Below are 72,089 nucleotides of genomic sequence, written 5' to 3' on the forward strand. Positions count from 1 at the left end.
TACCTGTTTGGCAGGACATTTGAGCTGGAGACAGATCACAAATGCCTAATGTCCCTTTTGGCCGACAACAAGGCCATAAATGCGAATGTGTTGGCCCGCATACAGAGGTGGGCACTTACGTTAGCCGCCTATGTATATACAATTCAGCACAGACCGGGCACTGAAAACTGCGCCGATGCACTCAGCAGGCTCCCACTAGCCACCACCGAGGGGACAACTGAGCATCATGCTGAGATGGTCATGGCTATTGAAGCTTTCGAAAGCGAAGGTTCACCTGTGACAGCCCGTCAGATTAAAGTCTGGACAAATAAAGACCCCCTACTGTCTTTAGTTAAGAAATGTGTCGTGAATGGGGACTGGGCAGCCACGTACAGGGCATGCCCTGAGGAATTTAAACCGTTTCATCGGCACAAGGATGAACTCTCGATTCAGGCCGATTGCCGACTATGGGAAAAGCGAGCAGTCATGTCCCAGAGGGGCAGAGAGGTGTTTATCAGTGAACTTCACAATGCGCATCCGGGCACTGTCATGATGAAGGCAATTGCCAGGTCACACATTTGGTGGACAGGGATTGATGCAGACCTGGAACTTTGTGTTCGCAGGTGCAACACGTGTGCTCAGCTGGTCAACGCACCCAGGGAAGCCGCCATTAGCCCCTGGTCCTGGCCCACCAAGCCATGGTCACGCATCCATGTGAACTACGCAGGTCCTTTCATGGGAAAACATTTTTTGAATGTAGTAGACGCCAACTCTAAATGGATTGATTGTGCCATTTTAAATTCAAGCACATCCTCTGCAACGGTAGAAAGTATACGGGCAATGTTCGCTGCCCATGATGTACCGGATGTCTTGGTAAGCTACAATGGCCCGTGCTTCACAAGCACTGAATTCCAGGACTTCATGGCAGGCAATGGAATCAACCATGTCAGAATGGCACCGTTCAAGCCGGCCTCAAATGGCCAGGCGGAACGAGCAGTGCAGATAATCAAATAGGGGATGCTCAGAATCCAAGGGGGTTCCAAACAAAGCCGCTTATCACGCCTCCTGTAGGCCAATAGATCCCGGCCACACTCACTCACAGGGGTTCCACCCGCAGAGCTACTAATGAAAAGGAAGCTCAAAACCCGGTTATCCCTTATACAACCTACTATGAAAGAAATTGTTGAGAGCAGGCGTCAGTCACAATGTGACTACCATGACAGGAATGCGAGGGCGCCATGTATTGATGTCAATACACTGTTTTTTTCCTTAATTACGCTGCAGGGCCCAAATGGCTTGCAGGCACTGTGATTGCCAAAGAGGGGAATTGGGGTTTTGGTAGTTAACTTACCAATGGACAAATCTGCCGTAAACTAGTGGATCAAACTAAAAGGAGGATCAGCAACCGCATAGAAGAAGCAGAGGAAGAACACGACGTAGAGTTTACTCCACCACAGGTGACCAAACATCGGAACCAAGTGGAGGAGAGCCCAGTCACTGTGGGCAGTCTGGACAGGCCTGAGGCATCGCAAACAGCAGACACTTAGGCCAGCGCCCAACAACCGGAACCCCAACTCAGGCGCTCTACAAGGGAGTGTAAACCACCAGAGAGACTTAACCTGTGATCTCAATAAGACTTTGGGGGGAGGGGATGTCATGTATTCAACTATCATTGTCACCTGTGTATAAGCTGACCGAAGTTGTACACCTTGAGAACATTGACCACAATGGGGTGAACTTGTGGGAGACACTCCTAACCTTGACTTTCAAGTATAAAAGGAGGAGCTCCACCCACCTTCATCACTTGAGGTATTGGTGAAAAAGGTAACTGGTCACAGAGTGACCTTCTCTCAAGTATGGGCCTCGTGTGCATTTATACAGTATCATAAGGACATATCAGATTTGGTGTCACAATGTAACTGGTCCCTGGATTTGGTGTCACTATGTAAGGGAAGCCTGGATTTGTTGTCAACAGCACCTGTGGACAACCCCGCAGACCAGCAACGCATTCAGCACAGAATGATCCCACTAAAATCTATTCCCAATTAACACTACCCATATTAATTCACCAGAAACAGCCCCGTGCCTGCAAAGAACTGCAGCCTCGCATTTAGCTTCGGTGGAATACACAATACCAAACATTTTAATGAAAAAGGAAACCCATCATAGTTCAAGAAAGGCGATTATTGGGCAGTAAATACCCCTCACTCATACAACTCATTCACCTCTACTCTCCAACTCCCCCTCGCCAACTACTCTTTCGCCCCTACTCTCCAAACCCCTCACCCAACTCCTCTATCACCACATTTCTTTCAAACCCTCACCCCAACTCCTCTTTCACCCCGACAATTTCATTTTCAACATCACTTACACAAGTCATCCACACTGGAGGTAAATCTAGGAGCTTCTGTGTGATGGTGAGGTGATCACTGGACAATAAAGTGCAGAGTCTGATGGGTGCTGCTCATTACCCTCGGTGAGATTTAATCCCCTTACCATTGAATACTGCACACAGATGGTCACCTCGGTAACGGAATGGTCATTGTGACATCACTTTCTAAACAAGGGCACACAGGACAATGGGTCATCAATAAATGGTAAAGGGATTAAACACTCTGCAATTACATTGTAAATAATAGGAAATAAATGCTGAAAAATAACTGGCGAAGATAATAGCTTATCTCTGTGAAATTCACGAGCTAACAATAAGAATGATGTGTTTAGTTTACACACACACACACTTCGACACATATATATAGCAAAGACTTTGTGTGCACACTTTTCAGTTGTTGTACTTAAGCTGATGCAATATGTTTTATTAGGTCTTGCTGTGTCAGGATATAAAGATACCGCACGATATTGCTCCTCCCGCTGCCTGGAGGAATGGAGCAGATATTTAAAGGGACAGGGACTCCCTTTTCTCTGCCTAGTTATACTTAAAAGAACAGTCCAGTTTATCTCGGAGTGTCGGAGGACTTCACAAGCCGAGCTCCCATGAACAGTCGCTCCCTTCTGTACTGTGCAGTGATTGTAAAGCTGTTTATTTTCAGTGACTTGAGCCTTTCTATAATGCCTCAATTGTTTTTGATGATCCATTTGAATTGCTTTTATAACTTGAAAGGATTTAAGAATTGTGCATTGTGACGAAGGATTTGTTTAAAGGTGGATTTAAATTTGTTTGAAAAAATTCTTTCTAACTCTCCCCCAACCCCACAAATTTTAGAACACTCTGCAATACTGACTGGGAAGGTCCCAAGTTCGGTCCTTGATCTGGGCTATTAGTTGTTCTCAGTCAAGGCAGCAATTCAGGGGTTCTAATTGTCCTCACTATCACTGGTCTAAATATAAGTAAAAATTATCCAGTGCCCTTGCTCTTGATACCGATCCAGTGACATCAACTGGGAAGTGTGTGGATGTCACTTGAGGGCAGGATTGAACTCGGCTCTGATGCCTATCACAGTGGAAATTTATATCTTGTTCTTAAAGTAACAACTTTTGTAACCTCCATTTGCAGGGTATTAGAAGGGGAGGATCTGCAGCTTGGAAACTCAAATCAATCATCACGTCAGTATTTGAGGGAATCATCAGTTTCATCAGGATCACCTTATCATCAGTCTTTGGAAAAACACCAATCACAGCGAGGAGAAACAGAACAGATGTTCTGTGTGTGGATGCACCTTCAACCAGTCGTCTAGCCTGTGAGAATCGTGTGCCCAGCTGACTCAACACTGTAAATGTGGGGACAGTGGGAATGGATGCAGAAGTGCGTCAGGTGAAAACACATCAGGGAGAGGCCGTTTACCAGCTGAGTGTGGAAAGAGATGCAGTCGCTTATCTCAACACCTGCTGTAGGCACATGCTAAGTCCTGTCACTGAAAGTGATTAACAGACTGGATTTTGTGTTCAGTGATCTCGGACGTGTTCGCTATCCCTAACCTGGACACCAAGGCAAAGAGTGGCATTCTGGAAGGTGTGGGGAACTGGAACTTGTCTCTGAGAGTAATCAAAGTCTTGAGAACGGAAACAATCGAGAGTTAGAAAGGAGAAAAGGCCCCAAATGGAGCAGTCGGAAACAGGACATCAATAGTCGCCTCTTATCATAGAGATATCAAATATTGACACATTCTGTAATTTGAAATATCCAAATATTAAACTCCAGCCCAGTTTTCAGAATGATTAACATCAGCAGAAACAAATCCCAACTGACATAACGAACACGATTCATTCAGAATGTGATTAACGGCAGTAATAACAGAAGAACCCGACCCCTGCAGTCACTTGAAAACTCGCAATTCAGATAACTGAATGAATCTCTTCCCACACTTCCCCCGTGTGAACTCGCTGGAGTTTCAGCAGATGATGGAGTGAAACCCTACCCACACACGGAGCAGGTGAACGGCCTCTTCCCGGTGTGACTGTGACAATGAATTTCTACATCAGACGGGGAGCTGAATCTCTCCCCACAGTCTCCACATTCCCACGGTTTCTCCATGGTGTGGGTGTCCTTGTGTCTCTCCAGTTTGGACGATCAGTTGAAGATTTGTCCACACACACAACACGTGTAGCTTCTCTCTGCTGTGAATGGTGCAAAGTTCTTTCAGGCTGTGTAACTGGTTGAAGCTCTTTCAAGTGCACTGGAACAATCTCACTCAGATGTTTGTGTGTCGTGATGCTTTCCCAGATGTTTGAAATATTTTCCCACAGAGAGAAGAGACAAACATTCCTGCTTCAACATTCAAAGGCCGAGGATGTTGACCATTTCCACCTTACATGGTTGGGTTCAGACCTGCACCAGCTGTGTGCAAAGTGAGAATAAAATCAATGAGATGCTGATTTTCTCTGCTGGCCACTGGGTCTTTTCTGCAGGCCCAATAGGGTGAGACTGTGTTGCCCGCGAGGGTGAGATTGTGCTGGCCCAACAGTGTGAGCCTGTGCTGGCCCAATATGGTGAGCCTGGGCTGGCCCGATAGTGTGAGACTGTGCTGCCCGATAGGGTTAGTCTGAGCTGGCCCAACAGTGTGAGCATCTGCTGCCCGATAGTGTGAACCTGTGCTGGCCCGATAGGGTGAGACTGTGATGGCCCGACAGGATGAGCCTGTGCTGGTCCAATATTGCGAGACTGTGCTGGCCCGATAGTGTGAGACTGTGCTGGCCCGATAGTGTGAATCTGTGCTGGCCCGATAGGGTGAGACTGTGATGGCCCGATAGGGTGAGACTGTGATGGCCCGACAGGATGAGCCTGTGCTGGCCCGATAGTGTGAGACTGTGCTGGCCCGATAGTGTGAATCTGTGCTGGCCCGATAGTGCGAGCCTGGATTGGCTCGATAGGGTGAGGCCGGGCTAGCCAATAGGTTGAGCCTGTGCTGGCTCAATGGGGTGAGCCTGGGCTTACCCGAGAGGGTGAGGCCGGGTTGCCCCAATAGGGTGTATCAGTTCTGGCCCAATAGGGTGCGATGTCTGCTGTATAGCGTCCACATCTCTGAGCCATACAGAGGGGGTGTATTACACAGCCCTGCAGACCATGTGCTTGCTGAAAGCTTTGAACTTAAATTGCTGGAGAAATACCATCAACGATGTCTTCACAAGATCCTGCAAATCCCCTGGGAGGGCAGATGCACCAACGTTAGCGTCCTTGACCAGGCCAACATCCCCAGTATTGAAGCACTGACCACACTCGACCAGCTCCGCAGGGCGGGCCGCATTGTTCACAAGCCTGACACAAAACTCCCAAAGCAAATACTCCAGTCGGAACTCCGACATGGCATGCGATACTAAAGGTGGGCAGAGGATGCGTTTCAAGGACCCTCAAAGCCTGTCTGATAAAGTGCAACATCCCCACCGGCACCTGGGAGTTCCTGGCCAAAGACCACCCTAAGTGGAGGAAGTGCATCCGGGAGGGCATTGAGCACCTCGAGTCTCATCGCCGAGAGCATACCGAAATCTAGCACAGGCAGTGGAAGGAGCGTGCAGCAAACCAGTCCACACACCCTTTCCTTCAAGCACCGTCCATCTCAACTGGGACAGAGACTGTAATTCCCGTATTGGATTGTGCAGTCACCTGAGAACTCACTTTTAGAGTTGGATCAAGACATCCTCGATTTCGAGCTACTGCCTATGATGATGATCAATAGGGTGAGCTTTGGATGGCCCAAAAGCGTGAGCCTGTGCTGGCCCAATAGGGTGAGCATGGGTTGGCCCAATAGGGTGAGCCAGGGTTGGACCAATAGGATGAGCACAGGCCCAGGGTCACCAGACAACAATCAGACAGCAAGGCTCTCTTTCTGGGGCCATTGACCAGGGCACAAACATGTGATCAATCAAACAGACATACACCCTGAAGCCCCGCCCACACGTTGTCCCTGCACAAAGGACCACACATGCGCCGTGAGGCCCGCCCTGACCAAGATGGCGGCCGCTGAGCCCGCTCACCGCCCGGGAAACAGTTACCACCAAGAAAGTAATCAAGAAAACATCACCGAAGGGCGGCAAGGAGCGCAGAAGGTGGAGGAAGGAGCGTTACTCCATCTACATCTACAAAGTTCACCCCGACACCGGCATCTCCTCCAAGGACATGGACATCATGAACTCGGTTGTGAACGATATTTTGGAGCACAACGCGAGTGAGGCTTCCCGCCTGGCCCATTACAACAAGCGCCGCACCATCAGCTCCCGGGAGATCCAGACCGCCGTGCGCCTGCTGCTGCCCGGGGAGCTGGCCAAGCACGCCGTGTCGGAAGGGACAAAGGTGGTGACCAAGTACACCAGCTCCAAGTAAAACTGCACGCTGTCCTAAGAGATCAAACCCAAACACAACTGCTCTTTTAAGCGCCACCCACAACCTCTCTGGAAGAGCTGCACAAACCCATCTCTCTTTAGACTCAATTTACTCTAATTATTTCCTGAACAAGTGTGTGGGGACCTTTGCAGTTCCAGCTGTAGATTTAGTTTTAATTTCTCAGATAACTGATTTTACTGTCCGGTTCTTCCTTTTCCCGCCTTAAACTACAAACACGGTCCCTGGTCGCCCTTTTCCTTTGCTCTCAGACCCGTTCATTTGCAGCGCCTGACAAAGAATTAGAAACTTGTTTTAGAGTGATACTCAGAGTTTAGCCACCTCGTTCTCTCTCACGCCTTCTTCAATTCAAAAGAACATTCCACTGAGGAGTCAATCAGTTTATTAACCTTCGAGTCCGAATGTAACAACCCAGAATGGGAGTTCTTACAGAGACCAGAACCGGGGCAGTTTGAACACTCTGACCCTCTTCCCTTTTCACAGAAGGATTCCCAGTTCTGGTCTCACTGCTGCCTGTGCAGGGGATCGATCGATAATCTATGAAATCCAACTTTTACAAAGATTGAGTGGATTGTGTCCCGTTACAGAATAAGTGGGGAGTGATTCCCACCCATTACATATAGTTTGAAACTGAACCCAAATTTAATCCTGATTGTAACAGCCTGGAATTTGCAAGTGAAATGTGGATTAAGACAAAGGGAAACAAAAAATATTTGGAAATATGTGGCTAATGGGGAAGTTACTAACATAATCCGCAATTTTAACAATTATTGGCGGGATTTTTGAATTTCTAAATCCTTCGAACACTGACTGTTGAGAACAGTCATTTCCGCCCAGGTTTCTTTGGTGGGCTAAACAGGCTGCGATTGGTCATCGGAAAGGACTAATGAAATTCACGACAGAGTGACCAATCACAAGTTCTCTCCCTGCATTCCTCCAGAAGGTAAAAGGCAGATGTGGGAGGAGTTTCTCATTCTTTCCATGAACGTGTCGATTGTGGAAATGTCCAGAAGATGAAAAACCGGCGGTAAAGCTCGAGCCAAGGCCAAGTCTCGCTCCTCCCGGGCCGGACTGCAGTTCCCTGTGGGCCGTGTTAACAGGCTCCTCTGGAAGGGAAACTACGCTGAGCATGTGGGTGCCGGAACCCCGGTCTACATGGCTGCTGTGCTCGAGTATCTGACCGGCTGAATTCCTGGAGCTGGTCGGCCACGCGGCCCGCGACAACAAGAAGACCCGCACCATCCCCAGACACCTGCAGCTGGCCATCCGCAACGACCAGGAGCTCAACAAGCTGCTGGGAAAGGTGACCATCGCTCAGGGTGGGGTGCTGCCTAATATACAGGCTGTGCTGCTGCCCAAGAAAACCAACAGTGTGTCCAAGAGCAAGTAAAGCGGACAGGATTTAATCTAATAAACCAAAGGCTCTTTTCCGAGCCACCCACAGTATCAATGTAAGGGCAGGTTAATGCTCTATCGATCACAATTGTCCCAGATGTAAATTAGCATTGAATCTCTGCAATTAAGCGGTTAGTTTCCTAATCAGAAATGACCCTCAGACATTGTCGGTTATAATCTTGTCACTGCCGACAGACAGTGCAACAGGTTTGCTGTTATAAAAGCCTGCTGTAATGTACCATAAATCATTTCTGGCCTGCGAGGCGGTAAACTTACCCCGATTGCGATGGCCGGGTAGGTCTGTGACTGAAAAAAGTGAAGTGCATCTTCATAGCTCCACAGGTAGAATTCCTGCTGATGAGGGTAGCAGCAGACGGGATCAGACCTACGGTGTCCAAAACGGAAGCAATCCAGAGAGCACACAGACCCCGTAACACGACGGAGTTGCATTCATTCCTGGGGCTCCTGAATTATTTTGGTCACTTTCTTCCCAAATTGAGCACGCTGTTAGAGCCGCGACATGTGCTCCTGCACAAAGGTGTGAATGGGTCTGGGGCGGACAGCCAGGAAAGGGCTTCTGATTTAACGCAACATTTGTTATGCTCCAACAATATGTTAACGCTATATGACCCATGTAAGAAACATGATTTAACATGTGATGCGTCGTCCTATGGGGTCAGGTGTGTGTTGCAGCATGTGAATGCCAATGGTTAGTTTCACCCGGTAGCTTATGCCTCCAGATGTCTGTCCCAGGCAGAACGGGGCTATGGGATGGTAGAAAAGTAAGCGCTTGCATGGATACTTGCTGTAAAAAAAAAGTGCACCAGTACCTGTTTGGCAGGAAGTGTGAGCTGGAGACAGATCACAAACCCCAACCGTCCCTTTTGGCCGACAACAAGGACATAAATGCAAATGCATTGGCCCCCATACAGACGGGGCACTCACGTTAGCCGCCTATGACTGCACAATTCAGCACAGACCGGGCACTGAAAACTGCACCGATGCACTCAGCAGGCTCCCACTAGCCACCACCGAGCGGCCAACCGAGCATGCAGCTCAGATGGTCATGGCTGTTGATGTTTTCAAAACCGAAGGCTCACCTGTGACAGCCCGTCAGGTCAAAATCTGGACACATAGAGACCCACTACTGCCTTAGTGAAGAAATGTGTCCTAATGGGGACTGGGCAGCCACGTACGGGGCATTCCCTGAGGAATTCAAAACATTTCACAGACGCAAGGAGGAACCCTCGATTCAGGCCGATTGCCTACTATGAGGAAACCGTGTAATCATGCCCCAGATGGGCAGAGAGATGTTCAACAGAGAACTCCACAATGAGCACCCGTGCATTGTCATGATGAAGACAATTGCCAGGTCACACGTTTTTTGGCCCGGGATAGATGCAGACCTGGAATGTTGTGTTCACAGATGCAACACGTGTACCTAGCTGGGCAATGCGCCCAGGGAAGTCCCCCCTTAGGCCCTTGTTCTGGCCCGCCAAACCATGGGCATGTATCCATGTGGACTACGCAGGTCCTTTCATGAGAAAAAATGTTTTTGGTTGCAGTAGAAGCCTACTTCAAATGGATCGATGTGACATTCTCCATTTAAGCACATCCTCCGCCAAGGTAGAAAGTCAACGTGCAATGTTCTCTGCCCATGGTCGACCGGAAGCCTTGGTCAGCGATAATGGCCCGTGCTTTACAAGCATTGAATTCCAGGACTTCATGGCAGGAAATGGTATCAACCATGTCAGAACGGCACCATTCAAGCCGGCCTCAAATGGTCAGGTGGAACGAGCAGTGCAGATAATCAAACAGGGGATGCTCAGAATCCAAGGGGTTCACTACAAAACCGCTTATCATGCCTCCTGTTGTCCAATAGATCCCGACCACACTCGCTCACAGGGGTTCCACCCGCAGAGCTGCCAATGAAAAGGACACTCAAAACCAGGTTATCCATTATACACCCAACCATGAAAGAAATTGTTGAGAGAAGGCGCCAGTCACAACGTGACTACCATGACGGGAATGCGAGGGCGCGATGTATTGATGTCAATGACTCTGTCTTTGTCCTCAACTACACTGCAGGGCTTAAATAACTCACAGGCACTGTGATTGCCAAAGAGGGTAATAGGATTCTGATAGTTAAACTTACCAATGGACAAATCTGCCGCAAACACGTGGATTAAACAAAAAGAGGGTTCAACAACCCCATAGAAGAAGCAGAGGAAGAACACAATATCGAGTTCATTCCTCCACAGGTGACTGAATATCGGAATCAAGCGGAGGAGAGCCCAGTCACTGTGGGCAGTCCGCACAGGCCTGAGGCACCACAAACAGCAGACACTCAGGCCAACGCCCAATAACTGGAGCCCCAACTCAGGCGCTCTGCAATGGAGCGTAAACCACCAGAGAGACTTAACCAATGATCCCAATAAGACTTTGGGAGAGGTGATATCATATATTCAACTGTCATTGTAACCCATGTATAAACTGACCTAAGTTGTACACCGTGAGAACATTGACCATAAGGAGGTGCACTTGTGGGAGACACTCCTAACCTGGACTTTCAGGTATAAAAGGGGAAGCTCCACCCATTATCATCACTTCAGTGCTGGCTAATAAATGTTACTGACCACAGAGTGACCTTCCCTCAAGTATGGGCCTCGTGTGCATTTATACTGTACAGTAAGGACATATTAGACAGAGTGTTCAAACTGCCCCAGTTATAATCGATATAAGAACTCCCTTTCTGGATTGTTAAACTGCGGGGAGTGTCGGGTTAATAAACGGACTGACACAACAGGAATTGAACAATAAATTTGACAAGTACTTGCGGGAGAGAATGTGTGATTGAAATCTGAGTCTCAGCCACTAAACATGCTTTTAATTCGGCAGGCGGTGTAAATGAACAGGTTTGAGAGTGAAGCTGCTTATCTGAGAATTCAAAACTAAATCTACAGCTGGAACTCCAAAGGTTCTCACACAATTGTTCAAGAAATAATTAGTGAGTTAAGTTTAAAGGTTGATGGGTTTGTGCAGCTCGTTCAGAGAGGTTGTGGGTGGCTCTTCAAAGAGCCGTTGTGTTTGGGTTTGTTCTCTTAGGACAGCGTGCAGTTTGACTTGGAGCTGGTGTACTTGGTCACCACCTTTGTCCCTTCCGACACGGCGTGCTTGGCCAGTTCCCCGGGCAGCAGCAGGTGCACGGCGGTCTGGATCTCCTAGGAGCTGATGGTGCGGCGCTTGTTGTAATGGGCCAGGCAGGAAGCCTCACCAGCGATACGCTCCAAAATATCGTTCACAACCGAGTTCATGATGCCCATGGCCTTGGAGGATATGCCAGTGTCGGGGTGAACCTGCTTCATCACTTTGTAGATGTAAATGGGGTAACTCTCGTTCCTCGACTTTCTGCGCTTCTTGCCGCTCTTCGGTGGTGTTTTAGTGACTGTTTTCTTGGTGCCTTTCTTGGCAGTAACTAATAAGAACATAAGAACATAAGAATTAGGAACAAGAGTAGGCCATCTAGCCCCTCGAGCCTGCTCCGCCATTCAACACGATCATGGCTGATCTGGTCTTGGATTCAGCTCCACTTACCCGCCCGCTCCCGGTAACCCTTAATTTCCTTATTGGTTAAAAAGCTATCTATCTGTGACTTGAATACATTCAATCAGCTAGCCGCAACTGCTTCCTTGGGCAGAGAATTACACAGATTCACAACCCTTTGGGAGAAGAAATTCCTTCTCAACTCGATTTTAAATTGGCTCCCCCGTATTTTGAGGCTGTGCCCCCTAGTGCTAGTCTCCCCGACCAGTGGAAACAACCTCTTTGCCTCTATCTTGTCCATTCCTTTCCTTATTTTAAATGTTTCTATAAGATCACCCCTCATCCTTCGAACTCCAACGAGTAAAACTGTTTCCCCAGGTGGTGGGAGCGTGCTCAGCGGCCGCCATATTGGTCAGGGCGGTCTCATGGCGCATGCACGGTCCTTTGTGCAGGGACAAAGGGTGGGCGGGGCTTCAGGATGTATGTCAGTTTGATTGGTCACATGTTTATGTCCAGCTCAGTGGCCCCTGAAAGGGAGCCTTGTTGTTCTGATAGTTGTCTGGTGAACCTGGACCAGCACGCCTCACCCTATTGTGTCAGACCAGCCCAAGCTAACCCTATTGGGCCAGCCCAGGCTCACCCTAATGGGCCAACACAGTCTCATCTCCTTGGGTCAGCCCGGGCTCACACTATTGGGCCAGACCGGGTCCACCCTATTGGGCCAGCACAAAATGCCCAGTGATCAGCAGAGAAAATCAGCAGCTCATTTATTTTATTCTCACTTTGCGTACTTACCCAACCATGTAAACTGGAAATGATAAATACCATCTGCCTTTGAATGTGGAAGGAGAAACATTTTTCAGTTCTGTCTGTGGAAAAATATTTCAAACATCAGTGAGACACACAAAACCTTTCCGCGTGAGAATATTCCAGTGTACTGACTGTGGAAAGAGGTTCAACCAGTTACACAGCCTGAAAAGCATCGCACCATTCACAGCGGGGAGAAACTACATGTGTTCTGTGTGTGGACGAAACTTCAACTGATCGTCCAACCTGGAGAGACACAAGGACACCTGCTCCATGGAGAAATCATGGAAATGTGGAGACTGTAGGGAGGGATTCAGTTTCCCGTCTGATCTAGAAATCCATCATCGCAGCCACACTGGGGAGAGACAATTCACCTGCTCTGTGTATGGCCAGGGTTTCACTCAGTGATCTGATCTGCTGAAACTCCAGCGAGTTCGCACTGGGGAAGTGTGGGAAGGGGTTTACTCAGTCATTTGTATTGCGAGTTCGAAAGTGGCTGCAGGGGTTGGGTTCTACTGTTATTACTGCTGTTAATCACATCCTAACTGAATCGTGTTCATTCTGTCAGTTGGCATTTGTTTCTGCTGATGTTAATCACCCATAAAACTGGGCTGGAGTTTATTTTTTGATAATTCAAATAACACAGTGTGTCGATACTTGATGTCTCCATGATAAGAGGAAACAAATTGATGTCTTGTTATCGACTGCTTCATTTTGCGCCTTTACTCCTTTCTAACTATAGATTGTATCAGTTCTCAGACCTTTGGTTACTCTCAGGACAAGTCCCAGTTCCCCATACCGTCCAGAGTGCATTGATGTCCAGGGTAGGGATAGCTAACACGCCCTGGATCATTAAACACAAAATCCAGTCTGTTAATCTCTTACCGATACTGAAATTTTCGTGTGTCCACAGCATCTCTCTCACCTTCAATGTGTGAATAGAGTATCACACCTGCAAAGCTGGTTTCAATTTAAATTTGAAACCACTCAGGAAATGTATTTTTTTAAATATCTACAATAAACTGAACACATCAACTAATTGGCAAAGGTTTACAGTCAACTAGATGAACAAGTAAAAACATCATGGCCCAATAACATAGCTCTATATTCACAGTAGAAAGTCTGTTATCTAAGTCCTCGAATGTCAGTTGGTGAGATGAGAGACTGAATCTCTTTCCACACTCAGCTGGTAAATGGCCTCTCCCTGATGTGTTTCCACCCGACGCCCATCTGTATCCATTCCCACAGTTCCCACATTTACAGTGTTTAGTCAGCTGGGCACACGAGTCTCAGAGGTTGACGAATGGTTGACGTTCTATCCACACACAGAACATGTGTCCTGTTTCTCACCGCTGTGATTGGTGTTTTTCCAAAGGCTGATGATAAGGTGATCCTGATGAATCTGGTGAATCTCTCAAATCTTGATGTGATGTTTGGTTTGAGTTACCAAGCTGCAGATCCTCCCATTCTAATACCCTGCAAATGTAGGTTACAAAAGTTGTTACTTTAAGTACAGGATATAAATTCAGAATAGACAAATCTAGATTCTATAGGACATTCTGTCGCCTCTGTCCCTCCAAGATGCAAAAGCCTTATTCTAGACAATCTCCCTCCATCCTTACGGTATAAAATCAACTGCGATTTACTTTCTCCAGGAAGTGCTAAATCTGGCTGGGTGCAATTCCACAGAAATTTGTTAAGCTCTGGTGCTTCACCAGCAGTCGACTCAGAGAGTGTCAGCAGGATTTCCACCGTGGTAGGCATCAAAGCCGAATCCAATCCTACCTCCAAATGACATCCACAGACCTCCCAATTGATGTCACTGGATCAGTATCAAGAGTAAGGCTAGTGGCTAATTTTTACTCATACTTAGCCCATTGGTACTGAGGACAATTATAACCCCTGAACTGCTGCCTTGGCTGAGATCAACTAACAGTCCAGACCAAGGACCGAACTTGGGAACTTCCCAGTCAGTATTGCAGATTGTTCTAAAATTTGGGGGGTTGAGGGAGGGTTGGAAAGAATATTTTGAAACACATTTTACTCCACCTTTAAACAAAACCTTCGTCACACTGCAGAATTCTGAAATTTTTCCCAATTAAACAAGCAAGTCAAATGGATTATAAAAACAATGTTCCATTTTAGAAAGGCTCAAGTCACTCGAATAGACAGCTTTACAATGACAGGACAATACAGAAGGGAGCGAATGTTAATCGGAGCTCTGTTCTTGAAGTCCGACAACACTCTGAGATAAACTGGACTGGTCCTTCAAGTATAAATAGGCAGAGAAAAGAGAGTCCCTGTCCCTTTAAATAGTGCCCCATTCCCCCGGGCAGTGGGAGGAGCAACCGCGCGGAACCTCTTGAGATACTGAAACAGCAAATACCGCCGAATGGCTTCCCGCAGGTTCCTAAAGTCCTAAGAAATAAATTGCATCAGGTTAAGTAGAACAACTGAAAAAAATGCACAGAGTCGTTGCTATGTGCGTGTGTGTGTGTGTGTAAACAAAACACATCATTCTTAATCTTTGCGAGAGATAAGCTACTTTCTGCACCAGCTATAATCCAGCATTTTATTTCCTATTATTTACAATGTAATTGCAGATTGTTTAATTCAGTTACCATTTATTGATGACCCATTGTCTTGTGTGCTATTGTTTAGAACGTGATGACAGAATGACCATTCCGTTACCAAGGTGACCGTCGGCCCGCAGTATTCAGTGGGAAGGGGATTAACTCTTTGCTCTGGGATTTGGATGCTGTGGGAACATCGGCGCAAAATCACACGTTTTAACGTGAAATATGTCTGTTTTCTCACATGTGGAGCGGCTGTGAGAAATGGAACTTTGAGCAACAAATGGTGGGGCTCGTCCGCGAACCTCTCACATATCAAATGTGATCATCCTAAAGCAAAAACCATAGCACTTGAGCAACGAGCCGCCGACAGTAAGGAGTGTAGCTCTCAGATTCTGACGGTAGTGAGAAAAAATATTCGGCCCATCGTGTTTGTGCTGTGCCTCAGAGACCTATCTAATTCGTCACCCTCTCCATGGTCCTGCAAATGTTATCCTTTTGACGAATATATTATTAATTTGAGACATGACATGAGCAAAGTACAGCATCCTTGCGAGTAAAAGGGGAATTTGGCGATGAGGTTAAATGTGAATGACATAACGACCAGGAAGGTCAAAGCTGTCAGACAACGACGACGAGAATGGGATTCGAACCCATTGCGCAGAGCCCATTATCAGTCCATCGCCTTCAGCTCTCGGCCACCTGGTCTCTTCTTTAACAGATCGTCAGCGATGCAATCTCCTGCTTTTTGTATGCAAACAAAAAGAACGTGCAAGAAAGTCCACTTCACAGCTTGCTCTGCCCGTGCATGCAGATCGACAATGATGAAAACGTGTCGTGAGAGATTCTTTCAGCAAACAGCCTTCCTTGACTTAAGGTGAGTGACTGGAAGAGACGCAGCAAGCTAAGTTGACCTCAGCCGGATCCAAACCTGCAATCTTCTGATAACCTCGCGTTTATAATCCAAGTCAGATGCCTTATCCATTAGGCCACGCGGCCTCTGCCAATGCCATCCAATGTGCTATTGTGTATATTGGGCGCAGATTCGATGCAACTGCAATATCAAGGACTGGATTGAGGAAAAGATGAGCATATTTCGAGTGAATGAACAGATGCACGGCGATCTGGGTGCGCACCGGCGCAGGCAAACCCAATGTAAATTGGAGCACAGCAGTTTAACAATTCGGTCATTGCAGCTGAAATCATACTCCCTCTAAAACAAGACAGGATGACCCGGGTTTATGAGAAAATCCGTTTCAAAGGGAAAGATTATAGAAACATAGAAACATAGAAAATAGGTGCAGGAGCAGGCCATTCAGCCCTTCTAGCCTGCACCGCCATTCAATGAGTTCATGGCGGAACATGAAACTTCAGTACCCCCTTCCTGCTGTCACGCCATACCCCTTGATCCCCCGAGTGGTAAGGACTTCATCTAACTCCATTTTGAATATATTAAGTGAATTGGCCTCAACTACTTTCTGTGGTAGAGAATTCCACAGGTTCACCATTCTCTGGGTGAAGAAGTTTCTCCTCATCTCGGTCCTAAATAGCTTACCCCTTATCCTTAGACTGTGACCCCTGGTTCTGGACTTCCCCAACATTGGGAACATTCTTCCTGCATCTCACCTGTCTAAACCCGTCAGAATTTTAAACGTTTCTATGAGGTCCCCTCTCATTCTTCTGAACTCCAGTGAATACAAGCCCAGTTGATCCAGTCTTTCTTGATAGGTCAGTCCCGCCATCCCGGAAATCAGTCTGGTGAATCTTTGCTGCACTCCCTCAATAGCAAGAATGTCCTTCCTCAAGTTAGGAGACCAAAACTGTGTACAATACTCCAGGTGTGGCCTCACCAAGGCCCTGTACAACTGTAGCAACACCTCACTGCTCCTGTACACAAATGTCTCGCTATGAAGGCCAACATGCCATTTGCTTTTTTAACCGCCTGCTGTACCTGCATGCCAACCTTCAATGACTGATGGACCATGACACCCAGGTCTCGTTGCACCTTCCCTTTTCCTAATCTGTCACCATTCAGATAATAGTATGTCTCTCTGTTTTTACCACCAAAGTGGATAACCTCACATTTATCCACATGATACTTCATCTGCCATTCATTTGACCACTCACCTAACCTATCCAAGTCACTCTGCAGCCTCATAGCATCCACCTTGCAGCTCACACTGCCACCCAACTTAGTGTCTTCCGCAAATTTGGAGATACTACCTTAATCCCCTCGTCTAAATCATTAATGTACAGTGTAAACAGCTGGGGCCACAGCACAGAACATTGCGGTATCCCACTAGTCACTGCCTGACATTTTGAAAAGTACCCATTTACTCCTACTCTTTGCTTCCTGTCTGACAACCATTTCTCAATCCATGTCAGCACACTACCCCCAATCCCATGTGCTGAACCGGAACTGACAACCAGCCCGTTTAAACAGACACAGAAGATCGGGGACTGCAAGGACATCCCTTTTACCCAGATGCAGAATGACCCTTGACTGACAGCAGTTCTTTTTTAAAAGAATAAAGTGAGATTTCTATCATCCCTGAAGGCAATTGTGTATTCGGCCTCGGGACCACGCGGGGCAGAGACAGTTATGGAAGCCACAGCCAGGAAGGAGGGAGGGACGTAAAACCAGCCCAGACTGAAATATAAATATATTTAACATTTTACGAAAATACATGCATTTAAATTTGTATTCAAAAAATTGAATTTGAGTTGTTTTAAATAAATAAATAATTGATTCATAATCTATATATTTTTTGATTGAAGGAAGGCTGTTTGACGGGAAGAATTTCATTGGAAATGAGGAGTGCAATCAATCAATACCCAAACACATTAAGCCCATTTTGGAAGACAAGCCACGTGCGAAGTTGTGGGCTACAAAGGCGATCTTTTAAAGTCGCGTGTGTCTTTCTGCTGGATCTGACAGCAGCTATTGTGCTGTGAAAGAGGTCAAATGTAATAGAGCCCGGTGCCTGCGGAACAGAAAAAGCATATTTCTTTTGGAAGTTCAAAATTTGGGATTACATATAAATATATTCATATATATACATGTATAAACAAAGTCAATCAGTCAGTCATGTCTTGTCTTGTCTTGGTTTGATTTGATTTGAATTTGAAAATAACGATGGAGGATGGCATCATATCACACAGCCCACACGCAAGCTCTGGCTAAAATCGCTATATTTCTAACTTGTGTATTTTCCCTTCTTTCAGATGTGGAACAGCAAAATCCCACAGCAGATTCTTCTACCGTCAGAGAGTCCACGAAGGAGTGTTCAATCAAATCAATACGTTTTCAAATTGCATGTAATGCATTTTTCTCACATGACAGTAAGATCGCACAGCACGTTTGCACACACTCTGGCTTACACAAACACACAAACAAACTAACATTCCAGCACCCTCCAAAGGCAGTTTTTGAAATTTGAAATTGGAAATCCGGGATAGACAGCACATCCCTTTTAAACAGACACAGAATGATGCGGGTCTGATAGCACACAATTTTAAACAGACAGAGAATGATCTCGGACAGACAGCACATCCCCTTAAAAGGGACACGGAAATAGAATGTATAAAAGCAGATAAATATGTAAAACTCGGCAGGTCGTGCAGATTCTGTGGAGGAAGAAGTCGATTTCACGTTCTGTCGGATGAGTAAAACATGGCGCGGCTCGTCCGGGATTTGGCCCGTGGCCTCTCGTATTTCAAATGTGATCATTCCGAAGGGAGAATCATAACCGTGGACCAACGAGCCGCCGACAGTGAAAAGCGCAGCTCTCAGATTCTGACGGTGGTGAGAAAAGATATTATGGCCCATCGTGCATGTGCTGTCTCTCAGATACCTATCTAATTAGTGCCCCTCGCCATAGTCCTGCAACTGTTCTCCTTTTGACGAATATATTATTAATTTGAGACATGACATGAGGAAAGTACAGCATCCCTTCAAGGAAAAGGGGAATTTGGCGATGAGGTGAAATGTGATTGACAAAACGAGGTCAAAACTGTAAGCCAACGACAACGGGATTCGAACCGATGCGTGCAGAGCACAATGGATCAGCAGTCCATCGCCTTAACCTCTCGGCCATCTCGGCACTGCTTTAATACACCGTCATCCAGTCAATCTCCTGCTTTTTGTATCCAAAGAGAAATAATGTGCAAGAAAGTCCACTTCACAGCTTGCTCTGCCCGTGCATGCAGATCGACAATGATGAAAACTTGCCATGAGATTCTTGAAGCAAACAGCCTTCCTTTGCTGCAGGTGAGTGACTGGAAGAGATGGTTGGTTTCTCAGCAGAATCACAACAAAGAATGTAAAATTTCACTAAAGCATGTTATGTTGACCGCGTCACGATTCGAACTTTCAATCTTCTGATAACTTCGCGGTTATAATTGAAATCAGCCGCCTTATCCATTAGGCCACGCGGTCTCTGCCAACACCATCCATTGTGTTATTGTGCATATTGCCAGCAGATTCGGGGCAACTGCAACATCAAGGACTGGATTTCGGAAAAGATGAGCATATTTCTAGTGAATGAACAGATGCGCGGCGATCTGGGTGCGCGCCGGCGCAGGCAAGCCCAATGTAAATTGAAACACAACAGTTTAACAATTCGGTCATTGCAGCTGAAATCATACTCCTTCTCAAACTATACAGGATGACCCGGGTTTATGAGAAAACCAGTTTCAAAGGAAAGATTATAAACCGGAACTGACAACCAGCCCGTTTAAACAGACACAGAATGATCCGGGGCTGCAAGGACATCCCTTTTACCCAGATGCAGAATGACCCTTGAATGACAGCAGTTCTCTTTTAAAAGAATAAAGTGAGATTTCGAACATCCCTGAAGGCAATTGTGTAGTGGGGCTCAGGACCACGCGGGGCAAAGACTGTTATTGAAGCCACAGGTGATAGACAGGCAGGAAGGAGGGAGGGAGGGACGTAAAACCAGCCCAGTCTGAAATATATAAATATTTAACATTTTAAGAAAATAAATGCATTTAAATTGTATTAAAAAAAATTTAATTTGAGTTGTTTTAATGAAATAAATAACTGATTCATAATCTATGTATTTTTGTATTGAATGTTAGCTGTGTAACTATAAGAATTCCATTGGATATGAGAGGTGCAGTCAATATCTACCCAAACACAGTAACCCCATGGTGGAAGACAAGCCATGAGGGAAGATGTTGGCTACAAGGGCGATCTTTTAAAGTCGAGTGTGTCTTTCCGATGGATCTGACAGCAGCTGCTTGTGCTGTGAAAGAGGTCAAATGTAAGAGAGCCCAGCGCAGGCAGAACAGAAAAAGCATATTTATTTTGGAAGTTAAAAATTTGGGATTATATATAAATATACACATATATATATATATATATACATGTATAAACAAAGTCAGTCAGTCAGTCATGTCTTGTATTGGTTTGATTTGATTTGAATTTGCAAATAAGGATGGAGGATGTCGTCATGTCACACAGCCCACACGCAAGCCCGGCCTAATATCGCTATATTTCTAACTTGTGCATTTTCCCTTCTTTCAGATGTGGAATAGCAAAATCCCACAGCAGATTCTTCTACCGTCAGAGAGTCCACGAAGGAGTGTTCAATCAAATCAGTACTGTTTCAAGTTGCATGTAATGCATTTTTCTCACATGACAGTAAGATCGCACAGCACGTTTGCACACTCTCTAGCTTAGACAATGACACAAACAAACTAAAATTCCTTAACCTCCAAAGGCAGGTTTTGAAATTTGATATTGGAAATGCGGGACAGACAGCACATCCCTTTTAAACATACACAGAATGATGAGGGTCTGATAGCACACCATTTTAAAGAGACAGAGAATGATCTCGGACAGACAGCAAATCCCCTTAAAAGGGACTCGGAAATAGAATGAATAAAAACAGATAAATATGTAAAACTCGGCAGGTCGTGCAGATTTTGTGGAGGAAGAATCCGGTTTCACGTTCTGTCGGATAATCATTCCGATATTTCAGGAAAAAGTTAAAGATTACAGATGTTTTCAACAAAAATAGCGCCTGGAAATAATACGCAGCGAGAAAGGTCAAATGGGAACGTCTGTGATACAGCGGAACGCAGGAGTGATTAAATAATACATGGCACAATGGAGAAAGGCAAAGTGGGTGGTAATCGGGCAATAACGTAACAAAGGATGGTCCAGAGGAGGTGTTCGTGGGAATAGCAGAACCATTATCAGACAATGGGAGCGGTGCTGATAATCCGATACGTTGAACCTAATGTTGAGGCCAGAAGACAAGAACATGCTTACAATATAGGGTGTCACCGCCTTTTAATCAGACCAGGCAGCTTTGCCAGCCCGGATTGATTTCCTGTCCGCTTTGAATTCGGCAGCCTCGGGACGAATTCAAAAGGCCGCTTCTCTCATCTTTTCAGCTCTAGAGAAACAGGACGCACACATGTTCAGGGCAGAGGTGGAGATTGACGCTGAATGTATGCTTATCCCAATTGAGGTGAACTTATGCGTACAGACAGGAAGATATACTGATCAAGTATCGGCCGGAACCAAACAAGGCTTTAGGTTATCCAACGAGTCACAGAGCCGAGTACCTCTGAGATATTTTAACTTTACTCAGTTTGGCGGGTTTCACTTTGCTCTGGGATTTGGATGCTAAGGGAACATCGGCGTAAAATCACACGTTTTAACGTGAAATACATCTGTTTTCTCACATGTCGAGCGGCTGTTAGAACTTTGAGTAAAACATGGCGGGGCTCGTCCCGGATTTGGCCCGTGACCTCTCGCATTTCAAAAGTGATCATTCCGACGGGGAATCGTAATCGTGGACCAACGAGCCGCCGACAGTGAAAAGCGCAGCTCGCAGATTGTGACGGTGGTGAGAAATGATATTATGGCCCATCGTGCATGTGCTGTCTCTCAGATACCTATCTAATTAGTGTCCCTCGCCATTGTACTGCAACTGTTCTCCTTTTGACGAATATATTATTAATTTGAGACATGACATGAGGAAAGTACAGCATCCCTGTAAGTAAAAGGGGAATTTGGCGATGAGGTTAAATGTGAATGTCAAAAAGTGGTTAAGCTGCAAGCCAACGACGACGAGAATGGGATTCAAACCATGCGTGTAGAGCACAATGGATTGCAGTCCATCGCCTTAATCTCTCGGCCACCTCGTCTCTGTTATAAAACATCGTCAGCCATTCAATCTCCTGCTTTTTGTATCCAAACAGAAATATTGTGCAAGAAAGTCCTCTGCACAGCTTGCTCTGCCCGTGCATGCAGATCGACAATGATGAATACTTGCCATGAGATTCTTTAAGCAAACAGCCTTCCTTCACTTCAGGTGAGTGACTGAAAGAGATGGTTGGTTTCTCGGCAGAATCACAACAAAGAATATAAAATTTCACGTAGCGAGCTAAGTTGACCGCGGCAGGACTCGAACCTGTAATCTTCTGATAACTTTGCGGTTGTAATCGAAGTCAGACGCCTTATCCATTAGGCCACGCGGCCGCTGCCAGCACCGTTCATTGTGTTGTTGTGTATATTGCGAGCAAATTCGGGGCAACTGCAACATCAAGGACTGGATTTCGGAAAAGATGAGCATATTACTAGTGAATGAACAGATGCGCGGCGATCTGGGTGCGCGCCGGCGCAGGCAAGCCCAATGTAAATTGAAACACAACAGTTTAACAATTCGGTCATTGCAGCTGAAATCATACTCCTTCTCAAACTATACAGGATGACCCGGGTTTATGAGAAAATCCGTTTTAAAGGAAAAGATTATAAACCGGAACTGACAACCAGCCCATTTAAACAGACACAGAATGATCCGGGATTGCAAGGACATCCCTTTCACCCAGATGCAGAATGACCCTTGACTGACAGCAGTTCCCTTTTAAAAGAATAAAGTGAGATTTCGATCATCCCTGAAGGCAATTGTGCAGTGGGGCTCAGGACCAGGCGGCGCAGAGACTGTTATTGAAGCCACAGGTGATAGACAAGGAGGGAGGGAGGGACGTAAAACCAGCCCAGTCTGAAATATATAAATATTTAACATTTTAAGAAAATAAATGCATTTAAATTGTATTTAAAAAAAATTGAATTTGAGTTGTTTTCATGAAATAAATAATTGATTCATAATCTATGTATTTTTTTATTGAACGAAGGCTGTGTAACTTTAAGAATTCCATTGGGAAATAAGAGGTGCAGTCAATAACTACCCAAACACAGTAAGCCCATGGTGGAAGACAAGCCATGAGGGAAGACGTGGGCTACAAGGGCGATCTTTTAAAATCGAGTGTGTCTTTCGCTGGATCTGACAGCAGCTGCTTGTGCTGTGAAAGAGGTCAAATGTAAGAGAGCGCTGCGCAGGCCGAACAGAAAAAGCATATTTATTTTGGAAGTTAAAAATTTGGGATTATATATAAATATACACATATATATATACATGTATAAATAAAGTCAGTCAGTCAGTCATGTCTTGTATTAGTTTGATTTGATTTGAATTTGCAAATAAGGATGGAGGATGTCGTCATGTCACACAGCCCACACGCAAGCCCTGCCTAAAATCGCTATATTTCTAACTTGTGTAATTTCCCTTCTTTCAGATGTGGAATAGCAAATTCCCACAGCAGATTCTTCTACCGTCAGAGAGTCCACGAAGGAGTGTTCAATCAAATCAGTACGGTTTCAAGTTGCATGTAATGCATTTTTCTCACATGACAGTAAGATCGCACAGCACGTTTGCACACTCTCTAGCTTAGACAATGACACAAACAAACTAAAATTCCTTAACCTCCAAAGGCAGGTTTTGAAATTTGATATTGGAAATGCGGGACAGACAGCACATCCCTTTTAAACATACACAGAATGATGAGGGTCTGATAGCACAACATTTTAAAGAGACAGAGAATGATCTCGGACAGACAGCAAATCCCCTTAAAAGGGACACAGAAATAGAATGAATAAAAACAGATAAATATGTAAAACTCGGCTGGTCGTGCAGATTTTGTGGAGGAAGAATCCGGTTTCACGTTCTGTCGGATAATCATTCCGATATTTCAGGAAAAAGTTAAAGATTACAGATGTTTTCAACAAAAATAGCGTCTGGAAAAAATACGTAGCGAGAAAGGTCAAATGGGAAGTTCTGTGATACAGCGGAACGCAGGAGTGATTAAATAATACATGGCACAACGGAGAAAGGCAAAGTGGGTGGTAATCGGGCAATAACGTAACAAAGGATGGTCCAGAGGAGGTGTTACTGGGAAAAGCAGAACCATTACCAGACAATGGGAGCGGTGCTTATCATCCGATACGTTGAACCGAATGTTGAGGCCAGAAGACGAGAACATGCTTACAATATATGGTGTCACCGCCTTTTAATCAGACCAGGCAGCTTTGCCAGCCCGGATTGATTTCCTGTCCGCTTTGAATTCGGCAGCCAAGGGACGAATTCAAAAGGCAGCATCTCTCAGCTTTTCAGCTCTAGAGAAACAGAACGCACTCATATTCAGGGCAGAGGTGGAGATTGACGCTGAATGTATGCTTATCCCAATTGAGGTGAACTTATGCGTACAGATAGGAAGATATACTGATCAAGTATCGGCCGGAACCAAACAAGGCTTTAGGTTATCGAACGAGTCACAGAGCCGAGTACCTCTGAGATATTTTAACTTTACTCAGTTTGGCGGGTTTCACTTTGCTCTGGGATTTGGATGCTAAGAGAACATCGGCGTAAAATCACACGTTTTAACGTGAAATACATCTGTTTTCTCACATGTCGAGCGGCTGTTAGAAGCGGAACTTTGAGTAAAACATGGCGGGCCTCGTCCGGGATTTGGCCCGTGACCTCTCGCATTTCAAATGTGATCATTCCGAAGGGAGAATCATAACCGTGGACCAACGAGCCGTCGACAGTGAAAAGCGCAGCTCTCAGATTCTGACGGTGGTGCGAAATGATATTATGGCCCATCGTGCAATGTGCTGTCTCTCAGATACCTATCTAATTAGTGCCCCTCGCCATTGTACTGCAACTGTTCTCCTTTTGACGAATATATTATTAATTTGAGACATGACATGAGGAAAGTACAGCATCCCTGTAAGTAAAAGGGGAATTTGGCGATGAGGTGAAATGTGAATGTCTAAAAGTGGTTAAGCTGCAAGCCAACGACGACGAGAATGGGATACGAAGCCATGCGTGCAGCGCACAATGGATTAGCAGTCCATCGCCTTAACCTCTCGGCCACCTCGTCTCTGCTATAAGACATCGTCAGTCATTCAATCTCCTGCTTTTTGTATCCAAACAGAAATAATGTGCAAGAAAGTCCACTTCACAGCTTGCTCTGCCCATGCAAGCAGATCGACAATGATGAAAACTTGCCATGAGATTTTTCAGCAAACAGCCTTCCTTCACTTCAGGTGAATGACTGGAAGAGATGATTGGTTTCTCGGCAGAATCACAACAAAGAATATAAAATTTCACGTAGCGAGCTAAGTTGACCGCGACAGGACTCGAACCTGCAATTTTCTGATAACTTTGCGGTTGTAATCGAAGTCAGACGCCTTATCCATTAGGCCACGCGGCCGCTGCCAGCGCAAATCATTGTGTTGTTATGTATATTGCGAGCAAATTCGGGGCAACTGCAATATCAAGGAGTGGATTTCGGAAAAGATGAGCATATTTCGAGTGAATGAACAGATGCACTGCGATCTGGGTGCGCACAGGCGCAGGCAACCCAAATATAAATTGGACACTATAGTTTAACAATTCGGTCATTGCAGCTGAAATCATACTCCTTCTCAAACAATACAGGATGACCCGGGATTATGAGAAAATCCGTTTTAAAGGGAAAGATTATGAATCGGAACTGACAACCAGCCCATTTGAACAGACACAGAATGATCCGGCTTTGCAAGGACATCCCTTTTACCCGATGCAGAATGACCCTTGACTGACAGCAGTTCCCTTTTAAAAGAATAAAGTGAGATTTCGATCATCCCTGAAGGCAATTGTGCAGTGGGGTCAGGACCACGCGGCGCAGAGACTGTTATTGAAGCCACAGGTGACAGACAAGGAGGGAGGGAGGGACATAAAATCAGCCCAGTCAGAAACACACAAACAAACTAATATTTCTTAAACTCCAAAGGCAGGTTTTGAAATTTGAAATTGGAAATCCGTGACAGACAGCACATCCCTTTTAAACAGACACAGAATGATGAGGGTCTGATAGCACACCATTTTAAAGAGACAGAGAATGATCTCGGACAGACTGCAAATCCCCTTAAAAGTGACACGGAAATTGAATGAATAAAAACAGATAAATATGTAAAACTCGGCTGGTCGTGCAGATTTTGTGGAGGAAGAATCCGGTTTCACGTTCTGTCGGATAATCATTCCGATATTTCATGAAAAAGTTAAAGATTACAGATGTTTTCAACAAAAATAGCGTCTGGAAAAAATACGCAGCGAGAAAGGTCAAATGGGAACTTCTGTGATACAGCGGAACGCAGGAGTGATTAAATAATACATGGCACAATGGAGAAAGACAAAGTGGGTGGTAATCGGGCAATAACGTAACAAAGGATGGTCCAGAGGAGGTGTTACTGGGAAAAGCAGAACCATTACCAGACAATGGGAGCGGTGCTTATCATCCGATACGTTGAACCTAATGTTGAGGCCAGAAGACGAGAACATGCCTACAATATAGGGTATCACCGCCTTTTAATCAGACCAGGCAGCTTTGCCAGCCCGACTTGATTTCCTGTCCGCTTCAATTCGGCAGCCAAGGGACGAATTCAAAAGGCAGCTTCTCTCATCTTTTCAGCTCGAGAGAAACAGGACTAACTCATATTCAGGGCAGAGGTGGAGATTGACGCTGAATGTATGCTTATCCCAATTGAGGTGAACTTATGCGTACAGACAGGAAGATATACTGATCAAGTATCGGCCGGAACCAAACAAGTCTTTAGGTTATCCAACGAGTCACAGAGTCGAGTACCTCTGAGATATTTTAACTTTACTCAGTTTGGCGGGTTTCACTTTGCTCTGGGATTTGGATGCTAAGGGAACATCGGCGTAAAATCACACGTTTTAACGTGAAATACGTCTGTTTTCTCACATGTCGAGCGGATGTTAGAAGCGGAACTTTGAGTAAAACATGGCGGGGCTCGTCCGGGATTTGGCCCGTGACCTCTCGCATTTCAAATGTGATCATTCCGAAGGGAGAAACATAATCGTGGACCAACGAGCCGCCGACAGTGAAAAGCGCAGCTCTCAGATTCTGACGGTGGTGTGAAATGATATTATGGCCCATCGTGCATGTGCTGTCTCTCAGATACCTATCTAATTAGCGCCCCTCGCCATTGTACTGCAACTGCTCTCCTTTTGACGAATATATTATTAATTTGAGACATGACATGAGGAAAGTACAGCATCCCTGCAAGGAAAAGGAGAATTTGGCGATGAGGTGAAATGTGAATGTCAAAAAGTGGTTAAGCTGCAAGCCAACGACGACGAGAATGGGATTCGAACCCATGCGACAGGAGAGCACAATGGATTAGCAGTTCATCGCCTTAACATCTCGGCCACCTCGTCCCTGCTATAAAACATCGTCAGCCATTCAATCTCCTGCTTATTGTATCCAAACAGAAATAATGTGCAAGAAAGTCCACTTCACAGCTTGCTCTGCCCGTGCATGCAGATCGACAATGATGAAAACTTGCCATGAGATTCTTGAAGCAAACAGCCTTCCTTTGCTGCAGGTGAGTGACTGGAAGAGATGGTTGGTTTCTCAGCAGAATCAAAACAAAGAATGTAAAATTTCACTAAAGCATGTTATGTTGACCGCGTCACGATTCGAACTTTCAATCTTCTGATAACTTCGCGGTTATAATTGAAATCAGCCGCCTTATCCATTAGGCCACGCGGTCTCTGCCAACACCATCCATTGTGTTATTGTGCATATTGCCAGCAGATTCGGGGCAACTGCAACATCAAGGACTGGATTTCGGAAAAGATGAGCATATTTCTAGTGAATGAACAGATGCGCGGCGATTTGGGTGCGCGCCGGCGCAGGCAAGCCCAATGTAAATTGAAACACAACAGTTTAACAATTCGGTCAATGCAGCTGAAATCATACTCCTTCTCAAACTATACAGGATGACCCGGGTTTATGAGAAAACCAGTTTCAAAGGAAAGATTATGAACCGGAACTGACAACCAGCCCGTTTAAACAGACACAGAATGATCCGGGGCTGCAAGGACATCCCTTTTACCCAGATGCAGAAAGACCCTTGAATGACAGCAGTTCTCTTTTAAAAGAATAAAGTGAGATTTCGAACATCCCTGAAGGCAATTGTGTAGTGGGGCTCAGGACCATGCGGGGCAAAGACTGTTATTGAAGCCACAGGTGATAGACAGGCAGGAAGTAGGGAGGGAGGGACGTAAAACCAGCCCAGTCTGAAATATATATATATTTAACATTTTAAGAAAATAAATGCATTTAAATTGTATTAAAAAAAATTGAATTTGAGTTGTTTTAATGAAATAAATAACTGATTCATAATCTATGTATTTTTTTATTGAACGTTAGCTGTGTAACTATAAGAATTCCATTGGATATGAGAGGTGCAGTCAATAACTACCCAAACACAGTAACCCCATGGTGGAAGACAAGCCATGAGGGAGGATGTTGGCTACAAGGGCGATCTTTTAAAGTCGAGTGTGTCTTTCCGATGGATCTGACAGCAGCTGCTTGTGCTGTGAAAGAGGTCAAATGTAAGAGAGCCCAGCGCAGGCAGAACAGAAAAAGCATATTTATTTTGGAAGTTAAAAATTTGGGATTATATATAAATATACACATATATATATATATATATACATGTATAAACAAAGTCAGTCAGTCAGTCATGTCTTGTATTGGTTTGATTTGATTTGAATTTGCAAATAAGGATGGAGGATGTCGTCATGTCACACAGCCCACACGCAAGCCCGGCCTAAAATCGCTATATTTCTAACTTGTGTATTTTCCCTTCTTTCAGATGTGGAATAGCAAAATCCCACAGCAGATTCTTCTACCGTCAGAGAGTCCACGAAGGAGTGTTCAATCAAATCAGTACTGTTTCAAGTTGCATGTAATGCATTTTTCTCACATGACAGTAAGATCGCACAGCACGTTTGCACACTCTCTAGCTTAGACAATGACACAAACAAACTAAAATTCCTTAACCTCCAAAGGCAGGTTTTGAAATTTGATATTGGAAATGCGGGACAGACAGCACATCCCTTTTAAACAGATACAGAATGATGACGGTCTGATAGCACACCATTTTAAAGAGAGAGAGAATGATCTCGGACAGACAGCAAATCCCCTTAAAAGGGACTCGGAAATAGAATGAATAAAAACAGATAAATATGTAAAACTCGGCAGATCGTGCAGATTTTGTGGAGGAAGAATCCGGTTTCACGTTCTGTCGGATAATCATTCCGATATTTCAGGAAAAAGTTAAAGATTACAGATGTTTTCAACAAAAATAGCGTCTGGAAAAAATACGCAGCGAGAAAGGTCAAATGGGAACTTCTGTGATACAGCGGAACGCAGGAGTGATTAAATAATACATGGCACAATGGAGAAAGGCAAAGTGGGTGGTAATCGGGCAATAACGTAACAAAGGATGGTCCAGAGGAGGTGTTCGTGGGAATAGCAGAACCATTATCAGACAATGGGAGCGGTGCTGATCATCCGATACGTTGAACCTAATGTTGAGGCCAGAAGACGAGAACATGCCTACAATATAGGGTGTCACCGCCTTTTAATCAGACCAGGCAGCTTTGCCAGCCCGGATTGATTTCCTGTCCGCTTTTAATTCGGAAGCCTAGGGACGAATTCAAAAGGCAGATTCTCTCATCTTTTCAGCTCTAGAGAAACAGGACGCACACATATTCAGGGCAGAGGTGGAGATTGACGCTGAATGTATGCTTATCCCAATTGAGGTGAACTTATGCGTACAGACAGGAAGATATACTGATCAAGTATCGGCCGGAACCAAACAAGGCTTTAGGTTATCCAACGAGTCACAGAGCCGAGTACCTCTGAGATATTTTAACTTTACTCAGTTTGGTGGGTTTCACTTTGCTCTGGGATTTGGATGCTAAGGGAACATCGGCGTAAAATCACACGTTTTAACGTGAAATACGTCTGTTTTCTCACATGTCGAGCGGCTGTTAGAACTTTGAGTAAAACATGGCGGGGCTCGTCCGGGATTTGGCCCGTGACCTCTCGCATTTCAAAAGTGATCATTCCGAAGGGGAATCATAATCGTGGACCAACGAGCCGCCGACAGTGAAAAGCGCAGCTCGCAGATTCTGACGGAGGTGAGAAATGATATTATGGCCCATCGTGCATGTGCTGTCTCTCAGATACCTATCTAATTAGTGCCCCTCCCCATTGTACTGCAACTGTTCTCCTTTTGACGAATATATTATTAATTTGAGACATGACATGAGGAAAGTGCAGCATCCCTGCAAGGAAAAGGGGAATTTGGCGATGAGGTTAAATGTGAATGTCAAAAAGTGGTTAAGCTGCAAGCCAACGACGACGAGAATGGGATTCGGAGCCATGCGTGCAGAGCACAATGGATTAGCAGTCTATCGCCTTAACCTCTCGGCCACCTCGTCTCTGCTATAAGACATCGTCAGCCATTCAATCTCCTGCTTTTTGTATCCAAACAGAAATAATGTGCAATAAATTCCACTTCACAGCTTGCTCTGCCCGTGCATGCAGATCGACAATGATGAAAACTTGCCATGAGATTCTTAAAACAAACAGCCTTCCTTCACTTCAGGTGAGTGACTGAAAGAGATGGTTGGTTTCTCGGCAGAATCACAACAAAGAATATAAAATTTCACGTAGCCAGCTAAGTTGACCGCGGCAGGACTCGAACCTGCAATCTTTTAATAACTTTGTGGTTGTAATCGAAGTCAGACGCCTTATCCATTAGGCCACGCGGCCGCTGCCAGCACCGTACATTGTGTTGTTGTGTATATTGCGAGCAAATTCGGGGCAACTGCAATATCAAGGAGTGGATTTTGGAAAAGATGAGCATATTTCGAGTGAATGAACAGATGCACTGCGATCTGGGTGCGCACCGGCGCAGGCAACCCTAATGTAAATTGGAACACTATAGTTTAACAATTCGGTCATTGCAGGTGAAATCATACTCCTTCTCAAACAATACAGGATGACCCGGTTTAATGAGTAAATCCGTTTTAAAGGGAAAGATTATGAACCGGAACTGACAACCAGCCCATTTAAACAGACACAGAATGATCCGGGATTGCAAGGACATCCCTTTTACCCAGATGCAGAATGACCCTTGACTGACAGCAGTTCCCTTTTAAAAGAATAAAGTGAGATTTCGATCATCCCTGAAGGCAATTGTGCAGTGGGGCTCAAGACCACGCGGCGCAGAGACTGTTATTGAAGCTACAGGTGATGGACAAGGAGGGAGGGAAGGACGTAAAACCAGCCCAGTCTGAAACACACAAACAAACTAATATTCCTTAACCTCCAAAGGCAGGTTTTGAAATTTCAAATTGTAAATCCGGGACAGACAGCACATCCCTTTGAAACAGACACAGAATGATGAGGGTCTGGTAGCACACCATTTTACAGAGACAGAGAATGATCTCGGACAGACAACAAATCCCCTTAAAAGGGACACGGAAATAGAATGAATAAAAACAGATAAATATGTAAAACTCGGCAGGTCGTGCAGATTTTGTGGAGGAATAATCCGGTTTCACGTTCTGTCGGATAATCATTCCGATATTTCAGGAAAAAGTTAAAGATTACAGATGTTTTCAACAAAAATAGCGCCTGGAAAAAATACGCAGCGAGAAATGTCAAATGGGAACGTTTGTGATACAGCGAAAAGAAGGAGTGATTAAATAATACATGGCACAATGGAGAAAGGCAAAGTGGGTGGTAATCGGACAATAACGTAACAAAGGATGGTCCAGAGGAAGTGTTCGTGGGAATAGCAGAACCATTACCAGACAATGGGAGCGGTGCTTATCATCCGATACGTTGAACCTAATGTTGAGGCCAGAAGACGAGAACATGCTTACAATAAAGGCTGTCACCGCCTTTTAATCAGACCAGGCAGCTTTGCCAGCCCGGATTGATTTCCTGTATGCTTTGAATTCGGCAGCCAAGGGACGAATTCAAAAAGCAGCTTCTCTCATCTTTTCAGCTCTAGAGAAACAGGACGCACACATATTCAGGGCAGAGGTGGAGATTGACGCTGAATGTATGCTTATCCCAATTGAGGTGAACTTATGCGTACAGACAGGAAGATATACTGATCAAGTATCGGCCGGAACCAAACAAGGCTTTAGGTTATCCAACGAGTCACAGAGCCGAGTACCTCTGAGATATTTTAACTTTACTCAGTTTGGCGGGTTTCACTTTGCTCTGGGATTTGGATGCTAAGGGAACATCGGCGTAAAATCACACGTTTTAACGTGAAATACGTCTGTTTTCTCACATGTCGAGCGGCTGTTAGAAGCGGAACTTTGAGTAAAACATGGCGGGGCTCGTCCGGGATTTGGCCCGTGACCTCTCGCATTTCAAATGTGATCAATCCGAAGGGAGAATCATAACCGTGGACCAACGAGCCGCCGACAGTGAAATCGCAGCTCTCAGATTCTGACGGTGGTGAGAAATGATATTATGGCCATTCGTGCATGTGCTGTCTCTAAGATACCTATCTAATTAGTGTCCCTCGCCATTGTACTGCAACTGTTCTCCTTTTGACGAATATATTATTAATTTGAGACATGACATGAGGAAAGTGCAGCATCCCTGCAAGGAAAAGGGGTATTTGGCGATGAGGTTAAATGTGAATGTCAAAAAGTGGTTAAGCTGCAAGCCAACGACGACGAGAATGGGATTCAAACCATGCGTGTAGAGCACAATGGATTAGCAGTCCATCGCCTTAATCTCTCGGCCACCTCGTCTCTGCTATAAAACATCGTCAGCCATTCAATCTCCTGCTTTTTGTATCCAAACAGAAATATTGTGCAAGAAAGTCCGCTTCACAGCTTGCTCTGCCCGTGCATGCAGATCGACAATGATGATTACTTGCCATGAGATTCTTTAAGCAAACAGCCTTCCTTCACTTCAGGTGAGTGACTGAAAGAGATGGTTGGTTTCTCGGCAGAATCACAACAAAGAATATAAAATTTCACGTAGCGAGCTAAGTTGACCGCGGCAGGACTCGAACCTGCAATCTTCTGATAACTTTGCGGTTGTAATCGAAGTCAGACGCCTTATCCATTAGGCCACGCGGCCGCTGCCAGCACCGTCCATTGTGTTGTTGTGTATATTGCGAGCAAATTCGGGGCAACTGCAATATCAAGGAGTGGATTTAGGAAAAGATGAGCATATTTCGAGTGAATGAACAGATGCACTGCGATCTGGGTGCGCACCGGCGTAGGCAACCCTGATGTAAATTGGAACACTATAGTTTAACAATTCGGTCATTGCAGCTGAAATCATACTCCTTCTCAAACAATACAGGATGACCCGGGTTTTTGAGAAAATCCGTTTTAAAGGGAAAGATTATGAACCGGAACTGACAACCAGCCCATTTAAACAGACACAGAATGATCCGGGATTGCAAGGACATCCCTTTTACCCAGATGCAGAATGACCCTTGACTGACAGAAGTTCCCTTTTAAAAGAATAAAGTGAGATTTCGATCATCCCTGAAGGCAATTGTGCAGTGGGGATCAAGACCACGCGGCGCAGAGACTGTTATTGAAGCCACAGGTGATGGACAAGGAGGGAGGGAAGGACGTAAAACCAGCCCAGTATGAAACACACAAACAAACTAATCTTCCTTAACCTCCAAAGGCAGGTTTTGAAATTTCAAATTGGAAATCCGGGACAGACAGCACATCCCTTTGAAACAGACACAGAATGTTGAAGGTCTGATAGCACACCATTTTACAGAGACAGAGAATGATCTCGGACAGACAGCAAATCCCCTTAAAAGGGACACGGAAATAGAATGAATAAAAGCAGATAAATATGTAAAACTCGGCAGGTCGTGCAGATTTTGTGGAGGAAGAATCCGGTTTCACGTTCTGTCGGATAATCATTCCGATATTTCAGGAAAAAGTTAAAGATTACAGATGTTTTCAACAAAAATAGCGCCTGGAAAAAATACGCAGCTAGAAAGGTCAAATGGGAACTTCTGTGATACAGCGGAAAGAAGGAGTGTATAATAATACATGGCACAATGGAGAAAGGCAAAGTGGGTGCTAATCGGGCAATAACGTAACAAAGGATGGTCCAGAGGAAGTGTGAGTGGGAATCGCAGAACCATTACCAGACAATGGGAGCGGTGCTTATCATCCGATACGTTGAACCTAATTCTTGAGGCCAGAAGACGAGAACATGCTTACAATATAGGCTGTCACCGCCTTTTAATCAGACCAGGCAGCTTTGCCAGCCCGGATTGATTTCCTGTATGCTTTGAATTCGGCAGCCAAGGGACGAATTCAAAAAGCAGCTTCTCTCATCTTTTCAGCTCTAGAGAAACAGGACGCACACATATTCAGGACAGAGGTGGAGATTGACGCTGAATGTATGCTTATCCCAATTGAGGTGAACTTATGCGTACAGACAGGAAGATATACTGATCAAGTATCGGCCGGAACCAAACAAGGCTTTAGGTTATCCAACGAGTCACAGAGCCGAGTACCTCTGAGATATTTTAACTTTACTCAGTTTGGCGGGTTTCACTTTGCTCTGGGATTTGGATGCTAAGGGAACATCGGCGTAAAATCACACGTTTTAACGTGACATACGTCTGTTTTCTCACATGTCGAGCGGATGTTAGAAGCGGAACTTTGAGTAAAACATGGCGGGGCTCGTCCGGGATTTGGCCCGTGACCTCTCGCATTTCAAATGTGATCAATCCGAAGGGAGAATCATAACCGTGGACCAAGGAGCCGCCGACAGTGAAAAGCGCAGCTCTCAGATTCTGACGGTGGTGAGAAATGATATTATGGCCCATCGTGCATGTGGTGTCTCTCAGATACCTATCTAATTAGTGCCCCTCGCCATTGTACTGCAACTGTTCTCCTTTTGACGAATATATTATTAATTTGAGACATGACATGAGGAAAGTACAGCATCCCTGTAAGTAAAAGGGGAATTTGGCGATGAGGTTAAATGTGAATGTCAAAAAGTGGTCAAGCTGAAAGCCAACGACGACGAGAATAGGATTCGAATCCATGCGTGCAGAGCACAATGGATTAGCAGTCCATCGTCTGAATCTCTCGGCCACCTCGTCTCTGCTATAAGACATCGTCAGCCATTCAATCTCCTGCTTTTTGTATCCAAACAGAAATAATGTGCAAGAAAGTCCACTTCACAGCTTGCTCTGCCCGTGCATGCAGATCGACAATGATGCAAGCTTGCCATGAGATTCTTTCAGCAAACAGCCTTCCTTCACTTCAGGTGAGTGACTGGAAGCGATGGTTGGTTTCTCGGCAGAATCACAACAAAGAATATAAAATTTCACGTAGCCAGCTAAGTTGACCGCGGCAGGACTCGAACCTGCAATCTTTTAATAACTTTGTGGTTGTAATCGAAGTCAGACGCCTTATCCATTAGGCCACGCAGAAGCTGCCAGCACCAATCATTGTGTTGTTGTGTTTATTGCGAGCAAATTCGGTGCAACTGCAATATCAAGGAGTGGATTCAGGAAAATATTTGCATATTTCGAGTGAATGAACAGATGCACTGCGATCTGGGTGCGCACCGGCGCAGGCAATCCCAATATAAATTGGAACACTATAGTTTAACAATTCGGTCATTGCAGCTGAAATCATACTCCTTCTCAAACAATACAGGATGACCCGCGATTATGAGAAAATCCGTTTTAAAGGGAAAGATTATGAACCGGAATTGACAACCAGCCCCTTTAAACAGACACAGAATGATCCGGGATTGCAAGGACATCCCTTTTACCCAGATGCAGAATGACCCTTGACTGACAGCAGTTCCCTTTTAAAAGAATAAAGTGAGATTTCGATCATCACTGAAGGCAATTGTGCAGTGGGGCTCAGGACCACGCGGCGCAGAGACTGTTATTGAAGCCACAGGTGAAAGACAGGCAGGAAGGAAGGAAGGAGGGAGGGACGTAAAACCAGCCCAGTCTGAAACACACAAACAAACTAATATTCCTTAACCTCCAAAGGCAGGTTTTGAAATTTCAAATTGGAAATCCGGGACAGATAGCACATCCCTTTGAAACAGACACAGAATGATGAGGGTCTGATAGCACACCATTTTACAGAGACAGAGAATGATCTCGGACAGACAGCAAATCCCCTTAAAAGGGACACGGAAATAGAATGAATAAAAACAGATAAATATGTAAAACTCGGCAGGTCGTGCAGATTTTGTGGAGGAAGAATTCGGTTTCACGTTCTGTCGGATAATCATTCTGATATTTCAGGAAAAAGTTAAAGATTACAGATGTTTTCAACAAACATAGCGCCTGGAAAAAATACGCAGCGAGAAATGTCAAATGGGAACGTTTGTGATACAGCGGAACGCAGGAGTGATTAAATAATACATGGCACAATGGAGAAAGGTAAAGTGGGTGGTAATCGGGCAATAACGTAACAAAGGATGGACCAGAGGAGGTGTTAGTGGGAATAGCAGAACCATTACCAGACAATAGGAGCGGTGCTTATCATCCGATACGTTGAACCTAATGCTGAGGCCAGAAGACGAGAACATGCTTACAATGTAGGCTGTCACCACCTTTTAATCAGACCAGGCAGCTTTGCCAGCCCGGATTGATTTCCTGTCCGCTTTGAATTCGGCAGCCAAGGGACGAATTCAAAAGGCAGCTTCTCTCATCTTTTCAGCTCTAGAGAAACAGGACGCACACATATTCAGGGCAGAGGTGGAGATTGACGCTGAATGTATGCTTATCCCAATTGAGGTGAACTTATGCGTACAGACAGGAAGATTACTGATCAAGTATCGGCCGGAACCAAACAAGGCTTTAGGTTATCCAACGAGTCATAGAGCCGAGTACCTCTGAGATATTTTAACTTTACTCAGTTTGGCAGGTTTCACTTTGCTCTGGGATTTGGATGCTAAGGGAACATCGGCGTAAAATCACACGTTTTAACGTGAAATACGTCAGTTTTCTCACATGTCGAGCGGCTGTTAGAAGCGGAACTTTGAGTAAAACATCGCGGGGCTCGTCCGGAATTTGGCCCGTGACCTCTCGCATTTCAAATGTGATCAATCCGAAGGGAGAATCATAACCGTGGACCAACGATCCGCCGACAGTGAAAAGCGCAGCTCTCAGATTCTGACGGTGGTGAGAAATGATATTATGGCCCATCGTGCATGTGCTGTCTCTCTGATACCTATCGAATTAGCGCCCCTCGCCATTGTACTGCAACTGTTCTGCTTTGGACGAATATATTATTAATTTGAGACATGACATGAGGAAAGTACAGCATCCCTGAAAGTAAAAGGGGAATTTGGCGATGAGATGAAATGTGAATGTCAGAAAGTGGTTAAGCTGCAAGCCAACGACGACGAGAATGGGATTCGAACCCATGCGTGCAGAGGACAATGGATTAGCAGTCCATCGCCTTAACCACTCGGCCACCTCGTCTCTGCTATAAGACATCGTCAGCCATTCAATGTCCTGCTTTTTGTATCCAAACAGAAATAATGTGCAAGAAAGTCCACTTCACAGCTTGCTCTGCCCGTGCATGCAGATCGACAATGATGAAAACTTGCCATGAGATTCTTTAAGCAAACAGCCTTCCTTCACTTCAGGTGAGTGACTGAAAGAGATGGTTGGTTTCTCGGCAGAATCACAACAAAGAATATAAAATACAGAATACAGAACCTTGCGGTACCCCACGAGTCACTGCCTGCCATTCTGAAAAGTCCCCATTTACTCCTACTTTTTGCTTCCTGTCTGACAACCAGTTCTCAATCCATGTCAGCACACTACCCCCAATCCCATGTGCTTTAACTTTGCTCATTAATCTCTTGTGTGGGACCTTGTCGAAAGCCTTATGAAAGTCCAAATATACCACATCAACTGGTTCTCCCTTGTCCACTCTACTGGAAACATCCTCAAAAAATTCCAGAAGATTTGTCAAGCATGATTTCCCTGTCACAAACCCATGCTGACTTGGACCTATCTTATTACCTCTTTCCAAATGCACTGCTATGACATCCTTAATAATTGATTCCATCATTTTACCCACTACCGATGTCAGGTTGACCGGTTTATAATTCTTTGTTTTCTCTCTCCCTTCATTTTTAAAAAGTGGGGTTACATTGGCTACCCTCCACTCCATAGGAACTGATCCAGAGTCAATGGAATGTTTGAAAATGACTGTCAATGCATCCACTATTTCCAAGGCCATCTCCTTAAGTACTCTGGGATGCAGTCCATCAGGCCCTGGGAATTTATCGGCCTTCAATCCCATCAATTTCCCCAACACAATTTCCCGACTAATAAGGATTACCCTCAGTTCCTCCTCCTTACTAGACCCTCTGACCTCTTTTATATCCGGAAGGTTGTTTGTGCCCTCCTCAGTGAATACCGAACCAAAGTACTTGTTCAATTGGTCCGCCATTTCTTTGTTCCCCGTTATGACTTCCCCTGATTCTGACTGCAGGGGACCTACGTTTGTCTTTACTAACCTGTTTCTCTTTACATATCTATAGAAACTTTTGCAATCCGTCTTAATGTTCACTGCAAGCTTCTTCTCGTACTCCATTTCCCCTGCCCTAATCAAACCCTTTGTCCTCCTCTGCTTAGTTGTAAATTTCTCCCAGTCCCCGGGTTTGCTGCTATTTCTGGTCAATGTGTATGCCACTTCCTTGGCATTAATGCTATCCCTGATTTCCCTTGATCGCCACGGTTGAGCCACCTTCCATTTTTTATTTTTACGCCAGATAGGAATGTACAATTGTTGTAGTTCATCCATGCGGTCTCTAAATGTCTGCCATTGCCCATCCACAGTCAACCCCTTCAGTATCATTTCCCAATCTATCCTAGCCAATTCACGCCTCATACCTTCAAAGTTACCCTTCTTTCAGTTCTGGACCATGGTCTCTGAATTAACTGTTTCATTCTCCATCCGAATGCAGAATCCCACCATATTATGGTCACTCTTCCCCAAGGGGCCTCGCACAACGAGATTGCTAATTAATCTTCTCTCATTACACAACACCCAGTCTAAGATGGCCTCCCGCCTCGTTGGTTCCTCGACATATTGGTCGATAAAACCATCCCTGATGCAGTACAGGAAATCCTCCTCCACCGTATTGCTTCAGGGCAGAGGTGGAGATTGACGCTGATATTATGGCCCATCGTGCATGTGCTGTCTCTCAGATACCTATCTAATTCGAGCCCCTCGCCATTGTCCTGCAACTGTTCTCCTTTTGACGAATATATTATTAATTTGAGACATGACATGAGGAAAGTGCAGCATCCCTCCAAGTAAAAGTGGAATTTGGCGATGAGGTTAAATGTGAATGTCAAAAAGTGGTTAAGCTGTAAGCCAACGACGACGAGAATGGGATTCGAACCCATGCGTGCAGAGGACAATGGATTAGCAGTCCATCGCCTTAACCACTCGGCCACCTCGTCTCTGCTATAAGACATCGTCAGCCATTCAATGTCCTGCTTTTTGTATCCAAACAGAAATAATGTGCAAGAAAGTCCACTTCACAGCTTGCTCTGCCCGTGCATGCAGATCGACAATGATGAAAACTTGCCATGAGATTCTTTAAGCAAACAGCCTTCCTTCACTTCAGGTGAGTGACTGAAAGAGATGGTTGGTTTCTCGGCAGAATCACAACAAAGAATATAAAATACAGAATACAGAACCTTGCGGTACCCCACGAGTCACTGCCTGCCATTCTGAAAAGTCCCCATTTACTCCTACTTTTTGCTTCCTGTCTGACAACCAGTTCTCAATCCATGTCAGCACACTACCCCCAATCCCATGTGCTTTAACTTTGCTCATTAATCTCTTGTGTGGGACCTTGTCGAAAGCCTTATGAAAGTCCAAATATACCACATCAACTGGTTCTCCCTTGTCCACTCTACTGGAAACATCCTCAAAAAATTCCAGAAGATTTGTCAAGCATGATTTCCCTGTCACAAACCCATGCTGACTTGGACCTATCTTATTACCTCTTTCCAAATGCACTGCTATGACATCCTTAATAATTGATTCCATCATTTTACCCACTACCGATGTCAGGTTGACCGGTTTATAATTCTTTGTTTTCTCTCTCCCTTCATTTTTAAAAAGTGGGGTTACATTGGCTACCCTCCACTCCATAGGAACTGATCCAGAGTCAATGGAATGTTTGAAAATGACTGTCAATGCATCCACTATTTCCAAGGCCATCTCCTTAAGTACTCTGGGATGCAGTCCATCAGGCCCTGGGAATTTATCGGCCTTCAATCCCATCAATTTCCCCAACACAATTTCCCGAGTAATAAGGATTACCCTCAGTTCCTCCTCCTTACTAGACCCTCTGACCTCTTTTATATCCGGAAGGTTGTTTGTGCCCTCCTCAGTGAATACCGAACCAAAGTACTTGTTCAATTGGTCCGCCATTTCTTTGTTCCCCGTTATGACTTCCCCTGATTCTGACTGCAGGGGACCTACGTTTGTCTTTACTAACCTGTTTCTCTTTACATATCTATAGAAACTTTTGCAATCCGTCTTAATGTTCACTGCAAGCTTCTTCTCGTACTCCATTTCCCCTGCCCTAATCAAACCCTTTGTCCTCCTCTGCTTAGTTGTAAATTTCTCCCAGTCCCCGGGTTTGCTGCTATTTCTGGTCAATGTGTATGCCACTTCCTTGGCATTAATGCTATCCCTGATTTCCCTTGATCGCCACGGTTGAGCCACCTTCCATTTTTTATTTTTACGCCAGATAGGAATGTACAATTGTTGTAGTTCATCCATGCGGTCTCTAAATGTCTGCCATTGCCCATCCACAGTCAACCCCTTCAGTATCATTTCCCAATCTATCCTAGCCAATTCACGCCTCATACCTTCAAAGTTACCCTTCTTTCAGTTCTGGACCATGGTCTCTGAATTAACTGTTTCATTCTCCATCCGAATGCAGAATCCCACCATATTATGGTCACTCTTCCCCAAGGGGCCTCGCACAACGAGATTGCTAATTAATCTTCTCTCATTACACAACACCCTGTCTAAGATGGCCTCCCGCCTCGTTGGTTCCTCGACATATTGGTCTATAAAACCATCCCTTATGCAGTACAGGAAATCCTCCTCCACCGTATTGCTTCAGGGCAGAGGTGGAGATTGACGCTGATATTATGGCCCATCGTGCATGTGCTGTCTCTCAGATACCTATCTAATTCGAGCCCCTCGCCATTGTCCTGCAACTGTTCTCCTTTTGACGAATATATTATTAATTTGAGACATGACATGAGGAAAGTGCAGCATCCCTCCAAGTAAAAGTGGAATTTGGCGATGAGGTTAAATGTGAATGTCAAAAAGTGGTTAAGCTGTAAGCCAACGACGACGATGGGATTCGAACCCATGCGTGCAGAGCACAATGGATTAGCAGTCCATCGCCTTAACCTCTCGGCCACCTCGTCTCTGCTTTCACCCACAGTCAGCCATTCAATCTCCTGCTTTTTGTATCCAAACAGAAATAATGTGCAAGAAGTTCCACTTCACAGCTTGCTCTGCCCTTGCATGCAGATAGACAATGATGAAAACTTGCCATGAGATTATTTGAGCAAACAGACTTTCTTCACTTCAGGTGAGTGACTGGAAGAGATGGTTGGTTTCTCGGCAGAATCACAACAAAGAATATAAAATTTCACGTAGCGAGCTAAGTTGACAGCGGCAGGACTCGAACCTGCAATCTTCTGATAACTTTGCGGTTGTAATCGAAGTCAGACGCCTTATCCATTAGGCCACGCGGCCGCTGCCAGCAACATTCATTGTGTTGTTGTATATATTGCGAGCAAATTCGGGGCAACTGCAATATCAAGAAGTGGATTTCGGAAAAGATGAGCATATTTCGAGTGAATGAACAGATGCTCTGCGATCTGGGTGCGCACCGGCGCAGGCAACCCCAATGTAAATTGGAAAACTATAGTTTAACAATTCGGTCATTGCAGCTGAAATCATACTCCATCTCAAACAATACAGGATGACCCGGGTTTATGAGAAAGTCCGTTTTAAAGGGAAAGATTATGAACAGGAACTGACAACCAGCCCATTTAAACAGACACAGAATGATCCGGGATTGCAAATACATCCCTTTTACCCAGATCCAGAATGACCCTTGACTGACAGCAGTTCCCTTTTAAAAGAATAAAGTGAGATTTCGATCATCCTGGAAGGCAATTGTGTCGTGGGGCTCAGGACCACGCGTGGCAGAGACTGTTATTGAAGCCAAAGGTGATACAGGCAGGAAGGAGGGAGGGATGTAAAACCAGCCCAGTCTGAAATATATAAATATTTAACATTTTAAGAAAATAAATGCATTTAAATTCTGTTTAAAAAAAATTGAATTTGAGTTGTTTTAAAGAAATAAATAATTGATTCATAATCTATGTATTTTGTTATTGAACGATGTGTTTCTATATGAATTCCATTGGAAATGAGAGGTGCAGTCAATAAATACCCAAACACAGCAAGCCCATGGTGGAAGACAAGCCGTGAGGGAAGATGTGGGCTACAAGGGCGATCTTTTAAAGTCGAGTGTATATTTCTGCTGGATCTGACTGCAGCTGCTTGTGCTGTGAAAGAGGTCAAATGTAATGGAGCCCAGCGCAGGCAGAACAGAAAAAGCATATTTATTTTGGAAGTTAAAAATTTGGGATTATATATAAATATACACATATAAATATACATGTATAAACAAAGTCAGTCATTCAGTCATGTCATGTCTTGGTTTGATTTGATTTGAATTTGAAAATAAGGATGGAGGATGTCATCATGTCACACAGCCCACACGCAAACCCTGCCTAAAATCGCTATATTTCTAACTTGTGTATTTTCCCTTCTTTCAGATTTGGAATAGCAAAATCACACAGCAGATTCTTCTACCGTCAGAGAGTCCACTAAGGAGTGTTCAATCAAATCAGTACGGTTTCACGTTGCATTTAATGCATTTTTCTCACAGCACGTTTGCACACACTCTAGCTTACACAAACACACAAACAAACTAGAATTCCTTCACCTCCAAAGGCAGGGTTGAAATTTTAAATTGGAATCCGGGACAGACAGCACATTCCTTTTAAACAGACACAGAATGATGAGGGTCTGATAGCACACCATTTTATAGAGACAGGGAATGATCTCGGACAGACAGCACATCCCCTTAAAAGTGACACAGAAATAGAATGAATAAAAACAGATAAATATGTAAAACTCGGCAGGTCGTGCAGATTTTGTGGAGGAAGAATCCGGTTTCATGTTCTGTCGGATAATCATTCCGATATTTCAGGAAAAAGTTAAAGATTACAGATGTTTTCAACAAAAATAGCGCCTGGAAAAAATACTCAGCGAGAAAGGTCAAATGGGAACGTCTGAGATACAGTGGAACGCAGGAGTGATTAAATAATACATGGCACAATGGAGAAAGGCAAAGTGGGTGGTAATCGGGCAATAACGTAACAAAGGATCGTCCAGAGGAGGTGTTAGTGGTATTAGCAGAACCATTACCAGAAAATGGGAGCGGTGCTTTTGATCCGATACGTTGAAAATCATGTTGAGGTCAGAAGACGAGAACATGCCTACAATAGAGGGTGTCACCGCATTTTAATCAGACCAGGCAGCTTTGCCAGCCCGGATTGATTTCCTGTCCGCTTTGCATTCGGCAGCCAAGGGACGAATTCAAAAGGCAGCTTCTCTCATCTTTTCAGCTCTAGAGAAACAGGACGCACTCATATTCAGGGCAGAGGTGGAGATTGACGCTAAATGTCAGCTTCTCTCAATTGATGTGAAGTTATGCGTACAGACAGGAAGATATACTGATCAAGTATTGGCCGGAACCAAACAAGGCTTTAGGTTATCCAACGAGTCACAGAGCCGAGTACCTGTGAGATATGTTAACTTTACTCACTTTGGCGGGTTTCACTTTGCTCTGGGATTTGGATGCTTATGAAACATCGGCGTAAAATCACACGTGTTAACGTGAAATATGTCTGTTTTCTCACATGTCGAGCGGCTGTTCGAAGCGGAAATTTGAGTAAAACATGGCGGGGCTCGTCCGGGATTTGGCCCGTGACTCTCGCATTTCAAATGTGATCGTTCCGAAGCAAGAATCATAACCGTGGACCAACGAGCCGCCGACAGTGAAAAGTGCAGCTCTCTGATTCTGACGGTGGTGAGAAATGATATTATGGCCCATCGTGCATGTGCTGTCTCTCAGATACCTATCTAATTAGTGTCCCTCGCCATTGTACTGCAACTTTTCTCCTTTTGACGAATATATTATTAATTTGAGACATGACATGAGGAAAGTACAGCATCCCTGTAAGTAAAAGGGGAATTTGGCGATGAGGTTAAATGTGAATGTCAAAACGTGGTCAAGCTGTAAGCCAACGACGACGAGTCCATCGCCTTAGCCTCTCGGCCACCTCGTCTCTGCCTTAATACATCGTCAGCCATTCAATCTCCTGCTTTTTGTATCCAAACAGAAATAATGTGCAAGAAAGTCCACTTCACTGCTTGCTCTGCCCGTGCATGCAGATCGACAATGATGAAAACTTGCCATGAGATTCTTTAAGCAAACAGCCTTCCTTTACTTCAGGTGAGTGACTGGAATAGATGATTGGTTTCTCGGCAGAATCACAACAAAGAATATAACATTTCACGTAGCGAGCTAAATTGACCGTGGCAGGACTCTTCTGATAATTTCGCGTTTTTCATCGAAGACAGACGCCTTATCCTTCAGGCTACGCGACGTGCATTGTGTTGTTGTGTATATTGGGAGAAAATTCGGGGCAAGTGCAACATCAAGGTGTGGATTTACGAAAAGCTGAGCATATTTCGAGTGAATGAACAGATGCACTGCGATCTGGGTGCGCACCGGCGCAGGCAACCCTAATGTAAATTGGAACACAACAGTTTAACAATTCGGTCGTTGCAGCTGAAATCATACTCCTTCTCAAACTATACAGGATGACCCGGGTTTATGAGAAAATCCGTTTTAAAGGGAAAGATTATGAAGCGGAACTGACAACCAGCCCGTTTAAACAGACACAGAATGATCCGGGACTGCAAGGACATCCCTTTTACCCAGATGCAGAATGAGCCTGGACTGACAGCAGTTCCCTTTTAAAAGAATAAAGTGAGATTTCTATTATCCCTGAAGGCAATTGTGTAGTGGGGTTCAGGAGCACGCGGGACAGAGACGGTTATTGAAGCCACAGGTGATTGACAGGCAGGAGGAGGGAGGGACGTAAAAGCAGCCCAGACTGAAAGCCAATTTTTAAATATAGATATATTTAACATTTTAAGAAAATAAGTACATTTAATTTTTTTTTAAATTGAATTTGATTTGTTTTAAATAAATAAATAATTGATTCATAATCCATATATTTTTGATTGAACAAAGGCTGTGTGACTGGAAGAATTAGATTGGAAATGAGGAGGTGCAGTCAATAAATACCCAAACACAGGAAGCCCATGCTGGAAGACAAGACACGAGGGAAGCTGTGGGCTACAAAGGCGATCTTTTAAAGTCGCGTGTGACTTGCTGCTGGATCTGACAGCAGCTGCTTGTGCTGTGAAAGAGGTCAAATGTAATAGAGCCCGGAGCAGGCGGAACAGAAAAAGAACATTTAATTTGGAAGTTAAAAAGTTGGGATTGGATATAAATATATATATATATACAAAGTCAGTCAGTCAGTCATGTCTTGTCTCGTCTTGTCTTGATTTTATTTTATTTTATTTGAATTTGAAAATAAGGGTGGAGGATGTCATCACATCACACAGCCCACACGTAAGCCCTCGATAAAATCGCTATATTTCTAACTTGTGTATTTTCCCTTCTTTCAGATGTGGAATAGCAAAATCCGACAGCAGATTCTTCTACCGTCAGAGAGTCCACGAAAGAGTGTTCAATCAAATCAGTGCGGTTTCAAGCTGCATGCAATGCATTTTTCTCACATAACAGTAAGATCGCACAGCACATTTGCACACACACTGGCTTACACAAACACACAAACAAACTAAAATTCCTGCACCCTCTAAAGGCAGTTTTTGAAATTTGAAATGTGAACTCCGGGACAGACAGCACATCGCTTTTAAACAGATACAGAATGACGCAGAGCTGATAGCACACCATTTTAAATAGACAGAGAATGATCCCAGACAGACAGCACATCCCCGTAAAAGGGACAAGGAAACAGGATGAATAAAAACAGATAAATATGTAAAACACAACAGCTGGTGCAGATTCTGTGGATGAAGAACTCGGTTTCACGTTCTGTCGGATAATCATTCCTATATTTTAGGGAAAAGTTCACGATTACAGGTTTTTCAACAAAAATAGCGCCTGGAAATAATACGCAGCGAGAAAGGTCAATTGGGAACGTCTGTGATACAGTGGAACGCAGCAGTGATTAAATAATACATGGCACAATGGAGAATGGTAAAGTGGGTGGTAATCGGGCAAGAACGTATCAAAGGATGGTCCAGAAGAGGTGTTAGTGGGAATAGCAGAACCATTACCAGACAATGGGAGCCGTGCTTTTCACCCGATAGGTTGAACCTAATGTTGAGGCCAGAAGACGAGAACATGCCTACAATATAAGGTGTCAACGCCTTTTAATCAGACCAGGTAGCTTGGCCACCTCGGATTGATTTCCTGTCCGCTCTGAATTCGGCAACCAAGAGACTAATTCAAAAACTTGCTTCTATCATCTTTTCAGCTCAAGAGAAAGAAGACCCACTCATATTCAGGGCAGAGGTGGAGATTGACGCTGAATGTGCGTATCCCCATTGAGTAGAGCTGATGCGCACAGACAGGAAGATTCACTGATCAATTATTGGCCGGAACTAAACACGGGTTTAGGTTATCCAACGAGTCACAGAGCCGAGTACCTCTGAGATACTTTAACTTTACTCAGTTGTGTGAGTTTCACTTTGCTGTGGGATTTGGACACTGTGGGAACAATCGCTGCAAAATCACATGTTTTAATGTGAAATATGTCTGTTTTCTCACATGTCAAGCGGCTGTGAGGAGCGGAACTTTGAATAAAAAATGGCGGGGCTCGTCCAGGATTTGGCCCGAGAACTGTCGCATTTCAAATGTGATCATTCCTAAGCGATAATCATATCCCGAAACCAACGAGCCGCCGACAGTGAAGATTGCAGCTCTCAGATTCTGACGGTAGTGAGAAAAGCTGTTAGGCCCATCGTATTATGCTGTCACTCAGAGACCAATCGAATTAGTCCCCCTCTCCTCAGTGCAACAAATGTTGTCCATTTGACGAATATATTATTAATTTGAGACATGACATGATCAAAGTGCAGCATCCTTGTCAGTGAAAGGGAAATTCGGCGATGAGGTTAACGTGATTGACAAAGTTACCAGGGGAGTCAAAGCTGAGCACAAATACGATGAGGATGGGATTCGAACCCATGCGTGCAGAACAAAATTGATTAATAGTTCATCGCCTTAATTTCTCGGCCACCTCGTCTTTTATTCAGCCAATCGTCAGCCTTTCAATCTCCTGCTTTTTGTAACCCAACAGAAATAATGTGCAAGAAAGTCCACTTCACAGCTTGCTCTGCCCGTGCATGCAGATCGAGAATGATTAACTCGTGCCATTAGATTCTTAACGCAAACAGTCTTCCTTTACTTCAGGTGAGTGACTCGAAGAGATGGTTGTTTTTTCGGCAGAATCGCAACAAATATAAAATTTCACGCAGCAAGTTAATTGACCGCGGCAAGATACGAATCTGCAATGTTTTGATAAGTTCGCGGTTATATCGAAGTCAGACGCCGTATCCATTAGCCCACGCGGCCGCTGCCACCATCATATACTGTGTTGTTGTGTATATTGCGAGCAAAATCAAGTCGTGGATTTAGGAAAAGATGAGCATATTTCGAGTAAATGAACAGATGTACTGCGATCTGGGTGCGCACAGGCGCAGGCAACCCCAATGTAAATTGGAACACAACAGTTTAACAATTCGATCATTGCAGCTGAAATCATACTCCTTCTCAAACTATACAGGATGACCCGGGTTTATGAGAAAATCCGTTTTAAAGGGAAAGATTATGAACCGGAACTGTCAACCAGCCCTTTTAAACAGATACAGAATGATCGGGGACTGCAAGGACATCCCTTTTACCCAGATGCAGAATCACTATTGACTGACCGCAGTTCCCTTTTAAAAGAATAAAGTGAGATTTCTATCATCCCTGAAGGCAATTGTGCTGTGGAGCTCAGGACCACGCGGGGCAGAGACGGTAATTGAAGCCACAGGTGGTAGACAGGCAGGAAGGAGGGAGGGATGTAAAACCAGCCCAGTCTGAAAGACAATTTAGAAATATATATATATTAAACAACTTAAGAAAATAAATACATTTAATTTTTATTTAAAAATAATTGAATTTGATTTATTTTAAATAAATAACTAATTGATTCATAATCTAGATATTTTTTGATTGAACGAAGGCTGTGTGACTGGAATAATTCCATTAGAAATGAGGGGGTGCCTCTTATCAACAACGGCAGACATTGATATGGAGATTCAACATCTCCTCCAGTGCTCCAGTGCAGCCTTCGGCCGCCTGCCGAAAAAACTGTTTGAAGACCAGGCCCTCAAATCTACCACCAAACTCATGGTCTACAGGGCTGTAATAATACCCGCCCTCCTGTATGGGTCTGAGGCATGGACGATGTGCAGAAGGCACCTCAGGTCGCTGGAGATATATCACCAATGATGTCTCCGCAAGATCCTGCAAATTTCCTGGGAGGACAGGCGCATCAACATCAGTGTCCTCGACCAGGGTAACATCCCCAGTATTGAAGCACTGACCACACTCGATCAGCTTCGCTGGGCAGGCCACATAGTACGCATTCCAGATGTGAGACTCCCGAAGCAATGCTTTATGCGGAACTCCTTCCTGGTAAACGAGCCAAAGGAATACAGCGTAAACGTTATAAGGACACCCTCAAAGCCTCGCTGGGAAAGTGCGACATCACCACTGACATCTGTGAGTCCCTGGCCGCAGATCGCCCGAGGTGGAGAAAATCCATCAGGGAGGGCGTTGAGCTCTTTGAGGCTCGATGCAAGGAGCATGAAGAGCCCAGGCGCACGCAGCGGAAGGAGCGTGCGGCAAACCAGCCCTACCGACCCCTTCCCCTGACGAATGTCTGTCCCACCTGTGAAAGGGTCTGTGGCTCTCGTATCGGACTGCTCAGCCATCAAAGAATTCACTTTGGGAGTGGAAGCAAGTCCTCCATAGGACCCCTGGACCTGATGGCTTATATCCTGTGGATACAACCAATGCATCCATAGGATATAAGCCATCAGGTCCAGGGGACTTGTCCGCCTTTAGTCCCATTATTTTACCTCATACTACTTCATTCGTGATAATGATAGTATTAAGTTCCTCCCTCCATATAGCCCTTGGATTATCCACTATTTGGATGTTTTTACTGACTTCTACCGTGAGAACTGAAACAAAATATTTGTTCAAAGTCTCTGCCATTTCCCTGTTCTCGATTATTAATGCCCCAGTCTCATCCTCCACGAGACTAACATTTACTTTAGCCACTCTTTTCCTTTTTACATACCTGTAGAAACTCTTACTATCTGTTTTTATATTTCGTTCAAGTTAACATTCATAATCTACCCTCTTTTAACCATATTTTTAGTCGTTCTTTGCTGGATTATAGAAATGTCCCAATCCTCTGGACTCGCGCGAGTGGATGATTGGGTGAGCGTGACGGAACAGGTGGCCGACAAGTTGCTGCAAAATAATTCAGAACAATTATACCTCAAACGACCTCCAAACAGAGCGGATTACGTGCGAATGCCGACAGCTACTGATTCATTGTGAACAGAGCTCGGACTTACTCAGAAGCAATTCGATTACATTCCTAATCCAAAGATTTAACCACCCAGCCACGGCAGCTAGCACGTCGCATTTTTTTAAACACACACTGAATGAAGCAGCACTGAGAGCGCAATCCTTTTAAACAGATAAATACTGATCCGAGACTGACAGTACAACAACTTGATGTCGCTGTATTACACAATAGAAAGCGGGAATGGCTGAATCGCTTTCGGCGGGAATTAAATGCTGTACTCCTTGCTTGTCTCAGCTAATCAGCTCGTTGGTCAAGGGGTATGATTGTCACTTATTTAGGAAAATAATGGAACCCTTACTAATGGAGAAAATAGAAGAACATCTAGAAACCAAAAGGATAAAAATAAATAATCAGCATGGATTTCAATAGGGAAAGTACTGCTGGACCAAACTCATAATGTTTGTAGAGGTTATAGAGAGGGTAGACATTGATCATGCAATAAGTATAAGGTATCTAGATTTTCAAAAGACCCTCGCTATGATACCCAATAATAACCTGCTGAGCAACGTCAGGGTATAAGCAGCAGAATGCATAGCGAGCTAGCTTCAAGACTGAAATCAGAGATTGGAGGTAAAAGGCAGATACTCACATTGGCAGGAGATGGGTAGTGGTGTTCGGAAAGGATCAATGCCGGAACCACTATTGTTCACAATTTATATTAACGATTTAGAATTTGGAACTAAAAACAGAATTTCCAAATTTGCCAATGATACCAAATTGGAGGAAATTTATACTGAGGAGGACTGCAACAAATTAAGTACAACATTAATAAACACACAGAATGGGCATATAATTTTCAATTAAGTTCCAAACACATACATGTGAGGTAATACATTTTGGTAGGAAGAATATGGAGGTCACTAATTACTTGGCACAAACGACTCTCGGTGGGGTAGAGGAACAATAGGATCTCTGAGTACAACTACACAAATCACAAAAATTGTCACAGAGTTTAGGAAGACAAAATAAAGGTAACTAAGCAGTGGAGGTTATTTCTAGTGGTATAAAATTGCAAAATAGGAAGGTTATGCTAAACCTGTATTGAACCTCGGTTAGACCACACTTAGAGTACTGCATGCAGTTCTAGTCATCCTATTATAAAGATGATATAGAGGCATTTGGGAGGGTGCAGAGAAGATTTACACGGATGCTACCAGAAATGGGAGGTTATTCATAAGTGGAAATAATGAACAAGCTGGGTCTCTTTTCTCTTGAAGATTGATCTATAGGGGTGACCTAATAGATTTATTTAAAATTATGAAAGATTTTGATGGAGTGTTTACAGAGAGAATGTTTTCACATGTGGGGAAGAGCATAACTGGAGGCCACCAATATAAGATAGTCATCAAGAAATCCAGAAATCAAATAGAGAATTCAGAAGCAACTTCTTTCTGGAAATAGTGATGAGAATGTGGAACTCAAAAGCGTAGGAGTGGTTCAAGTGAATAGTATAGATACATTTAATGAGAGGCTATACAAGCATATGAGGTAGAAAGGAATAGATGGCTATGCTGATAGATTTAAATCAAGAAAGACTCCAGAATATTCGAGTGGAACATAAACGCTGGCATGGTCAGAATAGCCAGAAAGGCAGTATCCGCTGTGCTGTCCTTTGTAAGCCTATTTAATTCAGTTATCTGCAGCATTATGCATTGGATTCAATGACAAGCTCTCTGAGTATAGGTAGGAGTGTCTGTGTCACTGTAAGAGCCTTCTGTTTCTGTGTAATAGTTTCTGAGTCTCTTTAGGTGCTGTCTGGGTCTGTGTTGCAGCTGCCTGTGTAAGAATTTGAGCTGACTGTATCTGTTGAAGTGTTGTCCGGGTTTGTGTAGGAGCATCGGGCTTTGTGTTGCAGCTCCATGTGTCAGGTTTGGAGCTGACTGGGTCTGTGCAAGAGTTGTCTCTTTTTGTGCCGGAGAGTCTGCATCTGTGATGGAGTGTGTCTGTCTCTGGTTGATCTCCCTGGGTCAGTGTGGTTCTGCATTGAGCTTTTTGATTCAGTACCGGTGCTGTCTTTATCTTTAATTGAGATGTCTGCATCTCCGAAGCGAGCTGTCTGGCTCGGTGAACGAGCAGTCTGGTCCTTTGTCGGAACAGTCTGCGCCCGTGCAAGAACTGCTTATATCTGTGTAGGAGTTCTTGGATCTGTGTTGGTGATGCCTTGGCCAGGGTAGAGCTGTCTATGTCTATGTAGGAGGGAATTAATCTGTCTCGGAGGTCCCAATGTCTCTGAACGGAGCTGTATGGGTTTGTGTAGGAAAGTTTGTGCCTGTGCTGTTAATCCCTGCTTCAGTGTAGCACATGCCTGGTTCTGTACAGGAGCTGCCTACTTTCGCGAAGGAAATGTCAGTGTCTCTGTCGAAGCTCACTGGAAATGTGTTGGTATTGTATGCGGCTGATGAGGACATATTTGCTCCTGTGTAGGTGATGCTGGGTCTCTGAAAGGAACTGTCTCAGTCTGTACACAAGCATTTTGATGCTGTGTATGCGCTTTGCCTGTCTGCACAGGAGTGTATGGATCTGTGCAGTAATGTCTGACTCGGTGTAGGATCAATACCCCTCTGTGCGGGAGCTGCATGGGTCTGTTTAGCCGCTGTCTCGGTCGGTGCAGGAACAGTTTGGATCTGTGAAGGTAGATTGTGGTACTGTGTCGGAAGATTGTGAATCTGTGAAGGTCGAGTCTGGGACTGTGAAAGAGCCGTCTGAATATGTGTTGCAGCTGTCTGGCTCTGTGAAGGAATAGTCTGGGGCTGTGAAAGTACATAGAAATCTAGAAATCCACAGCGCTGAAGGAGGCCAATTCGGCCCATAGTATACATGCCAGCCGACAAAAAGCCACAAGGCCCTTTGATCAACAACCCTGAAGGCTATATATGAACCTGTGAAGTATGACAATGGCGGAAAGATAAAGAACGCCCAGACCAATAATTCCGCCCCAGACAACTTCTACACACCTTGCACCGAAAAATTATACACACCACCCAACCCGAGCTATGCAAATGCATGGGAGAAGCAAAAAATAGAAAAAAAACAGGCTAATTGTGGGAAAAAAATCTGTTAAAATTCCGCTCCATCTACGCGATCAAAATTAGTCCAACAGATCAACTTGGTCGAATTGGAATCCCTGCAGTACTTACCATCGTATCTGTGCCAGCCAACAAGAGTTTATACAGCCTAATCCCACTTACCAGCTCTCGGTCCGTAACTCTGCTGATTACAGCAAGGACATTGTACTTGACTGTATACAACATTGGTTAGGCCGCAGCTGGAGTACTGTGTGCAGTTCTGGTCACCACATTTCAAAAAAAAAGATGCGATTGTGCTGGAAAGGGTACTGAGGAGATTTACAAAAAAAGTTGCCTGGACTGGAGAATTTTTGTGATGAGGAAAGATTGCAAATACTGAGTCTGTTTTCTTTGGACCAGAGGAGCCTGAGGGGAGACCATATTGAGGTGCATAACTTTATGAGGGCTCTAAATAGAGTTGGTAGGAAATTCCTATTTCCCTTTGCAGAGTGGTCAAAAAACAGGAGGAATCGATTTAAACTAATTTCGGGTTGGACCAATTCCCCTATCTCGGGCGCCTCCTATCAACAAGAGCAGGCATTGATGATGAGATCCAACACCGCCTCCAGTACGCCAGTGCAGCCTTCGGCCGCCTGAGGAAAAGAGTGTTTGAGGATGAGTCCCTCAAAACTTTCACCAAGCTCGTGGTCTACAAGGCGGTAGTAATACCCACCCTCCTGTATGGCTCAGGGACGTGGACTATGTACAGTAAACATCTCAAGCCGCTGGAGAAATGCCACCAGAGATGTCTCCGCAAGATCCTGCAAATCCCCTGGGAGGACTGACGCACAAACATTCGCGTCCTCGTCCAGGACGTCATCCCCAGCATTGCACCACTTACCACACTTGATCAGCTCCGCTGGGCAGGCCATATGCCACACACGAGACTGCCATAGCAAGCGCTCTTCTCGGAACTCGTCCACGGCAAATGAGCCAAAGGCGGACAGAGGAAACGTTACAAAGACACCCTCAAAGCCTCCCTGATAAAGTGTGACATCCCCACTGTGACCTGGGAGTACCTTGGCCATAGATCGCCCTAAGTGGAGGAAGTGACTGCGGGAGTGTGCTGAGCTCCTCGAGCATCATCGCCGAGAGCATGCAGAAATCAGGTGCAGGCAGCGGAAGGAGCTGCGGCACACCAGGCTCCCTGCCCATCCTTTCCCTCAACGTCGGTCTGTCTGACCTGTGACAGAGACTGTGGTTCCCGTATGGAACTGTACAGCTATCTAAGAACACGTGCAAAGAGTGGAAGCAAGTCTTCCTCGATTCCGAGGGACTGCCTATGATGATGAATTCGGGGGGGGGTTAGATGAGCTGTGAGGATAAATGTCTTTACCCAGGGCGTCGTGGCAGTCGCGAACTCAATGCCTGAATGGGTGGTAGCGGCAGAAAACCTGACACATTTTAAAAATATTTGGATACCACTTAAATTGCTGTAACCCAAAGGACGCACTTAGAGCTGGGAAGTGGGAATTAGGCTGGAAAGCTCTTGATCGGCCTCCACGGGCACTATTGGCTGAAATGCTGTACATTTTTGCATTTCCTGCACGACAAAGTGATCACATTTTAAAAGTAATTAATTTGCTCTGAACTGCTTTGGGAAGTGCTGAGCTGAAAGTCGCTATAGGAATGCTATCATTTTAATGTAAACGTGCCATAAGAAAGTACATAGCATGAAGACCGGTTTCCTCACTCGGTTAGCGCTTGGTGTTATTAACGCCAAATTGGCGAGTTCGAACCTATTACGGGCCATTTATTTTATTTTTGGTGGTGCGATTGGGCTGCAAGTATTTTAGAGCAACTTAAACATTCAGGGACGAAACTTACACCAAACCTGTAATACAATGAAGCAATGCTGCAAAACATTACTTCTGCCTAGAGCTGGTGGCCCTGCCGAGTGTTTCCAGCATTAAATGAACAATTCCATATCCTCCGGGGATTTGTGACTTCTCGTATTTCAATCAGTGAAAGGCTCAAAGCCGCTGATTGGTTTGTAGTGCAAAGTATGGAACTGATCTAAATTCAATTCCACTGCGTAATCCCTCATTATAAGAACATAAGAATTAGGAACAGGAGTCGGCCATCTAGCCCCTCGAGCCTGATCCGCCACTCAACAAGATCATGGCTGATCTGGCCGTGGACTCAGCTCCACTGACCCGCCCGCTCCCAGTAACCCTTAATTCCTATATTGGTTAAAAATGTATCTACCTGTGTTTTGAATACATTCAATGAGCTAGCCTCAACTGCTTCCTTGGGCAGAGAATTCCACACATTCACAACTCTCTGGGAGAAGAAATTCCTTCTCAACTCAGTTTAAAATTGGCTCCCCCGTATTTTGAGGCTATGCCCCCTAGTTCTAGTCTCCCCGACCAGTGGAAATAACCTCTCTTCCTCTATCTTCTCTATCCCTTTCATTATTTTAAATGTTGCTTTCAGATCACCCCTCATCCTTCTGAACTCCAACGAGTAAAGACCCAGTCTACGCAATATATCATAATAATCAGCCTCGTGAATGGTCTCTGTACCCCCTTCAAAGCTAGTATATCCTTCCTAAAGAAAGGTGATCAAAACTGCACGCATTACTCCAGGAGCGTCCTCAACAATGCCCTATATAGTTGCAGCAGGACCTCCCTGCTTTTGTACTCAATCCCTCTCGCAATGAAGGCCAACATTCCATTCGCCGTCCTGATTACCTGCTGCAACTGCAAACTAACATTTTGGGATTAATGCACAAGGACCCCCAGGTCCCTCTGCACCTCAGCATGTTGTAATTTCTCCCCATTCAAATAACATTCCTTTTTACTGTTTTTTTTCCCCAAGGTGGATGACCTCACATTTTCCGAAATTGTATTCCATCTGCCAAACCTTAGCCCATTCGCTTCACCGATCTAAATCTCTTTGCAGCCTCTCTGTGTCCTCTACACAATCCGCTTTCCCACTAATCTTTATGTCATCTGCAAATTTTGTTACACGACACTCAGTCCCCTCTTCCAGGTCATCTATGTATGTTGTAAACAGTTGTAGTCCCAGCACCGATCCCTGCGGCACACAACTAACCACCGATTTCCAACCCGAAAAGGATCCATTAATCCCGACTCTCTGCTTTCTGTTAGCCAGCCAATTCTCTATCCATGCTAATACTTTTCCTCTAACTCCGCATACCTTTTATCTTCTGCAGTAACCTTTTGTGTGGTACCTTATCAAAAGCCTTTTGGAAATCTAAATACACCACATCCATCGGTACACCTCTAGCCACCATGCTCGTTATATCCTCAAAGTATTCCAGTAAATTATTTAAACATGCTTTCCCCTTGCTGAATCCATGTTGCGTCTGCTTGATTGTCTATTCCTATCTCGATGTCCCGCTATTTTTTCCTTAATGATAGCTTCAAGCATTTTCCCCACGACAGATGTTAAACTAACCGGCTTATAGTTACCTGCCTTTTGTCTGCCCCCTTTTTTAAACAGAGGCGTTACATTTGCTGCTTTTTAATTCGCTGGTACCTCCCCAGAGTCCAGAGAATTTTGGTAGATTATAACGAATGCATCTGCTCGAACGTCTGCCATCTCTTTTAATATCCTGGGATGCATTTCATCAGGACCAGGGGACTTGTCTACCTTGAGTCCTGTTAGCCTGTCCAGCACTACCCCCCGAGTGTAGTGATTACCTCAAGGTCCTTCCTTCCCACATTCCCGTGACCAGCAATTTTTGGCATGGTTTTTGTGTGTTTCACTGTGAAGACCGAAGCAAAATAATTGGTTGAGGTCTGAGCCATTTCCTCATTTTTCCATTATTAAATCCCCCTTCTCATCTTCTGAGCGACCAACATTTACTTTGGTCACTCTTTTCCGTTTTATATATCGGTAAAAGCTTTTACTAACTATTTTTATGTTTTGTGCAAGTTTACCTTCGTAATCTATTTTTCCTTCCTTTATTGCTTTCTTCGTCATTCTTTGCTGTCGTATAAAACTTTCCCAATCTGCTAGTTTCCCACTAACCTTGGCCACCTTATACGCATCGGTTTTTATTTTGATACTCTCCTTTATTTCCTAGGTTATCCATGGCTGGTTATCCCTTCTCTTACCGCCCTTCTTTTTCACTGGAATATATTTTTGTTGAGCACTATGAAAGAGGTCCATAAAAGTCCTCCACTGTTCTTCAATTGTGTCACCGTTTAGCCTGTGTTTCCAGTCTACTGTAGCCAACTCTGCCCTCATCCCACTATAGTCACCTTTGGTTAAGCAGAGTTCGCTCGTTTACGACACTACTTCCTCACCCTCAACCTGTATTACAACTTCAACCATACTGTGATCACTCATTCTGAGAGGATCTTTTACTGGGAGATCGTTTATTATTCCTGTCTTATTAAACAGGACCAGATCTATGATAGCTTGCTCCCTTGCATGTTCTGTAACATACTGTTCTAAGAAACAATCCCGTATGCATTCTATGCATTCCTCCTCAAGGCTACCCAGTGCGATTTGATTTGACCAATCGATATGTCGGTTAAATCCACCATGATTACTGCCGTTCCTTTTTGACATGCCTCCATTATTCCCTTGTTTATTGCCCGCCCCACCATGAAGCTATTATTTGGGGGCATATAAACTACGCCCAACTGTGACTTTTTCCCCGTACTATCTCTAATCTCCACCCACATTGATTCAACATTTTGTTCATTAGAGCCAATATCGTCTCTCACAACTGCCCTGATATAATCCTTTATTAACAGAGCTACCCCACCTCCTTTCCCTTCTTGTATATCTTTCCGAATTGTCAGATACCCCTGTATGTTTAATTCCCTGTCCTGGCCAACCTGCAACGTTTCTGTAATGGCCACCAAATCATACCCATTTATGATGATTTGTGCCGTCAAATCATTTATTTTATTTCGAATGCTGCATGCGGTTAGGTAGAGTGTTTTAATACTAGTTTGTAAACCATGATTTTTAGTTTTGACCCCTCCTGCAGCCCCTTTATATTCATACATATTGTCCCTTTCTATCACTTTGTCGTTTCCACTTACCCCAGTGGTCGTCTGCTCTATTGCCTCCTGCTTTTTGCATTTTTTCTTGGTGTCCTGTGATCCGAGCTCTCACCCACTCTAACTAGCTCAGAACCCTCTCCTGGGTTCCGAATACTCCTTGCATTGCGGCACCGAGATTTCATGCTTGCCTTTTTATTACACTTTGACCCTTTAGAATTTTGCTGTACATTCATCTGCTGGAAACTGCAGGGGCCACGTCGCTGAATGGATAAGGCATCTACTTTGATGCAAACACTGATGTAATCAGAAAATTGCAACGTCAAACGCTGCCGTGGTCATTTTGGCAAATCTCGTTCATCTTTATAAAACCAAACCATGTTCGCACTCATAAACGAAAGGTGAGTTCCTCCCAAACAATGCACTGATCTTTATTAAAAGGCATTTGTTCATGCTGTGTTTATTGCTCACTGATTTTTGGAGATAGTGTCCAACAAACCAACAATTAATATCGATAAACTATTAATGTTTCCAGTTCGAACAACAGCTTCGCGTCAATCAGTTTAATAAAGGGCAGTGGAGGGAATTGGGATCAGATTCCAATGAGATCCCCGTGAGTCGATAAAAAAAGGAGCACTTGCAGAATCGCTGCGAGCAGGGTTCGAACCTGCGCAGGGAAACCCCCATTGGATTTCAAGTCCAACGCCTTAACCACTCGGCCATCGCAGCTCTCCAGTAGAGCTGCTTTAATAGTCGAATCGTTGGTGCAATTTATCAGAGAGACCGCCTGCATGCTTTCCCGATTGCATCTCCCAGACGATGTGAACATTAAATCGTAGAATCACAGAATTTTACAGCAAAGAAGGAAAAATGTCGTTCAGAACTTAAAGAATTTACATTTCGCAAAAACTGAACAGTCTTGAGAGCTTCTTTCTCGAAAAACAAGTGACATATATTTTTAACATGATGAAGGTATTTGATCGAGTTGATGTGGAGAAAATGTTTGCTATTTTACAGGAGTTCAGAAAGGGAGGTCACCGATAAATTCAGTAGACAATTCAAGAGCAACTTATTTACCAAAGAGTGGTTTGAATGTGGAAGATGCTACATAAGCAGTAGTTGAGGCGAATAGCACAGAGTCATTTTAAAGGGAATTAACAAAGCACATGACTGAGATAGCAACAGAACAATATGCTGATAGGATGAAGTGAAGTAGCGTAGTGTGCAGCATTAACTCGAGCAACACCAGTTAGGTACAATTGTCTCTTTCTGTGATGCAATAGCTATATAACGTTATGTAACACTCATTTTAAACAACAACAACAACTTATATATAATTAGCACCTTGAAATTAGCGAAACGTCCAAAGCGCTTCACAAGAGTATTATGCGATACAAATTTGACACCGAGCCACTAAATACAAATTAGCGCAGGTGACTAAAAGTTTGGCCAACCAGGTATGCTTGATAATGAGGAAGAAAGCTGTACATTTCAGGTAGATATCAAAGAACTGGTTAGGGGTTTAATGTAATTCAAACCGTAGAAGTGTTAGATAATGCATTTGGGGAGTGCTTATAGGGAAAGCGAATAAACATTAAATGTTAGGCCACTGATAAGTGTAGTGGTGAAAATGACCTTGTGTACAGACCTCCAAACCGTAGTAGTGAGGTTGGGGACAGCATCAAACAAGAAATAAGGGATGTATGCAATAAAGGTACAGCAGTTACCATGGGTGACTTTAATCTATATATTGATTGGGCTGACCAAACTGGTAGCAATGCGGTGTAGGACGATTTCCTGGAGTATAATAGGGATGGTTTTCCAGAACAATATGTCGAGGAACCACCTAGAGAGCTGGCTATCGTAGACTCGGTGATGTGTAATGAGAAGGGACTAATTGCCAATCTTGTTGTGCGAGGCCCCTTGGGAAGAGTGACCATAACATGGTAGAATTCTTTGTAAGATGGAGAGTGACACAGTTAATTCAGAAACTAGGGTCCTGAACTTTAGGAAAGGTAATTTCGATGGTATGAGGCGTGAATTGGCTATAATAGACTCGCAAATGATGCTGAAGAGGTTGACGGTGGATAGGCAATGGCAAACATTTAAAGACCACATGGATGAACTTCAACAATTATACATCCATGTTGGAGTAAAAATACAACGGCGAAGATGGCTCAACCGTGGCTAACAAGGGAAATTAAGGATAGTGTTAAATCCAAGAATAGTTATATAAATTGACCAGAAAAATCACGGAACCTGAGGACTGGGAGAAATTTAGAATTCAGCCAAGGAGGACGAAGGGATTCGTTAAGAGGGGGAAAAAAGAGTACGAGACGAAGCGTGCCAGAAGCGTAAAAAATGACTGCCAAAGCTTTTACATATGTGTGAAGAGAAAAAGATTAGTGAAGACAAACGTTGGTCCCTTGCAGTCGGATTCAGGTGAATCTATAATGGGGAACAAAGAAAAGGCAGACTAATTGAACAAATACTTTGGTTCTGTCTTCACGACGGAAGACACAAATAACCTTCTGGATGTACTAGGGGACTGAGGGTCTAGTGCGAAGGTGGAACTGAAGGATATGCTGATTAGATGGGAAATTGTGTTGGGGAAATTGATAGGATTGAAGGCCGATAAATCCCCGGGGCCTGATAGTCTGCATCCCAGAGTACTTAAGGAAGTGTCCAGAGAAATAGTGGATGCATTCGTGATCATTTTCCAACAGTCTATCGACTCTGAATCAGTTCCCATGGACTGGAGGGTTGGTAATGTAACACCACTTTTTAAAAAAGGAGGGAGAGAGAAAATGGGTAATTATAGATCGGTTAGCCTGACATCAGTCGTGGGGAAAATGTTGGAATCAATTAAAGATGAAATCGCAGCGCATTTGGAAAGCAGTGACAGGGTCGGTCCAAGTCAGCATCGATTTATGAAGGGAAAATCAAGCTTGACGAATCTTCCAGAATTTTCTGAATATTTAACTTGCAGAGTGGACAAGGGAGAACCAATGGATGTAATGTATTTGGACTTTCTAAAGGCTTTAGATAAGGTCCCACGCAAGAGATTTCTGTGCAAAATCAAAGCACATGGTATTGGGGGTAATGTACTTACGTGGATAGAAACAGAGAAGCAAAGAAAATAGGTGCAGGAGTAGGCCATTCGGCCATTCGAGCCTGCACCGGGAGTCAATCAGATCATGAATGACCATTCCTTCAGTACCGCTGTCCTGCTGTATCTCCATACCCCTTGATCCCCTTAACCGTAAGGGCCATATCTAACTCCCTCTTGAATATATCTATGAGATTGCATCTCATCCTTCTAAACTCCAGTGAATACCGGCCGAGTCATTCCAGTCGCTCCTCAAACGTCTGTACTGCCATCCCGGGAATCAGTCTGGTGAACCTTCGCTGCACTCCCTCAATAGCAAGAACGTCCTTCCTCAGACTAGGAGAACAAAACTGAACACAATATTCCAGGTGAGGCCTCATTAAGGCCCTGTACAACTGCAGTAAGACCTGCCTGCTCCTATATTCAAATCCCCTAGCTACGAAGGCCAACATACCATTTGCCTTCTTTACCACCTGCTGCATCTGCGTGCCCACTTTCAGTGACTGATGAACCATGACATCCAGGTCTCGCTGCACCTCCCCTTTTTCTAGTCTGCCACCATTCAGATAATATTCTGCCTTCGTGTTTTTGCCCCCAAAATGGATAACCTCACATTTATCCAGATTATACTGCATCTGCCATGTATTTGCCCACTCACCTAATCTGTCCACATCACCCTGCAGCCTCTTAGCTTCCTCCTCACAGCTCACACCGCCACCCAGTTTAGTGTCATCCACAAACTTGGAGATATTACACTCTAACCCTTTATCCAAATCGTTAATGTATATTGTAAAGAGCTGGGGTCCCAGCACTGAGCCCTGCGGCACTCCACTAGTCACTGCCTGCCATTCTGAAAACGACCCGTTCAGCCCGACTCTCTGCTTCCTGTCTGCCAAACAGATCTCTATCCACGCCAGTACATTACCACCAATACCATGCGCTTTGATTTTGTATACCAATCTCTTGTGCGGGACTTCGTCAAAAGCCTTTTGAAACCCAAATACACCACATTCATTAGTTCTCCTTGTGCACTCTACTAGTTACATCCTCAAAAAATTCCAGAAAATTCGTCAAGCACGATTTCCCTTTCATAAATCTATGCTGACTCGGTCCGATCCTGTCACTGCTTTCGAAATGGGCTCCATAATGATTGATTCCATTACGGATGTCAGGCAAACCGGTCTATAATTACCCGCTTTGTTTCTCCCTCCATTTTTAAAAAGTGGCGTTACATTAGCTACCCTCTAGTCCATAGGAACTGATCCAGATTCGAGAGATTGTTGGAAAATGATCACCAATGCATCCACTATTTTTCGGGCCACTTCTTTAAGTACTCTGACATGCAAACTATCAGGACTCGGGGATTTATCGGCCTTTAATCCTATCAAATTCCCCAACACAATTTTCCACCTAATAAGGATATCTTTCAGTTCCTCATTGTCACTAGACCCATTGTCCCCGAGTACATTCGGAAGGTGATCTGTATCTTCCTTTGTGAAGCGTCGAGAACTGGTTGGCAGACAGGAAGCAGAGAGTCGGGATAAACTGGTCCTTTTCAGAATGGCCAGCAGTGACTAGTGGAGTGCCGCAGGGCTCAATGCTGGCACCCTAGCTCTTCACAGAATACATTAATGATTCAGATGAAGGAATTGAGTGTAATATTTCCAGGTTTGCAGATGAAACTAAATTAGCTGGCGGTGTGAGCCGTGAGGAGGACGCTAAGCGGCTGCAGGTTGACTTGGACAGGTTAGGTGAGTCGGCAAATACATGGCAGATGCAGTATAATGTTGATAAATGTGCGGTTATCCACTTTGATGGCAAAAAAACGAAGGCAGAATATTATTTGCATGGCGGCAGATTAGGAAAAGGTGAGGTGTAACGAGACCTAGGTGTCATGGTTCATCAGTCATTGAAAGTTGGCATGCAGGTACAGCAGGCTGTGAAGAAGGCAAATGGTATGTTGGCCTTCATAGCTAGGGGATTTGAGTATAGGAGCAGGATCGTCTTACTACAGTTGTAAAGGGCATTGGTGAGACCTCACCTGGATTTTTGTGTTCAGTTTTGGTCTCCTAATCTGAGGAAGGAAGTGCTTGCTATTGAGGGAGTGCAGCGAAGTTTCACCAGACTGATTCCAGGGATGGCTAGACTGACATATGAAAAGAGACTGGATCGACTGGGCCTTTATACACTGGAGTTTAGAAGGATGAGAGGGGATCTCATAGAAACATGTAAGATTCCGACGGGACTGGACAGGTTAGATGCGGATAGAATGTTCAAAATGTTGGGAAAGTCCAGAACCAGGGGACACAGTCTTAGGATAAGGGGTAGGCCATTTAGAACGAAGATGAGGAGAAACTACTTCACTCAGAGAGTTGTTAACCTGTGGAATTCCCTGCCGCAAAGAGTTGTTGATGCCAGTTCATTGGATAAATTCAACAGGAAGCTATTGTGGCCCTTATGGCTAAAAGGATCAAGAGGTAGGGAGGAAACAGGAAAGCGGTACTGAGGGAATGATTAGCCATGATCTTATTGAATGGTATTGCAGGCTCGAAGTGTCGAATGGCGTACTGCAGAATCTATTTTCGATGTTTCTCTGTTGAGAAGCAACACGGAATACTTGCCTTCATTAGATGAGCCACAGAATATAAGATCGCGGAAGTTATGCTTCAAATGTGTAAAACTGTAGTTGGGCCACAGATAGATTATTGCATGTTTCTCTGGTCACCGCATTACAGGAATGATCAGGCAGCACTCGTGAGCATACATGTTAGATTTAGGCGGATCGTAAATTTAGCTCTGAGTAAATATTACATCGGCTGGGTTTGTTTTCTTTGGAAGAGAGGAGGCTAAGGGGGTCCGTATTAAAGTGAATAAAATTATGAGTGGCCTAGATCAAGTGCATAGAAAGGATCCATTTCCCTTAGCAGAGTGGTCAACAACCAGGCGTCATAAATTTAAAGTAATTGGTAGGAGGTTTTCCGGAATTTGAGGTACACTGTTTTCACCCAGGGGTGGTGAGAGTCTGGAACTCACTTCTGAAAGTGATTAAGAGGCAGAAGTCCTGACCACCTTTAAAAGTCCTTGAATGTGCACTTCAATTCCAGTAACCTAAAAGGCTATGGACCAAGAGCTGGAAAGTGGCATTAGTCTGGATAGGTAGGATTTTAGTCGGAATTTAGGTCATGATCTTCTGTTTCTTCGGTAGCTCAGTGCATTTTGCAGCAAATCAATACTTCAGAGAAGGGAAACTGCGTTCCCTGCAATTCCTGCTACACAAGTGGCTCCAATCCTACCCACTTTTTAATTGAGTTCTCTTAGAACCTGAGTCTATTACACAGGAACAAGAGCAAGCCATCGAACCTGTTACAGAAGGACAGCAAAATTCCATTAGCCCCTCGAGCCAATTGCAGAGGACAAGAAGAAGTAATTCAGATCCTTGGGCTTTTTATACAAGAATAGTAGAACGCCTTCGGCCGCTCGTACCTGCTGCATAGATGATGAGGAGGCACACTTTCCTGTTGCACAGAATTAGCTGGAAGCCATTCAGCCGCACTGCACTGTTGCACAGGGAAAGGAGGAGGCCATTAACGCCTCAAATCTGAGCCTTAGGAGAGGCAGAAGCCGATCAGTGCCTTGAGCTTGCTCTACAAGAAGAGTATAAGTCCATTTAGATCCTAGAACGTAGAAACATAGAAAACGGGAGCAGTAGTAGTCCATTCGGCCCTTCGAGTCTGCACCGCCATTTAATATGATAATTCCAAATGCTCTATCTCAACACCATATTCACGCTTTCCCCCCATATCACTTGATGTCTTTTGTGTCTGGAAATCTATCTCCCTCTTAAGTATATTCAGTGACTCGCCATTCACAGCCTTCTGTGGAAGGGAATTCCACAGCTGCACCACTCTGTGAATGAAAAGAAAATCTAGCCTTCTCCTTCCTAAATTTCCTACCTCGTATCCTGAGACTGTGACCCCTTGTTATAACCTTCCCAATCAGGTGAATCATCTTCCCGCATCCAGTCTATTCAACCCTTTCAGAATGGTATACATTGCAATGAGATCCTCTCTCATTCTTCTAAACTCTGCAGAATACAGGCCGAGTCGACCCAATCTCTGCTCATACGACAGTCCTGCCATCCCAATCATCCATCTGGTGAACCTTCGCTGCACTCCCTCTATGGCAAGTATATACTTTCTTGGGTAACGAAAGCAACACTGCACACAATACTCCAGGTGCGGTCTCACCAAGGCCCTGTAGAACTGTAGTAACACATCTTTACTCATTTACTCACATCATCTTGGAATGAAGGCCAACATAACATCTGCCTCCTAACTGCTTGCTGCACCTGCATGTATGCTTTCAATAGACTATTTTACAAGGACACCAGGTCCCTCTGCCCATCGATCCTGTTTCCTGTCCATTAACCAATTTTCAATCCATGTTAGTACATTACCCCCAATCATATATGCTTTAATTTTGCACACTACATCTTACGTAGGACTTTATTAGAGGCCTTCTGAAAATCCAAATACACTATATCCACTGGTTTCCCTTAACTTTTCTATCAGTTACATCCTCAAAAACTCGAGTAGGTTTGTCAAACATGATTTTCTTTTCAGGAATTCATGTTGACTTTGTCTAATCCCTTTGGTATTATCTAAGTGTTCCGTTATAATATCCTTTAATATAGATTCTCGCATTTTCCCTGCAACTGGTGTTCGGCTAACCGGTCTGTAGTTCCTTGTTTTCTCTCTCTCTCCATTTTTATACAGTGGGGTTACATTTGTCACCGTGCAAACTGCAGGAACTGTTCCATAATCTATAGATGTTTGGAAGTTGTCAACCAATGCATGCACTATTTCCATTGCAACCTCTTTTAGTACTCTGGGATGCAGATCATCAGGCCCAGGGGATTCATCGGCCTTCATTCCCATTAGTTTCCTCAGCACTATTTTCTTACTAATAATCATGTCCGTTAATTCCTCTTGCTCACTAGACCTTTGGTTCACAAGCTTTTTGGGATGTTATTTATGTCCTCCGTGAAGACAGAACCGAAGTATTTATTTAATTGTCCTGCCATTTCCTTGTTCCACATTATAAATTCCCCCGTTTCTGTCTTTAAAGGGCCAACATTTGTCTTCACTAATCTTTTCCTTTTTACGAACTTGTAGAATCTACTGCAGCCGGTTTTTATGTTCCTTGCAAGTTCACTCTTATACTATATTTCCCGCCTCTCAATCAATCTCTTGGCACATTTTTGCTGAATTCTAAATTGTTCCCCATCCTCATGCTTGTACTTTTTCTGGCAACTTTGTATAACTCTTCTTTGAATCTAATACTATCCTTAATTTATTTTGTTAACCATGGTTGGGCCAGCATCCTTTTTTGTTTTTTTACACCAGAAAGGAAAGTATAACTGCCGCAATTGATGCATTCGTTCCTGAAATGTTAGTCGTTGCCCATCCACCAACATAACGTTTATTGACTCTTCCCAGTCTATCATAGCCAATTCATTCCCCATGCATTCGTAGCTTCCTTTGCTTAGATTTAGGACCATAGATTCGGATTGGGCTGCTACACTTTCCATCTTAATAACGAGTTAATCGTGTTATTGCCACCCTTCGCTAAAGGACCACAGAAAACTAAACTGTTAATTAACCCCTTCTCATTAGACAAGACCCAATCTAGGATATTCTGTTCCCTAGTAGGCTCCGCAAAATACTGGGCTAAAAAAACATCTCGTACAAACGACAGGAATTCATCGGCCACATTATTATTACTTTAATTTACTTGTACTTTAAAGTCACCTTCGATGATGGTAGTGCCCTTGTTACATCCAGCTATAATTTCCTGTTAATGTTATCCTCTACACTACCACAAATGTTTGGAGGCCTATGGACAACTCACACCAATCTTTTCTGGTCCTTCATTTTCCTTAGCGCCATCCAACTGAATCTACATCTTGTCTTTCTGAGCCGAATAACTTTCCCATGATTGCGATGATATCATTCCTTACCAACAACACAACACAACCCGCTCTTCTTGTTTGCCTGTCCTTCCTAAATACCGAATATGATTTGATATTCAGTTCCCAACCCTGGTCACCGTGCAACCATATATCTGTAATTGCAACGATATTGTATCTGTTTACATCTATTTGCGCTGTTAATTCTTCTATCTTGTTACAGATGCTTCGTCCATTCAGATACAATGCTTTTGGATTTGTCTTTTTAACATTATTAGAGATCGTAACATTATTTTGCACCATTGCCCGATTTATCTTATCGCTTTTTTTCTTATCAGGATCCTATTTTTTAGTGCACTCTTTTGTTTGTATACTCTGTCCCTTCTTGACATAATGTGGTTACATTACAACAATCACTTTCCGGCATTGCTTCATTTTCATTTCTCTTTAGCATTCTAGATTTCTCTGGATTGCGACCGTCCTCCCCACCGCCTCCCCTCCCCCACTCCGCTCTCCCCTGAATAGAAGATGTTGCATAGGATTAGGACGAGGCATTTCAGACACACCGACCTGTTATACAGGAACAGGTTGAGATTAATTAACCCCTAGAACCTGTTACATTGGACGCGGGGGATGACATTCCGTCCCTCAAACTATTGCACAGGAACAGCCTGAGTCATTCAGCCCCTCTAGCACATTACACAGCCGGAGGCCTGTGGCACTGGACTAGTAATCCAGTGAGAGAAAATCACAGTCCACCAAGAGAGTAGGAAAATTTAAATTCAATTAAATACATCTAGGATTTTAAAAGTATTAATAATGTTGACCATTGACGCAACACACCCATCTAGTACAATAATCTCCTTTAGTGAAGGAAATCTGCCGTCCTTACTGGTCTGGGCCCAAATGTGGCTCCAGATCCAGAGCAACGTGGTTGTTTCTTTACTGCCCTCTGAAAAGGCCGAACGAGAAACTCATTTGCATAAGGTGGCTAACCATCACCTTCACATAATAGAATGAATAAAAGAAACAATAGGATCTATAGATTGTTACACAGGAAAAAGAAGAACCGCAAGTGAGGTCAGAGAATGTGGAGTCCGGAGACAACTAGACAAATGCATAGCTAGCTGGCTTTAATACGGAAAGCAGAGAGTAGGGGTCAAAGTTAATTTTTTAGAGTGGCAGAAGGTGGGTAGTGCTGCTCCACAAGGATCGGTGCTGGGACCACTGTTGTTTACAATTTATATTAATGACTTCTACCTCGGAATCAAAAACACAATTTCTCAATTTGCGGATGACGCCAAATTAGTTGGATATTCAATACTGAGGATGACTGCAACAAATTCGGTCACGCGAACCTGTTGCATAGATGACGAGAAGGCAATGCCAAACCAACGAACCTGTTGCACAGAAATAGTAGGAGGCAATTGAACCTCTCCAGTCTGTTACATAAGAACAGGAGAAGTCCATTAACGGCTTGCTCGCGATGTCAATATGCTTGAATGAATAAAATTAAAAAAATAGATTGTTACATGGATACAAGAAGAGTTGGAAAGTGGGATTAGGCGGGATAGCAATTTTCGTATGGTGTGGACACGCTGGGCCGAAGAGGCCTCCTTCCATGCTGAAAGGTTCTATGAGACTATGACAAAATATCCCTTTCAAACAGAAACATGATGATTCGGGTCTGACAGGGCATCCGTTTTAGATGGCGGAGGTTGATCCAGTGGCGATGAAAGTTCATCGACCTGAAACGTTCACTCTGTTTCTCTCTCCGCGGATTCTGCCTCATCTGCTGAGTGTTTCCAGATTTTGTTTTTGGCTCAGATTACGCATCAACACTATTTTACTTTTGTATCGATGCAAAATTTGGCGACTCTGTGCCGCAATGGATAGCACGTTAGATTTTTAATTCTTGGCATATTAAACATTCAAAGTTTTTGTGCTCGACTCCCACCAGAGTCAACATTTGAGCCTGGGCCGCACAGTGAAATTTGCATCAAAGCAATACTTCAGAGAAGGCTAACTGTGGTCCCTGCAATTTCTGTTGCACAAGTGGCTATAGTCCTTCCGAATTATCATCTGAATATTTCGCACAGTAAAAGATGCAAGCAATCGAGCCTGTTACACAGGGACAGGTGGAGGCCAATGAGTCCCTTAACCCCTCAAACCAATTGCAAAGGGCAGGAGAAAGCCATTCCGCTCTGTGCACATGTTTTACAAGAAATGTCGAACTCCATTCGGTCGCTCGAAACTTTCACATAGTTGACCAGAAGGCAATGCCAAACTAACGAAGCCGTGGAGCAGAATTAGAAGGATGCCATTGAGCCTCTCCAGTCTGTTGCACAAGGACAGGTGAAGGCCATTAACCCCTCGAGCCTGAGACACAGGACTGGTTTAAGCCATTCAGCTCCTTGAGACTTATCTATAAGAAGACTAGAAGTCCATTTAGCCATTCGAAACTGCTACATTGGTTGAGGATGAGGTATTTGCGACTCACGAACCTGTTATACAGGAACAGGAGGAGGCTAATCAATCTCCCGATCCTGTTGCGTAGGAACAGGGCACACCATTCCTTCCCTCAACCTGTTGCAAAAGAATAGGAGGTGTCATTCAGCCCCTTGAGCGCATTACACAGATGGAGGTCAATCATAGTAGCATGATGGTTATGTCACTGGACTAATAATCCAGAGAGAAGAAATCATAGCCCACCACGAGAGTGGGGAAATTTAAATTCAATGAATTTATCTGGAATTTTAAAAGTGTCAATAATGATGACCATTGTAACAAACTCCTCATCGGGTTCACTTGTCTCCTTTCGGGAAAGAATTCTGCCGTCCTTACCGGTCTGGGCCTACATGTGACTCCAAACCCACAGCAATGCCGTTGGCTCTTAACTGACCTCTGAAATGGCCTGGCGAGCCAGTCGGTTGCGTAAAGTGACGCACCACCAACTTCACAAGGGCAGATGGAGATGGGCAACAAATCGGGCCCTTGCTAGCGATGTCGACATTCTGGAATGAATAAAATTAAAAAAAATTGATTGTTACATAGGACCAAGAAGAGCCTCAAGACAGGTCAGAGAATGCGGAGTCAGGTGACAACTAGCAGAATGGTTAGCTAGCTGGCTTCAAGATAGAAATCAAATAAATCAAAAGTTAGCGTTTCTTATCCACAGAAGGCGGGTAGTGGTGCTCCACAAGGATCGGATCTGGGACCACTGTTGTTCACAATTTATATTAAAGGTTTACACCTAGAAATCAAAAACAATATTTCTAAATGTGCGGGTGACACCAAATTAGGAGGGATAGTCAATACTGAGGAACACTGCAACAACTTACAAGAGGACATCAATAAACTTGCAGAATGGACATATAATTCGCAAATTAATTTCAAATCATATAAATGTGAGGTGTTACTTTTCGGTAGGAGACTTAGTGAGGTCACTTATTATTGGAAGTTGCCAGTCTGGGTGGTGTACAGGAACAAAGCGATATCGGAGTACAAATACAAAAACTCTAAAAAATAACGGCATAAGTTAGCAAGGCCATAAGAAACAAAACAAACACGCTGATTTATTTCTAGACATACAGAATTGAAAAGCAGCGACATTATGCTAAACCTGTATTTAACCTTCATTAGATCCAGCTTAGAGTACTAGGTACAGTTCTGGTCGCCATATTATAAAAAGGACATGGAGGCATTTCAGAGGATGCAGAGAAGATTTGCAAGGATGATACCAGAACAGCCAGCGTATACAAATCAGGAAATGATGAACAGGCAGTGTCTCTTTTCTCTTGAAAAAGGACTGCTGAGGCGTGACCTGACACAGACATTTAAAGTTATGATAGAATTTGATGGAGTGGATACAGTTAGAATGTTTCCACTTGTGGGGAACAGAATAACTAGACGCTATCAATGTAAGATAGTCACCATGAAATCAAAATAGGGAATTCAGAAGAAACGTATTTACCCAAAGCATAGTGAGATTGTGGAACTCGGTACTCCAGGGAGTGGTTGAAGAGAATAGTATGGAAGTACTTAAGGAAGGGCTTGACAGGCATATGAGAGAGAAGGGAATAGAGCATTAGGCTGTTCAGGAACGTTGAGTGCAGGCTCCAGTGGAACATAAAAGACTGGGTGGGGCGAATGGCCTGTTTCAGTGCTGTATATCCGATGTAATCCAATGATGTTTGACACGAGTGTACTTAACGCCATTCCGCAGCATGCTACCCGCCACCATCTCAATGAGACCCCAACACTGTACAAGGTAGAAAACGCCATAAGAAAGCTAAAAAATAATAAGGCTACGGGGGTGGACGGAATCCTTGCTGAGGCAATGAAGTATGGTGGTGAGGCACTGCTGGAGCGAATACATGACCTCCTCTCTCTCACTTAGAGGGAGGAGAGAATGCCGGGAGATCTTAGTGAGGCAGTGATCGTGAACATCTTTTACAAGGCGATAAGTCCGATTGCAGAAAGTAAAGGGGAATCTCCCTGCTATAAACCACTGGGAAAGTCGTCGCTAGACACTTCCTCAACCGGCTTCTCCATGTGGCCGAGGAGCTCCTCACAGCTTGCAGAGCGGATTTCGTCCCCTCCGGGGCACAACGGACGTGATATTGTTCAGCGCGACAGCAGCAGGAAAAATGCAGATAAAATGGACTTCTTCGAC

General features: G+C 44.3%; 12 non-coding genes across 12 annotated transcripts; all 12 read right to left on the reverse strand.

Annotated features, from left to right (window-relative positions):
- Positions 1-19,108: 19,108 nt before the first annotated feature.
- trnas-gcu (transfer RNA serine (anticodon GCU)) lies at positions 19,109-19,193 on the reverse strand. Its single transcript has one exon. It is a non-coding gene; the product is annotated as a tRNA-Ser (tRNA).
- A 3,324-nt stretch (positions 19,194-22,517) lies between these two features.
- Positions 22,518-22,606, reverse strand: trnar-ucg (transfer RNA arginine (anticodon UCG)). The gene is given in 2 exon segments: positions 22,518-22,553; positions 22,570-22,606. It is a non-coding gene; the product is annotated as a tRNA-Arg (tRNA).
- Positions 22,607-25,265: 2,659 nt separating this feature from the next.
- trnas-gcu (transfer RNA serine (anticodon GCU)) lies at positions 25,266-25,347 on the reverse strand. Its single transcript has one exon. It is a non-coding gene; the product is annotated as a tRNA-Ser (tRNA).
- A 244-nt stretch (positions 25,348-25,591) lies between these two features.
- Positions 25,592-25,680, reverse strand: trnar-ucg (transfer RNA arginine (anticodon UCG)). Its single transcript is given in 2 exon segments — positions 25,592-25,627; positions 25,644-25,680. It is a non-coding gene; the product is annotated as a tRNA-Arg (tRNA).
- A 5,008-nt stretch (positions 25,681-30,688) lies between these two features.
- Positions 30,689-30,770, reverse strand: trnas-gcu (transfer RNA serine (anticodon GCU)). Its single transcript has one exon. It is a non-coding gene; the product is annotated as a tRNA-Ser (tRNA).
- A 245-nt stretch (positions 30,771-31,015) lies between these two features.
- Positions 31,016-31,104, reverse strand: trnar-ucg (transfer RNA arginine (anticodon UCG)). The gene is given in 2 exon segments: positions 31,016-31,051; positions 31,068-31,104. It is a non-coding gene; the product is annotated as a tRNA-Arg (tRNA).
- Positions 31,105-33,358: 2,254 nt separating this feature from the next.
- On the reverse strand, positions 33,359-33,447 carry trnar-ucg (transfer RNA arginine (anticodon UCG)). The gene is given in 2 exon segments: positions 33,359-33,394; positions 33,411-33,447. It is a non-coding gene; the product is annotated as a tRNA-Arg (tRNA).
- A 4,284-nt stretch (positions 33,448-37,731) lies between these two features.
- On the reverse strand, positions 37,732-37,813 carry trnas-gcu (transfer RNA serine (anticodon GCU)). The gene has a single exon. It is a non-coding gene; the product is annotated as a tRNA-Ser (tRNA).
- A 1,919-nt stretch (positions 37,814-39,732) lies between these two features.
- On the reverse strand, positions 39,733-39,814 carry trnas-gcu (transfer RNA serine (anticodon GCU)). The gene has a single exon. It is a non-coding gene; the product is annotated as a tRNA-Ser (tRNA).
- Positions 39,815-41,730: 1,916 nt separating this feature from the next.
- Positions 41,731-41,812, reverse strand: trnas-gcu (transfer RNA serine (anticodon GCU)). The gene has a single exon. It is a non-coding gene; the product is annotated as a tRNA-Ser (tRNA).
- Positions 41,813-42,057: 245 nt separating this feature from the next.
- On the reverse strand, positions 42,058-42,146 carry trnar-ucg (transfer RNA arginine (anticodon UCG)). Its single transcript is given in 2 exon segments — positions 42,058-42,093; positions 42,110-42,146. It is a non-coding gene; the product is annotated as a tRNA-Arg (tRNA).
- A 16,837-nt stretch (positions 42,147-58,983) lies between these two features.
- Positions 58,984-59,066, reverse strand: trnas-uga (transfer RNA serine (anticodon UGA)). The gene has a single exon. It is a non-coding gene; the product is annotated as a tRNA-Ser (tRNA).
- Between the last annotated feature and the right edge of the window lie 13,023 nt (positions 59,067-72,089).

This window comes from Pristiophorus japonicus, unplaced genomic scaffold, assembly GCF_044704955.1.
Source record: "Pristiophorus japonicus isolate sPriJap1 unplaced genomic scaffold, sPriJap1.hap1 HAP1_SCAFFOLD_300, whole genome shotgun sequence".
Lineage (NCBI taxonomy): Eukaryota > Metazoa > Chordata > Chondrichthyes > Pristiophoridae > Pristiophorus > Pristiophorus japonicus.